We start from the raw sequence: 72089 nt of genomic DNA on the forward strand, positions 1-72089 counted from the left end.
GCAAGTTTGGTTGGAAATCATGAATTTGGGTTCGTTAAATTTGAAATACCTATGGGATGTCCAAGTGAAGATATCTGGAGGCATCTGGAGCCTCTAGGTCTGGAGCTCATGGGGAAGGACTGAGTTAGACATATAGATTTGGGAGGTAGACATATAGATTTGGGGGTATTCATACATCAAGGTAGTTGAGGTATGAATAGGACTGCTCAAGATAGTGGGAGGTATTAGAGAAGAGGGGGGCCATTCTAAGGGATAGCATTATTTAAGGAGAGTAGGGGAGAGGTGCTCAAAGAAGAATCTGAGGACAGACATTCTTTCTTGTGAGTGACTTGCTTTGGACCATTTGTCTCATCTCCCCCTCTGAATTACAAGCTCTTTAAAAGCAAGGACTGTGTAAACTTTAATAGGTCCCTCAAATAAAAGTACATTGCTGCACAGCCCGTGAATAATTAGTAAATTCCTACCAGGATTCCACTTTGCCGTAATCCAATGTGATCAGAGTCACCAGCAAGATGTTTCCCCCCAAAACACTTACACAATTTCCCAATGGACAGTATGGCAGATTAAAAATAAGTGAATAAATAAAGGGCATAATGTGTAATCCACTGATATCCATGCTAATCACATTAATCAGAGTGAATTAATTACACCTGAAAACAGATGCAAAGTTAAATTCCTTAGAAAATCAATTCATTAAACTCATATTGGAATGCACAGTCAACAACCCCCATGTTTAGAAACTATTTAGCATGATTTGTGGCAACTTCTGATTTACTAACAAAACTGCTTAAAACATTTTTAAAGGCAATTACAATTACTGTCTGGTATTTGATGGAAAGAAATCTAGTCAGCATTGTCCCTCGTGTGTCAACTGTCACAATTTTCTAAAAATTTTGGGGCAAAAAATAGGCAGGCTCTACTATTTGCTAGCCTCGATTAGGGTTAATTCAATGTGTATCTGCAAATAATAGTGTTTAATGTAATCTCTCTAATTACAGATAAAATGCATTTTCAGTCATGCTCATCACTGACAGTATTTTGGGATAAGTTAAACTGACAGCTGCTTTCTAAAGGAAAGGAAAAAACAAACCTTCCCTGGGATTGTGTTGATTTTCTCTCTGTCCTTTTTTTTTTTTTAACATTGAAGTTCAGAAAACTATGAAACTAGACCTTTAGCTCTAGATACCAACTTTGAAATGACATAAGGAATTTGGGAATTTGATATGTTTTCCATCTCTCACCCCCATCAAAGTATATCTACCTTGAATCCACTAAAGAAGCATTTTCTAAGGGTTTCAGGGAACCAGACATTGTGCTAGGCACTAAGGAGATCAAGAAGGACTGGTTCTACCAAAGCCCTCTCCATAATTGGCCCCATTAGCCAAAGCAAGCTTCCTATTGTACTAGACATGATGGTCACAGTGCCACTATATTTACAGCCCCTTCAGAGTGAGACTATTCAAGTCACAGTATTTTCTTTTTTTTTTATAAGATTTATTTATTTATTTTAGAGAGAGAGTGAATGAGAATGCAGGTGGGGGGGCAGAGGGAGAGGGAGAGAGAGAATCTCCAGCAGACTCCCTACTGAGTGAGGAGCCTGTCTCGGGGTTCTATCCCACGACCTGAGATCAGGACCTGAGCTGAAACCAAGAGTCGGATGCTTAACAGACTGAGCACCCAGGCGCCCCAAGTCATAATATTTTCTGAAGGGTCAATGCATGTTCTTCTTCAACCATAGCTGATTGGACCAGAGAAGTCTCAAGGGCACCCAATCCACAGATTGTTCAGGGACTTACAGTTGGCCTAGAAAGAAAAGTTGAGCTAAACTTATTAGATTTTCTCTTTCAGGAATAGGAATTGGAAAATGCTGAATAAGGTGGTCAGTGGCAAAAGTAAAATTAGAAGGTGATGAGAGAAAAACCGTAAGAAAAAAGAATGAAGACTATGAGGGGGCAGGCAGCATTACGTCTACAAGGTTATGAAGTACTAGAAACAGAGGACCTAGTTCAAAGCTGAATGAATCAAGGAATTAATAAATAAACAAATAATTGTGACCTAAGATATCTTTGGCTTACTTGATAGTCTCAAAACATGAATGATTCGTACTGAGTCACTATCTTTAATACACTTGACTTTTTTTTTTAACCTATGCTGCAGATGGACTATGTTTCTTGCATCTTATATGTCTTAGGTGGGATATAGTTCAGCTTTGGGTAATGAAAAAACTCAAAATAACAGTGGTTTTAACAAGGAATTTATTTCTCTTTTATGCAAAGTTTAGATACGAGCAACCCAGGGCTAAGAGCGTATCTCATCTCAAAAAACAAAACAAAACAACAACAACAAAAACCAACCCCCCCCCCCAAAAAACCAAAAAGACAAACAAAGAAAACCAAAACCCTCTGAGACCCTTATTCCTTCCAACTTACTTTTCTCCAATCCCTAGGAGGTACCCTTATCTTCATAGTCTAAGGTAGCATCCATGTTCCAGATGGAAGGTGGAGAGAGGAATAAACAAGGGGCAAAGACACCAGCTATTGCTTAAGATAGGTTTCTAGAACCTGGGAAAGTCCTGTATGTGATTTTAGGGTGGAAAGTAAGGAAAACACCGGAAATAGGGATGACACGGGAAGTACAGCAAGACAGTCCAGTAGCAGAGCTAAACAAACAGATGTGAGACCCCAAAGCTAGATCTAGTGTAAAAATTGGCAGAATTTGCAGGTATCTGGAGGGAGTCTTCGGATTTTTCTCTTTGTGGATTATCGAGTTTGAAACAGTCTCTTCTAGATCCTAAGTAAAAGAGGTCCCAGCTAGCATGTGGGTTACATACACATCAGTTCTATTCCAAGACCAGCAGTATGTATAAGCCATCCTAAAATATCACCTATCATGATACTACTCTTGATTCTTCTCCAACTTGAAATTTCCACCCATAGAGCCACTTTCTGGGGCCAGACAATAATAATGTTGTCTCTAGAAGGCCACTGTCAAATGCCATCTGGAAGGAGAGAGTGACACGTAGGAGATAGTAACCAGATGACACTTTGACTTACATCCATTGACTTACATCCACTTACATGGGCCAAGCCCATGCCTCGGTGCAAGAAGTCTGAGAAATGTGTTTATCCTGAGCAAGCATGTGCCCGGTCAGATATTCTATTTCTCTGTAGAAAGGTTTGGCAGCTTCTTATAAGCTTAAACCTACCTGGTAATTCCACTCCGAGGTTTTTACTCTAGAGAAATAAAACATGTTGACACACAGACCTGTCGATAAATGCTGATGGCAATTCTATTCATAATTGTACAAAGCACAACGAGATGCCATCTTATAACCACTGGATTAGCTGAAACAAAAAATTCTGATGAAATCCAAGTGTGGGGGAAGATCTAGAACAGTAGGAGTTCTCATACATTGTTGTTGAGAATGTAAACTGGTACAAATCCTTTTGAAGGCAACTGGTGTATCTAGTAAAGCAGAAGATTTGTATACCCCATAGCCCTGCAGCTCTACTTCTTGGTAAGCTCAAGGCAGTGATTCAAGCTCTCATATACATCATGATCATGTGGAGGGCTTGTTAGAACACAGATTGTTGGGCCCCACACCTAGAATTTCTGATTCAGTACGTTTGGGGTGGGGCCTGAACATTTGCATTTCATTTTTTAAAAAGAATTCATTTATTTCTTTGAGAGAGAGCAAGAGCGAAAGAGATCACAGAGGGAGAGGGAGAGGGAGAAGCAGACTGCCCACGGAGCAGGGAGCCTGACTCGGGGCTCCATACCAGGATCCCGGATTCATGACCTGAGCTAAAGGCAGATGCTTACCCAACTGAGCCACACAGACGCCCCTGAAAATTTGCATTTCTAGCAAGTTCCCAGGTGATGGGACCTGGGACCATAGCATCAGCATCACCTGGGAACTTGCTAGAAATGCCACTTACCATGTTGAAAAAAACCCAAAAACAACAAAATGATTTAAAAAAAAAAGAGGCAATAGAATAAAATAAAAGCGGTGACCTTAAAAATCATTTTTATAATTATTTTTTGGTTTTAAATCACTTCCATTTTTGTGTATATGTTTTACTTTGTTCTTTTCAATCAGTTTATTTTTCCAATTTTATATTATTTTAATTTCCCATGGAATCTTGGCAATGTAAAAAGCAAAAACACAAATGTAAAGGATGTACCCTTTATTTTTTAAAATAAAAAAACCCCTAAGTATGTATAAATGGACAATGAAACATAGGCAAGCAGCTTTGTTAGGTCGTATACTTACATGTGTGGTTTTGCTACATACTTAAAAACATCTTTGTGTGATTCTGAACAATTTATTAGAAACTGGCAGGAAAAAATGAGCAAGGGTGAGATGCTGAGGGAGCAGAAAGGAGGATTTTAGGAATCAGAGGTGGAAAGTGTGTTAGGAGACACATAGATTCAATGGGCAAATGCAGGCCAGGCTGCTAGGAAGAGAACAAGCCTGAGATGCTTAAGGACAGCCTGGTTCTCTGCAATGCCCTAGCATCTCTCTGCAGGGACAACGAAAGTAGATTCTGGGTGTCATGAGGCTAGTGTTTAAGGGGTTAGTGAATGTGGCTGGAAAGGGACAGAGAGGTGGTTGTAGAGTCCAAAGGAGGACGGCTATTGACTATAGAGCCTGAGTGGAAGTTTGAAATCACCTGGAAATTGGGAGGTTGGCTGGAAGCAGGAAAGAGTTGGGAGGGTTCAAACGTTTGAACTCTGCTCTGAGGGTAAAGAGCATTTGTGTTGAGAGGGGGAAAGCATCAGAAATGATCTCAGAAGTGGAGCAGGGTTTCATTATTTTAAGACTCTTTGGGTATAAGGCAGGTGAGGGACAAAGTTAGAGACCTAGAGACAAAATTGTGGGGGCCTTGAGTCAAAGAGTCTGAGGGATGAGGAGGACAGGTGATAAGTCTGACAGGAAGGGAAATGAGGTGGAGTTGTGTATAGGATTGTTACTCTGGTGCCCGTGCAGAATTCCTCAGCACTTGCTGATAAGCAGGTAACTGAGGGTAAACGATCTCTGTGCTCCAGAGAGGAGCAGGGGTCTAAAGACTAAGCTGCTGGAAGGCAGCCAGGGGTCAGCCAGGGGCCGTAGAGACATACTGACGTGTGTTCAAATCTAATAGGGTCTTGGACACGGTACTTAACCCTTCCCAGCCTCTTTCCCCATTTTCAGACGGGGATGACAACACCATCTCAGAAGTAGTAAGTCTTAAATGAGATCATGTACAAAAGTATTTAGCAGAGTGTCTGACACACACAATAGATGCCTAATAAATATTAGATATTTCTTCTCTTCCCCTCAAATCAAATGCCCTTAGAAGCCCAGCATGAGGGATGGCCAGCATCACAGCAGATGATCGGAGAAGGGGCCAGTGACTCTTAGGCTCATTGATGGAACCATGAGATGGGCAGAGACAAAGAAAAAATAAAACAGGAATGACACTCTCCTTGCAATCCGAGCAAAACAGAACACACAAACAAAAAATATTGTCTGTTGGTGTCACAGTGCAATTCAGAGATAGCCCTGAGGAAGAATTTTCTGAAGCATTTTTTGAAGAATTTTGTTCATGGTGAAGGGTGTCAGATAATAGAAGGTGCAAAAACCCTCTTTGAAATTTGATGGGATTTTCAACTCCTTGGGCAAAGTATGGAATTTTTCAAAACGTATTTGGACAAGATGATGGACCATTTAATGCTCTTAGATTTTTGTCCTTTCCATTTTTAGCCTCGTCTTAGAACAAAGGTTTACAAACAGCTTGCTCATGGAATAACCTCAGGTTCCTTCTGAGAGAGAAATGGGGAAGGTCTGATATCAGTGCTTGAGGCAAAAAATCACTTATAATCAAGATTATCCTTGAAGAGCACTGATATCATCCTTAAGCTCAAACATCAACAGTTAGCCAAGAGAATTAAAAGCAGGGTCCTGCAAAGAAATTTGTACACCCATGTTTACAGCAGCATTACTCACAATAGCCAAAAGGAGGAAGCAACCCAAGTGTCCACTGACGCATGAATGGATAAGCAAAGTGTGGTAGAGACATACAATGGTATATTATTCAGCCTTAAAAAGGACACATACTGTAATATGAATATTGAGGCCATTAGGCTAAATGAAACAAGCCCGACACAAATGGACAAATCCTGTAACATTTCACTTATATGAGGTTCCTATAGTAGTCAAATTCATAAAGACAGAGAGAATGGTGGTTACCAGAGCTGCAGGAGGAGTGGATGGGGAGTTATTTTTTAATGGCTACAGAGTTTCAGTTGTGTAAGATGAAAAGAGCTCTGGCCACTGGTTAAACAACAGTGGGGATGTACTTAACAACACTCAACTGTGCACTAAATTAAAAAAAAAAAAGTCAACAATTAGCTTCCTTTTGTAGTCTTTGTGCATTTAACTTAGGAAATTTCAACTACAGGCATCTGCCCCGTATTTAGTCCTGAACTTCCCACCTCCCTCCTCGTTCAAACCAGACTTTTGCCTTTGGAGTCCCCTTTGGCTAAGCACCTGTATTTAAATCCATATGCAAGATGGAGCTCCACCATACCTCTCATTCTTTTCTTACTAATCACACTGTATAGTTGAGGAAATGAAGGCCCTGCTGAGAAGCAAGAAGGGTTTGGCCCCTAGACTGAACCTAGCACTTAGATGTCACAAAAAATTCTTTGTGTATGAACTGATGAACTAAATTATAGAGCTCCACATTTATTTTTTTGAGTCGTCAATGCACACACAAAATACATTTGCCCTAATCTAGAATATATGATGTTTGGGGTAGAGTTGAATGAAAGCTGCATTTGCATTGCCCACAGAGAGGCGTTTCTAGGCAATATAGAGCAGTGGTGTCAGCAAAAAGGCGGAGAGTACTGATCAATTTTGGAGAATTCTAATCTTGATTCTTGTAAATTCTGGTTCATAAACAATTGATATCCCATCATCTTGATATAGAAAAAATCCTTCATACCCTTAAAGAATATTTTTAGGCAAGAAATTATTCGTTCTATTAAATATTATATATATGCATATATATGTATATTTGAAAGAAAGTAGCTTCAGACACTGTACATGTTTGTATCTCCTCAAAGCATACAGCAGTGCTCTGTCCACAGGAAGTAGTCAATACATGGTTATTGAATTTAGAATGTCCTTCTTCCCAATCAGTAAGGTTTAATATATTTCCAATTCAGAATGCCTATTAATTTTTCAGTATTAGTAAGCCTTCAAAAAATCCATCTGGGGATGTGTTTAAGAGTTCACAGCAAATACTACATGATGAAAAGAATACTGTTAAATGAAGCATGCTTATTCAACACACCAGTAGCCATTGATAAAATGTAATTTAATTTAATCATTTAAATTTACATTGTTAATGTACAAGAGCATTTCTTTCAAACCACAGGTTAACACACACTAAAGAGCAATGCTGTTAGAAGAGCAGAGAAACTTTGGAAAACTCTGCTGTCTGAAATGAAAGCAAGGCACTCTCCATTAACAGCTGGTGGATTCCTGATTTCCGCCCACAGAAGGCATGTTCACACTGAGAGAGCTCTCCCACAAGGGAAGAATCACCTGCTTTAATTCTTGCTGTCCTCTTCTGAGCTAGTTGGGTCATCCACTCTGCATAAACTTGTGTGTCAACATTAAGACAAAAGAAGAGAGTTGAATTGATGGATTACGTGGGAGGCTCTCATAGTTCTTACAACTATGGAAGACAGAAGAACACTGGCTATAACCTTTATTTTCAACACTAGTGTTTGGACTTATAACTAAAAACCTTCATTCCTTCCAACGAATCATGGCTAAAAAGTCTTTTCCTTAAATCTGATGGGTGTAAAAATAAAAAGTAACAGCATTTCTCCAGGGCTCTGGTTTTTCTGTTTGTTTTGTTTTTCTTTTATGGACATGACAGAAAACAAGGATTAACTTTCCAATACTAATGGTGCACAAAAGGGTTATGTATGCACAGTATTTCTAATTTATTCAAATTCAATTTGAATTTGGTCTGAAGCTACCTTGTATGAAATGTTAGCTTTCCTGATATTTAATAATGTTTATTATGTTTGCATATACGCTCAAAAAATTAATGCAAAAGTACTACTTTACTCATGGTTATCTGATAAAATGTAAATATTAGTGGTTATTTTTAAAAGCCTGTTTTCCTATAGATGAAATAAGTTGAGTAAAAACACTATGGAAAGGAGAATTAGGTCCTAGTCTTGATTCTGGTACTAGCCTGTTGGACCTGGGCAATTTTTACTTTTTAGTTTTCTCCTCTGTGAGTTTCGAAGGGGTGGGGCACCAGTTGACAAGTATAATGTTCCAAGAGCCTAATGTTGCAGACCCTATCACCTGGATATAAAAATAATAATATTTCATAAAAGCTCATACAAACATAATACATGATCAAATATCAGAATGAATCTTGGGGGGAAAAACATATATGCTTTGCTACTGGGTTATCCTTTGCAGCAATTAGGCAATTCATTTGGCATTTGTTTGATTGTATAATTTAATGACAATATAAACAGCATAGTTTTGTTATTTTTTCTTTAAAAAGACTAAAGCAAAAATGACTTAAAGCTAACAAAAACTACTGTGACATCAGTTTGACATTCAAAGTTTGTTTCTTAGCAAAATGGCCAAAGATATTTTGACTTGATACAGAGTATATAATATAAAGACTTTTAGACCTAAAAATCTTCAAACATTATTCGAATTTAGCAAAACATAAGCAAAATTTTAATATCAAAGTGCTAAACAGTACTGCCTTAAAAGTCACTGCAAATGAATCATAAAATAACTGCATGGGAAGTAACATTTATTGTACAAATGGTTAATAAAAAGACACATTATAAATATATATATATATGTAACCTGCTATATTTATATATATATTTGTTTATTTAATTTCTAATTGGTGTATCCAAGTCACTGTGAACACCCCATTTAAGTACTCTGTAACTCAGCTTCCAGGAGCTGGTGGTCTTGCAATAAATACAGGCAAAGCTATTACAATATAACGTGCATACAAATGTTTATACAAATAAGGACACTATGCAACAAATTATTTCATAGTAATATGGCATCGACAGTATAAACATACAAAAGGGAGTACGAACACGGAATGTTGAAACGCAACCCACTAATCCGGTCTAGTAGTCACATTCATACTATTATTTTTTAAGTAAGACTCGCTTGCTCTCCAAAATTGTCCTTGTAACCAATAACAAAAATTAAATTATATATATTTTAAAAATCGTATTACCTCTGGTGTTTACCCTGTATGATCAGTTCCTACTTACTTGTATGTTCTTATTTAGGGATCAAACACTTGAGACTCACTGAATGCTCCTGGGGCTTCTGAATGAATGTGTCAGTCAGTTGCTATTAACTGAAGCAAGTTTAGGGAACTCTGTCTGGGTTGATAGAACACAACCGAAACAGCTGTATGCAATCCATTTTATGATCTGAGCCCCTTTCAGGACAGCTGGACAGTCAGGGCAGAGATCTGGATCCATTAAGAATGACCTAAAATCTTAGGTGGACCGTACCTCAGAAGGGTTCTACAGGGCAGGTGGACAAAGCCTCTGCTAGGAAAATTAACATGTGTCATTTGCCAACATGACTGCCTCTTTTTTATTTCCATATAAAATAAAGGAGAGTTAATAAACAAGACTTAGTAAGACAGCACTTTAAAAATTGCACTTGTATATGGAAGCGAACAACCATTATCATTTTGCTATGTCTGATTTATAGGTAATCCTCATCTTTCACCATTTGTTAAAATAAAATAAAGGAAGAGAGAAATTAAGAAGAGAGAATTTCTGCCTTGTTTGCACCACATACATACCCTTGATAGAGGAAGTGTATTCTAAAGATCAACCCTTAAGACACATCCTACCCTGGCGAACAACCCTTGGCTGTTCTTGTTTTTAAATACAAAGCCACTATAATTGTATTCCCCAGAAAGAGTTTTAAAACAGTTATATTATCTTTTTTTTTTTTTTTTCCTGCTGGGATAGCATCGTCCAAAAGTGCTTTGTCAGCAATTTCTTAGAAAACCCTCATGAACTATACCCTCCCCTCCCACACCAACCCCAAAGCCTAAATATAAAACACAACCCCAACACAATACTCTGCAAGTTTTCTGGCTTTAGGTTGTAAGGAAAAGTGCCAGAAAGAAAAAAAAAAAGTCTTTTCTACAGGAGCTGCTTTTTCTCTTAAGGAAGGACAGAAAATGGTCGGTGTCCAGACCCATTCCTCTGCTGCTTAGCAAGTAGGTGCTGGCCACTGAGGCGGCTCCCCGCTCTGGCTGCTCCCGTTCAGAAAGGCAGGGTGTCCAGGAAGAGCTTGTCGATGATGGAAGGTGGAGACACCAAGTCTTCCAGCTTCAGGTAGAAGATACGCTGGAGGCCCAGGGTGCAGATCTTGCGCAGTTCTACCAGCGCACCCAGGACCTTGGGCTCACCGGGCTCCAAAGCCCGTCCCTTACTCTGGTGGTCTTTCAAGCTGCTTGTGATCTTGTTGCATAGCTCCTCCACTCTCTTTGGTTCTTTTAACCCATGTCGTTCTGCAGAGGGATAGAAAAGGGCAAGTTCAGGAAGCGGTTACATCTTAAGAGACTTTGTTTTTTTCTGTTCTTGCTTTTCTCTCTCTTTTTTTTTTTTTAAAGTAGGCTCCATGCCCAACGTGGGGCTTGAACTCATGACCCTGAGATCAAGAGTTGGATGCTCTACCGACTGAGCCAACCAGGCACTCCCATCGTTTTTTTTTTTTTTTTAGATTTTATTTATTTGAGAGAGAGAGGGAGGGAGGGAGCATGAGTGGGGGTGGGGAGGGGCAGAGAGAGAGAGAGAGACAGAAGCAGACCCCCGCTGAGCAGGGAGCCCTATGTGGGCCTCAATCTCAGATTCCAGGACCCTGAGATCATGACCTGAGCCGAAGGCAGATACTCAGTGGACTGAGCCAGCCAGGTGCCCCTGGACACCCCATCTTAAGAGACTTTGCATCCTGAATTGAGGCCTGTGTCTTCTTCCACCAGTTGGGATAGCATTTTACAATCCAAGCGCCTCCCTCTTAGAGGTAACTGATGGCCTTTGGTATCAAACGGCACCAGGGCTTGAATCCCAGTCCTGCCACTTCCTCGCTGTGTGCCCCTGAGTTAGCCTCTTAATTTCTGAGTCCCAGTTTCCTTATAAAATGAAGGTAATGATCATCCCTAATTTAGGGTTTCTAGAAGGACCAACTTAGGCGAAGCACACCGTTCCTGGCCCACAGTCACACTGAATGAATGACAGAGTGGTAATTATTTTGCAGACATCATCCTACAAAAGCCCTGTCAAGAAGCAACTCTTCTTCAGAGTGACAAAGAAACACATCCAGGCAAATGAATTAATGTTCCCATCTTAACAGGTGGGGAGGGGGGCGGTCCGTAAGTTCCATTTGCTAATGCAAGGGCTGCCCCACGAGACCAGCATAAAGCACATTTCTTGTGTTTTCATGCTAACCAGCACTGAGAAGAATCCAGCTTTTCTTTTCCTTGTTTTTGGCCCCCCTCGAAACACCTATTGACCTACACCTGGCGCTCTGTACAAAATACACACATCTTCCTGCTGTGGAGATGGAAAAGTCAAAAAGAAAGGAAGAGGCCCAGTGTAGCAAGACATGAACACCTGTATCTCGTATTTTATAAAACAAGATATAAAGGGATCCCCATGTTAAATATTATGATCTCCTATTTTATTTTAAGGTTAAGTGATTTTCCCAAAGTCCCAAAGATTGTGTCCTCCTGCCCCAGAGTAATGTTGTTTCTTTAATCAGAAAGGGGCCTCACGTCCAGCACAAATCACTTTGCTCTCCCTCAGCATTTAGATACTAAAGCCTCTTTACTGAGAGAGGGCTTGGCCCTACTTATTTCAGTCAGGGTTTTTTTATCTCTAATATATTTACATGTAAAAGAATAATTCTTGTGGGATGGAAGACATCCTTCCAAAGGGAAATCAAGCGACCGCGTCTAATTTTTCCTGCATTTATTTCTTCAGTTGGAGGTATGTATTTTTTAATTTTTAAAATTCTGGTATAATGAACGTACAGCATTATATTCGTTTCAGGCGTACAAAAGTGTTCAGTGATTCAACAGTCCTAGACGTTACTCAGTGCTCATCAAGATAAGTATACTCCTAATCCTCAGTTGGGGATATTTTTGTTAGGGAAGTTATTTCCTTAAGACAAAAACAAAAAAGATTCAGTTAGCAAAATGAAGCAAGACCCAGACATTTCTTTCTTCTCTTGCCCTAAATCAAAGGAGGCCCAAGGACCAGGAGTTCTGCACTCTTCCCTAGGTTGGCTAGTTGTGTATGACTTGGGTGAGTTCCTCCCTCTTTAAGGCTTATCTTAAAAGGAGGAGGCTTGGGGTGCCTGCGTGGCTCAGTCGTTAAGCGTCTGCCTTCAGCTCAGGTCATGATCCCGGGGTCCTGGGATAGAGCCCCGCGTCGCGTCGGGCTCTCCACTCCGCAGGAAGCCTGCTTCTCCCTCTCCCACTCCCGCTGCCTGTGTTCCCTCTCTCGCTGTGTCTCTCTCTGTCAAATAAATAAATAAAATCTTTAAAAAAAAAAAAAAAAAGGAGGCTGGATGTAATGACCTCTCAGGTCCTTCCAGCTCTGATGTGTTATAATCACATTAAACTACAACCATGAAAATTGCCAGCAGCATCTCTGTTGGATTGTACCTTGCAGGCGTCTCACATAGAGCAGAGGGCACTGGTTGTGCTGCCAGACAGAGCTGAGCTGGGTTTCTGTTCTGGTTACTTACTAGCCATGTGACCTCATCTCTTTGAGGTTCCGTGTCCTTCTAGGACAATGAGGATTACAGGGTGGTAGATATACAAGTCTTTATTGTATTCTTCTTCGTTCCTTTCTGTGTGTCTCTTTTTTAAAGATTTTATTTTATTTTATTTAAAAGAGAAAGTGTGCATGTGCATATGCACGTAGGCACGTGAGAGTGGGCTCGGGGGGAGGTTGGTGGGAGAGGGGGAGAAGGGGAGAGAAAATCTTAAGCAGGCTCCACGTCCAGCACAGAGTCTGATGCGGGGGCTCGATCTCACAACCCTGAGATCACAACCCGAGCTGAAATCAAGAGTCGGACACTTAACCAACTAAGCCACTCAGGCCCCCCAAGATTTTATTTTTTAAGTAATCCGTATACTCAGTGTAGGGCTCAAGCTCATAACCCTGAGATCAAGAGTTGCATACTCCACAGCCTGAGCCAGTCAGGCGCCCCGTTTTCTGTGTGTCCTAAATATTACACAATAAATTGAAAGAAAAAGCCCAACTACAATAAAACCTACTTCCACGGGTTATTGTCAGGCTTAACTAAGATGCTGCTACGTGAAGGCCTTCTGCCTACGGCAGCGCGTTACACCCGTGGTACAGTCAGTCCCCACAACGGCGCCTGCCGCGTGGCAAACGGCTGGCAACTGCAGGGTCAAACAAAAGGCGGCAAAGTGCCCTACTTCTCAAGCTTTGCAGGGCACGATTTTGCTTTTCCCAGGAAACTATTAGCTAATCAGCCCAGGTGCAAACCTGTCCTCTATGTTTATCTCTACTGCATACATAGTCCCTTTGTTTAGTCTCAAAAGATGTACCCAGGAGTGAACTTCAAGAAAAATTCTGCCTGCAACGGTGTTCTTCCTAAAGTTTTACCCCCCTGCCCCCCAAAACACAAAAAAGCAGACTGCAAGTTTGGCAGTGAACTTCAAGAGCTGTAAAATGTTCATAGGCTCTGACCAAGGAATCCCACTCTTGGGAATTTATCTGAAGGCAAAATTCAGCAGAAGACTAAAACTGTAAGCATGAAGACATTTGGGGTAGCAGTATCTATTTAAAAAATGGGAAAAAGATAAGGGGTGGAAGAATAGGGAAACTGCTAAATGGTATATATGCATATAATGGAAGATTCTGCAGACATCAGAAAGGACAAATAGGAAGGCTATGAAGCAACATGGAAAAAAATATATAATACCACATTAAAGAAAGAATATAAAATAGTATCTAAGCTGTGATGACAGCTATGCAAAATTTATTTCTGCTTATAGAGAAGGGTCAAAGGAAACAGAAAAGTGAGAAAATTTATGAGATTGTCAGCTAACTCTTTTCCTTTCTTTTAAAATTTCCCAGTTAGCAGTATTTGTATATTAACCTGTTAACATAGCACAATCTGGGATTTGGTCTCTCTAGCAGCTGTAACATGATCAAACAGTCATCTTGTGGATAGTAAATTCTATTAATACCAAGCTATATCAAATTAGGTTCACAACTCGGGGAGAGATGCCTTTTCCCGGAATAAAATACCAATCCATTGATTTAAACTTTGCCTTCCTTTCAGTGCCCCATGTCTTGCATTATATTCAAGATCCCGTATTCATCTTCAGGATAAAGAAACGGAGCAAGGTGTTGGCTGCATTTGGGGAGGGGCTTGATTATGGAACCTTATAACTAGACTTTCTCATGGCCAAACTCACAGAAGGTGCCTCAGAGTTTTCCCTGCTCTCCAACCAGTTGTGACTGCTCAATAACTATGGCAACCATTATTTATTCAGTGAATTCAAGTGGAGATCGATCCCTCCCTGCCAGCTGGATCAACCCTAGGCCCGGAATTCCTTGAGGAATTCAGAGACACTCCTGTTAGAAGCCAAAGGCACCTTCTTTGTTGTTTCGAACAGCTACTGGATTTGTGGTTTCTTTACTTTTTCAAAAGGGCTGAGATAAAAATTCAGTCTCCATGCAAATTTCTGCCAGCAGTCAGCGAGATTTCCAAATCACCAGGGAGTCACCAAGTGGCGGGGGACCTTCCCAGTAATCTGAAATTCCTTAAAACCCCAATCACTGACGTTTTAGTTTAAGGGACCTTCTTTCTTTTTGGTGCCTGGTAAACATGGTTGCAGTGCTGACAGACAGAGACTCCATCAAATCTGGGGGAAGTCGGACATTTGGATTTCCCCCTTCCTAGAGAATCACACACAGATTTTCGTGTAAGATCTTTGTCCACCATCAAACAAAACAAGCTCTTCCAGCATTTCTTGCTCTTTGATCTACATCATTTTTATCCAATACTTCTGATTCTGAACTCAGCTTTCTGCATCCAAACCTTTAAGACGCATCTTATAGAAACGGTTAAGTAACGCATTTATGTGTCATGACCGTAGTACATATGAGTTGGAAAGGATCTGAGTGATTTAGTTCACACTCCCACCCAAGACAAAAATCCCTACCGAGACGTCACCAAGACAGTGCCCGGCACCAGCTAGGGAATAACAATATGCTTAGTAGCACTTTATATTATACTCTTTTACTTACCTTATTTTATCACACCCTCTCAACATCCTTGTGAATCAGGCAGGACAAAGATGATCTTTATTTAACAGATAAGAAGGCTTAGGCTCAGAGAGTTAAGTGACTTGCCCACAGTCAAATTTAGCAAATGGCTAATTTATTTTGCTCCAAGTCCAGACATGTTTCTATTATACCAGGATGCCTTGAACAACATATTAGAATGTTCTTCATCCTGAGATGAATTCAGCCTCCCTGTAACTCCTTCCTACTTTCTGTGTACCTGATTAACTAATTGGTTAATTACTTCTTTCAACAAATACGTACTGAGTGCCTATTCTGTGCCTAGCAATGGTATAGCTATTGGGGTAGGGCAGTGAACAAAACAGACAGACAGACAGACAACAGATCATATTCCTGACCCGTGTGGTGTTGGTATCTAAAGAAACTGTTGGATTCCTATACAATTGTAGCTATCCGTGCTGAGAGAGGAAGGGAGGCAGGTGGAAGGAGGAGAGAGAGGAGGGAGGGAGGGGGAAAGGGAGGGAATAGGAGAGAGGAAAGGGGAGAGAGAGGGAGAGATTGAGTGAAATAATATAACTGTTAAGGTCTGTGCTCATGGTTTTCCCTTTTCACCTAGTTAAGATCTACTCATCCTGTATGCACATCAAATTTTTCTTCAAGGGAACTTTCCTTTTTGCTCCCAGTTTAGATCATGTTCTCCTATAGGCATTCTATTTTTTCCCTTTGAAGGATGTAACAGGGCCAAGTCAGATATTTATCTGACTCTTGCCTGCCTCCCCCATTAAATGGGAGCTCCATGGGGGCATGGGCTGTGTTTGCCCACTATTATACCTGCAGCACCAAGCTTACTACATAGGAGACACCAGTAACTACCTGTTCAATGAACATGTACATGGAGGAACAATGACCTGTAAAATATGATTAAATGATACTAAACACGTAGGCTGCTCAGAATAAATACGCAAGTTGGAAATTAATGAGCAGCTCACAGTGGTAAAGAACTTCACAAACTCTAAAACCTACCACATTAGAAGCTTTGGAGCCAGATTCCTGGATATAAAACCCAGCTCGGCCACTAATGAGCCCGCTGACCTTGGGTCTGTTTCCACGTTTGTAAAATAGGACTGATGAGGGTACCTGCCTCTTGGGTGGTGGTGAGAATTAAATGGATTAATACATGTGAAGTATTCGGGACAATGCCAGCATATAGTTAAGTACTTAAAAAATATTAGCAAGTATCCTCTATGTCTAAAACTCAACTCATTAACATCTTCTTCAACTCAGCCACTTCTCTGAGTGCCTATGAAGGATTTCACCGCCCTCGCCATCGCTCTCATAACCCTGTCTAATGATTCCACCCCCTGGCCATCATAGCTAATCCATTGCAAGAACTTTGATTATTATCTCTGTGATGTTCCTTGCAGAGCTCCTCCTCTCACTCTCACTGCCTCTGGGCTAGGTCTTCAGTAACTATTACCTAGATTGTTTCCATAGCTCTTGGCTGGTCCCTCTGCTTCCCATCTCTGCTGTAATCCATCCCAGGTCCTTCCAAATCTACTTACTAAACAACATTGAACAATAGAGCACATGTAAAGCTCTTGGCGCAGTGCCTGGCACGGGGTATTTTAAAATGGTAGCTATTGTTAATTTCATGGAATCCTAATCACCATTAGCTTTCTTTGTCCCTTGCTACTCAAGTGTGGTCCCTGCACCAGCAGCATCAACATTACCTGGCAGCTTGCTAGAAATGCAGAATCTCAGGCCCTGCCCTGGACCTGCCTCATCAGAATGTGCAGTTTAACGAGACACTTAGTGAGTTCATGCACACGAAAGCTGGGGAAGCTCTGCTCTAGCCAATCCTGGTCCCTACGAGATGCCTGAGCCAGTCTGCACCCAGCATGCATCCAGTCTCCATAAACATAACTTCCCAATGCCGCTTGTCCCAGTATCAGATAGTTCTATTACAAAGTTTTTCTTACATTGAGCTGAATTTTTACAGTTCCCGGTTCTGTCTCTTGGGCACACACAAGAAACAGATTCTCTTCCTCCTGGCAAGCAGCAGGGGATGAGGACAGGGTGATGGTAGCCATCAGGAGACCCAATAAAGACAAGCAATTCCTTCTCCTTCCGAGCAGGTCTCAGGGCACAGGCCAACACGGAGACAACAGTATACGGCTGCAGCCAAAGAGGAAAGCTAACACCAACAACCAGGACCTTCCTGCTCTGCTCTGAGCTCCACTTCTTGGGGAAGTCATCTCACTGCTACTTCTCATTGCATATGTAACAGCCTTTACTGCAGGGCGGTCCCCAGAGACACGGAGCCCATGCTGATCAGGAAGCCACAAGCTGGTCAGCAGTCTGTGCTGAGGCTGTGGTAGTGATTCCCAGTCTTTCTGTCTTTGGTTTATTAGAATATGTGTCTGTCTCCCCAAGGACACCACAAACTCTTTGAGGATGAGGGATTGTGTGCCTGGCGCATAGCAGATGCTCAATAAATATCACTGAATTAATCTGAATTGAAATACGGTAGTCCTCAGGAATTCAGACTATTTTCTAACAACAAAGTGGTGGGCTAAAAATAATTAATTTTCCGGGCGCCTGGGTGGCTCAGTTGGTTAAGCGACTGCCTTCGGCTCAGGTCATGATCCTGGAGTCCCGGGATCGAGTCCCGCATCGGGGCGGGGGGGGGGGGGGTCCCTGCTCAGCAGGGGGTCTGCTTCTCCCTCTGCCCTCTTCCCTCTCGTGCTCTCTGTCTCTCATTCTCTCTCTCTCAGATAAATAAAGAAAATCTTTAAAAAATAATAATAATTTTCCTAATTGGGGAGACTTTCTGAAGTTCACAATTAACCCATTCATTTAACCAGTATTTGCCATGTGCCAAGACATTTTTAAATGCCAAAGTAATTATAAAGATGAATAAGACTCTTCCTGCCCTTCAAGAAACCCACAGTCTAGTTAGAGAAGAAGAGACACAAATAAATTATTTAATATAATGTGTATGTGCAATTGTAGGGATGCAGGAAATTGTATGGATTCTCAGGAGAATAGCTAGCTCTTCCTGGGGGTAAGAAAATAACATTTAAGATAATAATAATGAAGGTTTGTCTAATATTTTTTTTTCTCTTCAAAGTACACATTAGCTCATTTAATCTTTATAGGAAACCTACAAGTAGACACGATCATCTCTGTGAAAAATGAAAAAACTGAGATTCAGAGAGTGTAAGGAAAAAAAGAGAGAGAGTACATAAGAAATTAGCCCAAGACTGCAAAGCTAGGAAGTAGCAGAGTGAAGACTTGAACTCAGATCTCCAATCTCCAAATCCCAAGACAATCCCTACCCCTTTTTAAAAAATGATATTGCCCTGTCAAGTTTTACACTTAGTTTTCTTTGCAATGCAGCTGATGGCTATATGGGATATAAAAACAGGGTAACCAGGTAACCATTTAGAATGAGCAGGGGAGCTCTGGGAAGACAGGTGGTGGAGGGTATGGCAGGATCAGCCACCTGCCTGGCCCTTCTCCGTCATTGTTCATTGCTTTCTGTCCCTGGTTCAGCCTTCCTTCCTGTTCCTCAATCTTAGAATTCATGTTCCAACAAGACCAGGAAAAAGACTACAGGCATAAGAGAAAGGAGTCATTTTCTCACTTGAGAAAAGTGAGGGAAAAGAAAGCCGTGGAGAACATTCTTTTAGTGTAGTGATGCCAAATGGCATTTGGGCACTCAAGATTCCCTCCACCATCTGGTCTAAAATGGCCTTTCCAATCTTAGTTCCCTTTTCACTGCATGGGAAAGGCATTTTACTCTGAGGCTAGATCATCATACCAGGCTATAAGATAGATACCACATTGAACCAATCTTTTCCCTGAAAATCCTTTAAATTTCCCCAAAGTGCAGCTCTCGCCACCAGAAGCAGAGAGCCTAGGACCCACTGTGGACATGAGGTCTCTGTCTCATGCTCACTCCAGGACAGACACTCTTCAAGTATGATAGCCTGCACTCTTTTGATTCTTCTTCCTATCCAGATTATATGTGGGATTTAACACATGTGTAATGCAACACCGCTGTACTTGCTTTTCCCCAAAGGAGCAAGCAGGACTTGCTGTGTCCTTGATCTGGAATGTCCTTCCTCTGCATCTTCCCATGGATACACGCTACCTCCTTGGGAAGCCATTCATGACCAGCACATCCACTTTCTCTGCCTGAAAAAAGTGAGCAGTAATCTGGACTTTCCCTGCACCAAATCTATTGCTTCTAAGGACCTGGACACTAACCACCACACATCGAGTTCATTGCATCCCAATCACATACGACTTCCTAGAAGGCTATACCCTTTCTGACAGTAGAATTGATGCATGGCTTATCTTTGCATCCTGAGAGACTGACACCAGGCCTGGCATATAGTAGGCCCTCAATATTTATTTAAACAAATGGATACTTATAAAATGGTAATTCCACACTAACTTTCTGTTTGGGGGTCTTCTTATGTATGAAACATAATGAACTGTTATCAGACCTCACCTCACCGGTATCCCATCAGAAGCAAAGCATTTCTGTTGCTCCCACGTCAGGGATGGGGCACCGGTGAAAGGAGACAGTTAGGGCAGATAAATTGGGGACTTAAAAACATTTGACAACCACAACTGTGCGGAATGAGAGTGATCTGAAAGAAACCATTTCCTGCCCCACCTCACCACCTAGTTTTTCACAAGGAGGCCTAGAAACAGGTGGAAGAAGCAGAAGAAGAGAAGTAGAAAATAAAAGCCAACTTCTAATACTGCCCAGATTCTTCCTAATTTTCCTGAAAAAGAGATTTCCTTTTCATGAGTTCTTCCTTGTGGCTTAGGAGCAGACAATTTTGGGATGAGTTTTCTGATGCCAGTAGCCCAGCTGATCACAGCCCCACCATCAGTGGAGCTTCCTCCAAAGTCAGGATTTCCTGGGAGCCCATATTCAAATGGAAATGAGTATCTGCAACAACGCACATTGCTGTTTCCCAGACATCACCTTTTCTGCCATTTCCCGATGCTTTCATACATTTCAACCCCCCTCCCAACCAGCAAATCACAAAGTACTGCAAGGTGCAGAAATGAGAGAAGAGGAGCTTATTTTTCCTGTGGGTATTAACCACAGCACCTAGGACAGCTCTGCCCAGGCCGGCAGGACCGGGGGGAAGGGACTGGGACTACCCCACGAAGGACTTCGGGGGGACGGGGGGTGGGGGGCTGGGGGCCTGTGCCTGAGCGCTGGGCGAGTGCAGCTTCATTTCTTCAATAATACCAGTGTCCTCCTTTGAGCCTCTCAAGCATCCAAGGAGATATTCCCCAAACATAACACCCCCTAAAGCCACCATCAGCTTCCTCATGCCACTGAGTTTGATTCTGGACTCCCTAGGGCTTTCAAGGGGGAGGGGCAGGCATGTGCCTACTTTAAGGGGGTCCCTGTCACCACCGTTCCAGGATGGAATGTAGGTGGATCGAGTGCCTCTTCCGAATCCAGTTTGGCTACATCACAAACCTACTTTCCCATAATCCTTACTGCTGCCTCATAGAATAGGTGTTGTTATCCCCATTTTACAGATGGGGAAACTGTAGTCCAGAGAAATGAAATGCATTACTGAGTAGCACACACGTATTAAATACAGGGCCCCAGATTACAACTTGGGGGTGCTGGATTCCATAGTCCAAGTGCTTCTGCTATGCCAAACTGCCTCCTCCCTGAGCAGATCTCCACATAAAGGGCGGTGAGCCGGGCAGCAGTAACTGCAGGACACACAGCAGGCTGGCGGCAGAGGTGGGACTGGCACCACCTTCTCCTAATTCCTTCTTGGTGTTCTCTGCACTGAGCTGCCCAATATGTCCAGCTGGGGACTGTCTGGCCCTCACGTATCCTGGGCTCATCGTCATCTATTAATTTCTACTTAGTGAGTAAAACAAACATACAAAGATGTAAGCCTCATTGGCTCTCCTCTTAAACCACAGCTCCTATAGCTGCTCTGGCCTTTTTCCTCTTATTGGTGCTCAAAACCAGCTGTCAGGGTAGCTCTTCCTAAAATGCAAGCCTGGCTCTGATGCTCCCCTGGTCGACACTTTCCACGGATCCCCACTGCTCCCCGAATGAACTCAGACCTCCTCACTGATGTGTGAAAGGCTCTTCATGCCTCGCCCCACCCTTCCCTGCCAGGCCAGTCTCACTTTCCAGCACTCTATTTTTTTTTTTTTTACTCATTTCCTTCCTGAAACTTATGACAGCCATATACTCAATGGGTTTAGCAAATTTTTATGTATCCCTAGAATTCTCAGTCCTTCCATTTTAGCCTGGAGATATCCTGTGCTTTTATTAAGGACCATCCATGCTTTTAACATGTTACCGCTTTTGAGAAGCACAGCCCCACCTTTGTACTCACTCCCTCGCCCCACCATGGCACAGCACCCTGTCTCACATGCATTCGTGTGCATGTTCTGGCTCCTCCAGGAATGTGTGCTATCGTCTCCGAAAACCCATGTGAGCAGAGTGCTGAGATCAGTGAGCACTTGTTGATTCACTGGACTCAACACTCATTTCCATAGGGATGTGGCAACATGCTGGTTTTATTTACAGCAAGCCAAGGCTGGCTCTAAGTGGCAGTCATTTCCCCAATCTTCTGGTGTGTGTGTGTGTGTGTGTGTGTGTGACAGCCAAAGCCAGAATCCACCTTTAACACAGGAAAGGAGAGGAAGGGGGACATGGTCACTTCGGTGGCCAGGGTGGTGCTTACCTGTGATCATGCTCAGTGCTGACAGGCATGCTAAGGCTTGGATATCAAGGTTCAGGCTCTGCAAACTTAAGGAAAAGTCTTTAATGGAGTCGAGCCACTCCCCAAATCCACGAAGGCACTGAAGTCGATGCAGGACAAGTCCATTGCAGAACACAAACTTATCTTCAGCAGTGTTCGACCTACAAGACAAAGTCATAGGGGTGGGAGATAGAGACACATTAAATGGGTGTGTTCAGTCTGTCCAACATCAGAACACAAAGGCACCTAAACAGCCATGGGACAGTGTTCAGAGTTTGGCCTGGTGCTATAGAACCTTCCTGGATACTCTTGATAGACAAGACTGTGCTCCTGGGATCACCCACCACCGCCACTTGTCTGCGCTGTCTGGGTGAGTGGCAGCCCTGGGGAGCTGGGGGGCTGGGTGGGGAGCCCCTGCTCTCTTATTACTCAAATCAGGTTCTGTCCTGCCAGGGATGGGACGCAGAGGAGCATGCACTCTGGGAGGATGGAAGTGAAGCCCCAGGCACCGCCTCTTTCTGTAGTGAATGCGAGCTTGTTCCCTTCAGGGCTCCTTGGCCAGGACTTCTCCCTCTTATTCTTAAATGTCAAAAACTGATAAGACCCGAGACTAGACACTACAATTCCACTGTGCAGACTCTAAGAACACCAAGTCCTTGCAACTGCCAGAAGTCAATCACAGAAATAAAAAGGGACGCAAAGTCAAAGTAGGCGTTGTTTTAGGTCTCCTTCTGTACTTTTAGCAGTGGGGCTGTGGAGGGCTATTTCTAAACCTGCCTGATAGTTTATATTATGTCCATCATCATCTCGTTCCTCTCTCATGAAAAGTGCCCTGGAACACCAAGACGTTACCACTTAGCCGTGGGGCCTGGGAGACTCCTTTCAGCTCTCCTTTTCCTTATCTATAAAACAGGAATTCTGATTACTACCTCCTAAGATTGTTGTGGGAATTCAATAAAGGATCTGAAGGCCCATGCACAGGGCCTGGTACTTAAGAGGAGCTCAATGAGTGTTAGGCGTAACTAATTCTGAATTCTCTATGGTCCTTACTTAAATCTTACCTTTCCTTTAATTTTCCAATCTCTTGCTACATACTTCTCTCTTTCAGCTCATTGTGCTAACAAGTTAATATCTCTTGATTTGGGCTTCTTGGATGAGTAGCTTTATTCATTCATTCACTTAGCAATTATGTCCTTAGCACCAGGTATATGCTGTTCCTGGAAGCAGGCACTGGAGAAGACTTGGTGAGTAGTGCGTATGAGGCACCCGCCTACATACAGCGCATCCCTTACTTAATCCTTTGCTGCCTGCCTAATGGAGGACAGTCCCCTTGCTGGCTTGGCTTCTGTGCACAGCAGACTGGCTGTAATTATGCTAATGCTGACTCCCTAGATGTAACTCCACCTCTGTCTCTCCTACAGATCCTGCCACAGAGGCACACGCAGGACAGAATGGTTCAGCCTTAGAGTTTAAAACCTGGACCTCAGGCTGCTGGCATCAGAATCATGGGAGCATGAGTTAAAAATGCAGATTTCTGGACTTCTTCCCAAAGTAGCTCCAAACCAAAATAGCTGAGAATGAGGCACGGCAATCTGCACTTCAAACAAGAGTTTCTGGTAACACTGCAGGAAAAGCTTGGAGAGAAGCTTGGATCCCAGGTTCCAGCTTTTTGGAAAATCACTGCCTCTCTGTCTTTGGTGTCACTGAGTAGGATACATTGGACCAGATCTTTTGATCCAGAAGCTATTCTCTTGGAGTAAACATTGGGGGTTGAGAAGCTGTGGGAACTCTTTAGAGCCCCATCTGGCGTACTAGAACAGTCACTCGTTAAATAGAAACCCATGAGGTAAATGCAATGTTCAAAACAAATACTCGCCTGCCAGGAAATACCTTATGCACCATGAGAGAATCTTCCTAGAATCGCAGAATGTTGGAACTGCCCTGGGCTTCAGAGATCAACAGATCTAACCTCCTCGTTTCACAAAGCAAAGTGAATTTCAGGGGAGGCTAGTGACCAGCTCAGGGTCTTACAGCAAGTCCATGTTGCAACTGAGACTAGAACCTGGGAGTCCTGGCTCCCAGGCTAGTGCTCTCACCCACGGCCCAGATTCACTCACGCCTGACCATACTTCCTATTTCTTTCCTGAGCAAACTTTTCATCGATGACTCCGTTACAAACACAACACAACTTCTTCAAAGCAAGGGGAGAACTTAAAAAAAAAAAAAAGATAAAATCATCATAATTACCTGATGGAAAGTCTGAGAACAAACAGCTCCAAAAAGGCTGATTCTATAAGTAACGTCTGATCTTCTTTGGGGAGATCAGTAAATCCGGGAATCTTTTCTGCCCAGCTTCTGGACACATCGATGGAGGCTGTCAGGAGATTGTAGAACTGTTGCACGTGCTCAGCATCAGTTCCTGCAGCGGCCTGTTCAGCGGGACAGTACTAGAAGGCAAACCACAGAGAGCCTCATTAGCTCAGTTCCACGGGGACGGCAGCCCCATTTGCAAATAGGCTTTGCCAAGACTGTCAGTGCCTAAATCCTCATTTTTAGGTCCCACGGTTATAAAACCTTTTTTTTTTTTTTTTTTTTTTGCATTTAGTCTCATCTGATTCTCACAATGTAAACAGAGCAAATTTTGTCACCTCTTAACAGACAAAAGAAATCTGGTGAAGTCCCATTAGTGCAGTGGTTTTCAATCCTGATGCAAGACTGAAATCAAGTTTAAAAAAAACACCGTGTCTAGCTCATCCGCACAGAGATTCGAGTTTAACTGGTCTGGTGTGGGGGACTGGTCTTCAGGAATTTCAAAGGCTCCCCAGGGGATTCCAAAGAGCAGCCATTGTTGAGAAGAACCATTAGCCCAGAGGTTTGTGTCCAAGTAGGCCTCCAGGGTCTACTGATTCCACCAAAGCACAGCTCTCTCTAAGATGCTAATTCGTCCCCAGATGCTAAGTGTAGTCCCCAGACCAGCAGCACCTGGGAATGTGCCGGAAATGAACAACTTGGGCCCCGCCCCAGACCTACGGAAGCAGAAACTCTGAGGGTAGGAGAGACTGTTTTATGGAGATCTCCAGCTGATTCTCATGCACACTGGAGTCTGGGAACCACAGAATTAACCAATAGGAGAAGAGAATGATTTTTGCTTGCTGCGGGTGGATTTCTGTGAGGTAAAACAAACCAGGCCGGGGAGGGGGGCGGTGTCTCCTTAGCAGGGCCCAGGCAGTCATGGGCCATCAGACTCAGGACTTGTGGCAACTTAAATTCATGAAAATTAAATAAAATATAAAGCCCATTTTCTCAGCCATCCTGGCCGTATTTCAAGTGCTCCAAAGCCATGTGCGGTGTAGAACATTTCCATCACTGCAGAAGATTCTACTGGATGGCGCTGATCTAAAGGATCCCAGGAGAAGAAAGATACAAGTAGGAATATAGTCCTTGTCCAGCTTTTGGATGTTCTGGTAGAGTCAGGGTTTTGCTTGAGTCACTGGAGGAAAAAGTCTTTCCTGCTTTTGGCAGGAAGATTGATATAGCAAGACAATAATTAAGGGACAACCAACAATACAGAGACTTAAGAGATCTGCAGAAATACTCATGTACGTATGTGCCCTAACGCAGCCTTGGGTGCGTTTGTGCCTTTCTCTCAGTTCCTCCTGGGGTATGGATTTTAATCTGTATTTTACAGATGAGAAAAATGAGGCTCAGGGGGACTCAGGGAGGCTAAGACTTTCCCAAGGCACACAGCCAACAGTGGTCCAGCCAGGACTTAAACATGGCCCTGTGACTTCCACTCCTACACTTCCTGGCTGTTAATATGTCTGATGCTCCTAGCTGGTAGCCTGTGGCATAGTTTTAAAAAGCATCTTGCTTTGCTCTAATTGGAGGTCTCCGTGTGTGTGTTTGGTCCCATGTTTTGTCAGCAGCCCAGTGACTGGCATATAATTGACCCCCAGTAAGTTGTTGAATATCGTGCAGTGAAAGAATAGGCAGGGGGGTGCCTAGGTTTGTCACAATGCCCTAACCTGGCTGGCGGAGGAACAGCCAGCAAGCACCAGGTGCTGACTGAGGAACTACTTAGATAGGAGGAAATGAGGCACTTGTCTTAACTGGGTCTCTTTTTTTTCCCTTTGTGCTCTCCCAAGAGACATCATGAAATAACAAAAGACACCATCAGACAAGGGGCCCAGCTGCTTTAATCCTAGGTTTGTCCAGACCCCTATTTTGTGAAAGAATGTAGCTCTGCCTGTAGATACCTGGGATAAATTATTTCGCTTTTCTAAGCCTTGGTTTTCTCCTCTGTAAAATGGGGATAATACCCTCCCCAAGATTCTGTTGGAAGGATTATACGTGATGATATACTTGAAGGGCCCGACATAAGGAAGATATCTAACAAATTACGACAGCGATGATACTGATAACGATTATGATCCTTGGAACTAACACTGGCCCTCCACTTCCATATTTATAAAATGGGGAAAGGGGTTGAACCTGAAGGTTTCTAATTCTCAGCCCTGACTTTCTAGGATCCTATAACATCAGGTCCAGTTCAGAGTCCTGGCTCCTCTTTCTCAATAATCCCACCCAGGCCTTGGATTCTATGAAGCCCTGGATGTTTCTGTGCTGTGATCGGACTCCTTGGGAGCAAAGTCCGGGAGAAGGAAGCAGTCCTCCTTCCCACAGATAGTCAAGGATGGCGGCATGATCCTGATGTCACGACACATCCCCCTACCTCCTTTTAGCACATACACTACTAACTGGAAGAGAGTGGAAAAAGAGATTTTATTTAACTGTTTTTTTTTTTTTCCCCCACTTTCTCTTCTTCTATGAATCTAATTCCATATACTCTCCAAGGACAGGAGGAAAATGAGAGCAGAACCCCCTTTAGAAAGCCGGCAGCACTACATGTGAAACTCCCGAGTGGTATCTGGAGTAGAGAAAAGAAGGTTGGACCAGGCAGCAGGTCATGGGGTCCTGCTCCAGGCTCTGGCATTGACTTGCTGTGCAGCCCTAGCCAAGTTACTTAACTTATCTGGAGAAGGAAATGACCAGGCTATCTGATTTTTAAGATCCCTCCTGGCTCTTTGCATTCAGCTATCTTTCTGTTACTGATTTCTAGTTTAGTTGCATTGTGGTTTGATGGCAGACATTATCTGTTTCCTCTTCTTTTAATTTTGTTAAGGTGTGTTTTATGGCCCAGACTATCAACTATCCTGGCGAATGTTCCATATGATGGCTCTTGCATTCGATGATTCTAAATGTTGCTAATCATACCAGGTATGATGTTACTGCCTAGAATTTGACACTGATTCAGCATTATTTTGTCTTAAAATAGTGTGTTAAATGGAGAGAAAAAGACCAAAGGTTGTAAACTTTTCCCTGGGAACGGGACCTAATAGCCCATTCCTGCATTGACTTCCCTGAAACCATGGCTCACAACTCAATAATCTCTCTGCTTTCAATATCTGCTCAGAATCCTCCAGAGTGCTTAGCTTCCACCCAGCATCCTCTGCAGGCCTCCGTCCCTGCTGGGCTCACATTTCATGCATCCTGCACACAGGGAGATGTAGACCCTGCCTACCCTGCATGTGCCGTTGTCTCTGATGGAGTCCAACAAGGAGAAAAGCCAGCGGGCCTGGCATGCCAGACTCCAGCCAGACCCTCTGGGCTTCACCTGCAGTGATTCTGGTCCACGTTCCAGAATTCTGGGGCCAAACGGGATTCAGCCTCAATTCAGGTGACCAGTGGGTCAGCACCCAATGGTAGGGGAAAAGACCAACCAAATATCCCCTCTACTGAACATGATTTAAAGAAACAGAACAAAACATTTTGGATCCTTTCTCACCTGGCCTAGCAGTTTTTATCAAATCTCACCAAGGAATACTGGATCTGGGGTTAGAAGAATCAGATCCCCATTCTCTGCTTCTGGGCTCCCCTATATCACTCTGCCTCTGGGCTATGCAGGTTTGGGGTTCACCAGAGAAAATATGGAAATATTCATTTATCAATCATTCCCATCGAATTTAGGCCAAATAGAGAAAGACTTTAAAAAATGAATCTTTTTTACTGTTTAGGCTTTTTATTCCAGCCTATGTGAATTATCCATCCATCCAAAATATGGCTTTACCTGTAGTCAAAGGCACAGTATTACATTTACTACCATTTAGAAGAGGCTACAGGTAATGTCCGATGGAAGTTTCTCTGAATAACCTAGAATGAGAATCTAGAGCTGAAAATATCAACAGAAGTTACTTAAACGAGTCTCCATTTTGCATATAGCAACACTATGGCCGTGCAGGTCGACTTCATCAACAACCCTAAAGGGCCTAAAATAAGTTGTTCGAATGGGAATTAAGTGAGACCCTCCGTGAATGCCAGCCCTGGGACATTCGCAGTGTGATGTTTTCAGAGCAGAATGGAATCTGGTATTTCCTCTATCTCATTGCCAGTCCAGGCTGAATATGTAAAATGTCCTAAGAAACTTTTATCTCCCCTCAGAATGTTACTTTTCCCTGGGTCTTTCTATTTCTTTATACATTTTAGATGTGATCATTATATGAGCCAGACTATGTAGATATATTCCTAGGTTTTTACACTTTAAAAAGTGACACTTAAAAAAAAAAAAAGGCAACAAATATGTTCTCCCCCTCCCCCCCAGCCATTTTTCTTTTCTAACCACCTCCCCTGCTAAAAAACAAAACAAACAAACAAAACAACCGACTTCTCCTCCCACTAATGACGTCACAACAGTTATACCTTTGCTCACTTTCTCTCTCCTTCATGCCCTGTCCACTGCACGCAGGAGGGCAGCGTCCACTGTGTCCACTCTTTAACAGCGTGGCCACTGCTATGGAACACTGCCTGACACCCAGTAGCCATTCGATAAGTATTTGTTAAACGACTTGGTTACTTTCTGAAAATTTATATGTCTATCCTCATTCCTTCTCAGTCCCAAGAAAAATCTGGGAAACCGGAGATTTGAGGTAAAATTGGATTGTTTTTATTAAACTGTATTGGTGGTTTTCAAACCTTAGTACGGCAACAAGTCACCCAAGGCACTTGTTAAAATGCAGATTCCTGTCTGCCTCCTCCCCCCCCTCCCAGTTCTGATTCAGTAGGTCTGGGTGTGGCCCAGGACTCTGAATTTTTAAGCAAACACCCTGGGTCTTCCTGGGCACCACACCACCCACAGTGGAATTATAGCAGGGGTAATGGGCAGAGGGACAGAGAATGACAGGGCTGGGAGAGATCATGCAAGTGCATTTAGTCCAATCTCCTCACCATTCAGACAAGGGAGCTGAGGCCCGCTGTGCACAGGAGCTGGCCTGAAATCATCTAGTGCATTGTGGCAATTTGAGAGGGTCTTCTGAGTAGCTTCATGCATCCATTCTCTTTGCAGAGCCTTTATACTATTTACTTTGTAGTCTAACATGTGTTCGCCACCTTGTTTCTCAGGCTATCTTGTTAACATATTTAAATGACATTTGCTGGTGCCTGGTTTTATCCAAGCAGCATCTCTTCTATTTGGACTCTGCTACTACCCTAAGTGACACCAATTACCAAGAAGCATCCCAGTTTCCTGAAAAAATACTTGAAATGACCACCTAATGAGGACGTTAAGTATATTTTCTCATTAGTAATTATGTAGGCTCTGAAGCCAGGCCCGGTATCTATATATACTTGTATTGCTAAATTAAAAGCAACTGTGGGGCAGAGAATAGCTACATTTCGAGGAGCAACAAATCAAACGTGACATGTTTTGACTGCACTGATATACAATGATCTGAGCTCACTTTTGAAGGAGAGAAGTTTGGCCCAAGGAGAAGTGAAGGTCCCAGAGCCAGGAACACTTCCCAGAGTGAGGAGCCTCTCTTTCTGGCCTCCAACACATGCATGCATTCATTCCCTCTGTGACTTGGAACGCAACTCCTCCACCTCGCTTTCCCACAAACGAGGAAAACCACTCACTCACGACCTTAGAGGCACACATGCCGGACCACGGTTAGAACGTACCTATCTGGCAAACATTGTCTCATTTCTCGATTTGCCCGATTCATGGGGAAAACTGGCATCGTCAACAAATTGTCTTGGTCAAATCAACTGTCTGACTCAAACCCTACAGGGCAAATTCTTATTTAAAATGTAATAAATTATGGACACACACTAGAATGTTCACATTTGCTACCACTGAAGAGTGGGATTAGTCAGGAATAAAGGAAGAGGAGACTTTCATTTTTCACTTTGTCTTCTTCTAAATGGTTTGCCTTTTAAAAAAACCAGTGGGTATATATTACTATTATTATAATTTTAAAAACCTAATAAAGCTTCTATTAAAAAAAAAACAGGGGCACCTGGGTGGCTCAGTTGGTTAAGCGACTGCCTTCGGCTCAGGTCATGATCCTGGAGTCCCGGGATCGAGTCCCGCATCGGGCTCCCTGCTCGGCGGGGAGTCTGCTTCTCCCTCTGACTCTCCTCCCTCTCGTGCTCTCTGTCTCTCATTCTCTCTCTCTCAAATAAATAAATAAAATCTTTAAAAAAAAAAAAAAAAACAACTAGTAGATTTGCGTTACAGAGACGTGGCAGTATGGTGAAATAGGAACTCAATCAATACCTTGAGTGATGAGATTCAGATCTAGCACTAACTCTGCCCCTGACCTTAGGCAAGACCCTTAAGCCCTGGAAGCCTCTGTTTACTCCTCTGAAAATATGGCGGTTGGATTAGATGATCTCAAAGTCACCTCCCGTTCTATGCGAATGTATAGAAGGAGAAGGGATTATGAAAACTGAGTTTCAATGAATGACCTTTCTAAATAAATGATGGAAACCATAACTTATAGCACATAAAGCTGTGGCTTAAATGAAATTATGTAAGAACATATGTGATGGTGCCTAGCTCAAAGTAGGCACTCAAATTCATTTTGCTTCATTCATTTTATGGTAATGTTTTTAAGAGAACAAAGCAAGTTCAATCTTGTTAAATAACTAGTTACTTAACATATTCACATACACACACACATACACATATATATCTAAAGTCATATAAATAGAAGATTACTTGCATTTAGGAATAATGAGGTAAACCTCAGAATCGTAAAATCTTAAGAGTTGGAGGGAATTCAATATTCAAAATAACTTCTCTGCTTGTGAGAAATCCTGTTATGTGTTCTCCTTAGTTATTTCGTGTGTTGATGAACTCATGCTTCCACAGCAGCTCTTGCAGCTAAGAGAGCTCATCCTTATCTTCAGAATGAGCTGGAAGGGGCCCCCCTTCTTCTTCCTCTAGATCTGCCCTTGGGAGCAACAGTCCTCTTTCCACAGGGTAAAAAAGTAACCTAATCCTGCCAAACCTTCCCTCTTCCTGTCTAGATATTTTCATTTCCTCCAATCATCCCTTACAAATTTCCAGAAATGGTGTGTCTCCACATCCCTCTTAAACTCCACTTTGGGAATGGACTTAACCCTTGGAGTGTGGTCTCATAGGACAGAGCCTGTGGGACCACCCCCACTTGGTTCCGGTTCTATATTTCTATTACTGCAACCTAAGGTAATTCAGCATCCCTTCCTTCCACCACACATATTTTGTTGGTTCATACTGAGAGTGTATGGAATGAAGTCCCAAGATCTTCTTAATGTGAACTACTGATGGGCCAAGGCTCTCCCATGTTTTGAAATTCTAAATGCTGAGCTTCACATTTATTTTTGTTAACTTTCTTCGTGATGGCTTCAGCCCATCCTGTTCCAACCTGTCGAAATCACTCTGAATGTTGATACTGACATCCATCATATTAGCGATCCCTCCCAGATTTCTGTCATCTGCAAATGTGATCAGCATGCCTTCTATGCCTTCATCCAAGTTTTTGATGAAAACTCACTGTATTTTTAAAAAGTCTTTTAATTTAATTGATTTTGGTCCAAGTTTTGATAATTTTGTAAAGCTATCTAAAAGCAGGAGAATCCAAGTTATGAGGTTCAACCTGATTCCAAAACAATGCAATTAAAATAAACATGCTTTACAAAATTGAGCAAGGCCCCCAAAGGTAGTATCAATGTGACCCAGACTCTGGCATGGTCAGCCTGCTATTTTGGACAAAGCTAACAATTAAATTGGATAAATGTTTGTTGATGAAGATGATGACTCTAGTCTAATACATTGAATAGTGCAGAGTCAAGCAAACACACTGGATTGATTTTTCAGTGTGGAGACAGTTCCCAGCTGGGACAATTCAAAGTGCTGGGGAGGGTTTGCCACTGAATGACTAATTAGGCCACGTAGACCAATAATTGGATAATTTGGGGCCAAATAATCACTCTGGGGGCCTCAGTTCTATGGACTGACCATCAGTAGCGATTTCCAATGCCCTGGAACAACGTCAGACTGTTCTACAGGCTTGGCGTACGCAGTGTGGTGCAGCTTCATTAATTCAGACAAATTGCATAAGGGGAGGCCCAAAGTTGCTTCAGGGAGGAGACGTCGTTATTTCTAGCACCCACTCTCATTGAAACCAGAGACACTGTGAAGCATGGTATTGAGGAACACAGACTTTGGGGTCCAACACACTTGGCTTCTAATTCTCTCTCTGATAAATATCAGCTAGGTGACTTTGGGCATGTCACTCCTTTAACCTTTCCCAGGTTTCATTTCCTCATCTGTGAAATGGATGATAACACTCAACCTTAATGGTATGGCTACATGGACCGTGACATGTGTAGCTTTCATACATTCAACAAACAGTAAAGTAAGAAAGGTCGGTCAGGGAGATACATGCACAGGGCACTGTGCTAAAGCTTTGACAAATATCATCTTATTGACTCTTCTTCACAAACCACCCCAGGAAGTAGATATTATTGTTTTTACTCCATAACACAGATGAAGAAACTGAGGCATTCCAAGGTTTAATCGGTTGCTCAAGGTCACCCATCTACTACATGACGGTGTTGGGATTTTCATCTAGGCCTGCATGGTTCCACAGCCTAAGCCCTTAACCCCTGCATTATTCTGTTAGACTATTATTTGAGACTTGACTTTAGTTAAGAGATGCTACTTGTAATCAGAATAAGAGTCCTCAACCTTTGGTGCTAAGGGTCTACCATGCTTCTCATTCGAAGTCTGGTGATTAGGTGCGGAGAGGAAGCTTCACAGCCTATAATGAGAGTGAGGATGAGGGAAGAAGGATCGCAGCGGGTATACAAATCACCGCTTCATTTCCGTCAACATTGCAACCTAGAAGGAAGGCACATAGCAGACTCACACACACACACTCTTGGCCAACTCCTCCATCAGAAGTCTGAAATACTGATTAGACCTGGGGAGGGCAATCTGGTAGTAGCTGCCAAGCCAGATCCACCAACTGAAGATCCCAGGACGGGCCTTTCTCTCTCATCTGTGTGCAAACTGTGTTTCTAAGTTTTCTTGTATTAGAGAGGGGGTAGCTATCCTCACAGTTCACGGTTGTTTAGATGGTGAAATGAGACAACAGACTGCAATGTATAGCATGCAGAAATAACTCAATAATTGTGGTCTTTTTCCTTTCTTTCCCTCTCTGGTGAGACCCCTTCCTAGAAGTTTGCTTTTCTAAGTCTTTTTCAAAACTGCCCTCCAGTAATATTTATACATTTGCTCCGAAAAACCCTTCTCATGGTTCTCCTCCGTGTTATCCAGATTTCTGGGAATTTTCAGAGTTCAAACTGATGATATTTTACCACATCTCTTAAGAGATACAAATATTGATATGCTTTGGTTGACTTAAGTAACAATACTGGTACTCATTTATGGTTTTCAAAACCATCACTCCTGTGTGGCTGATGTTCCAAACATCCCTCTGGGGTTAAATATTATAATCATCTCCACAGTAGGGATGAGAAAGCCAAGAGTGGGAGCCAGGTGACACTGGCAGGAAGTAGCAGAAGCAGCGTTCCATCCGGGTCCCCCTGACACCTCCCAATGTCAAGACCAGAGCTCACTCCTCTCCATCAGTGGTCTCATCCCTCTGAATAAGCAGCAGGTCAATCAGTGCCAATGCAATTGGGTAAACTGCTGAAGGATGACTTGAGGCTCACCCAGATGGTTTGATCACAATATTAAAAAAGCACTAGTCACTTCCTTTAAACCACAAAAGAAATCTACACATTGTAATTCACCTGTGCAGATTCTCATTGGCACAATTACCAGGAATCCTGCAACAATGGTATGACAGGTGCAGCACTGTCAGGGTCATTTGTTAAGGCATTTAGAGATCCAATAAGGCAAAAATGATTTGGTGCAATGGATGCACCAGAATTGCTAGATGAAGTGAGAAATATAGGAAAGGTATGAAAACTGTTTAGTCCAGTGCCAGGCGCAAAGTCATTCAATCAACTCATGTTACTAGTATCATGAACAGAGACCTGATCATTCATTCGAAAAGTAGGACATCATAAAACTTACTCTGGAGTAATCGAGATCTCTGGGTGTTGAGTCTGTTAAAGCTCGGACAAGGGCATTCATCATACAGATCGGAGGAGAAGGTGGGGAGGGCTGAGAAGGTTCCTGCTGTAATGGGCTCTTTGGTTTGGAAGGCAGCCGACCTCTCCTCCCTTTCAGACTATCTGTACGGACAACTGATGCCAAGAGAAAGAAAGAAAAAATGTCTTCAAAGATATCCATGAAGAGCCATAAATCACAAAAAGGAATCAAAACACATTACAGTTGAGCAATCATTAACAAGACCAACCATTTCAAAGTGGCAATACGTTCGGAATTATATCCACATAATGATTTAATGAGAGTTGAAACAAGCAGCACAAAAGTCACCCATACTTACATCTGGTAATGAATTAGCCCTAAAAGTCTCCTTCTTAAATAGAACAGAGATGTATGTACACAAGCTCTCTATTGATTTTGAGAAATTAGAATTAAGTAGTCCTCAGCTATTTTTAAATGGTAATACATACCATAAAAGTAAAATGTTGGAAAGAAAGGGAAACTAGGAAAATTCATCCTCCCAACATCAATATTAACATTTTTTTCAGTGATATCTGAGAATATGTATAAGCAAGCTGAATAAAAAGCATTGTACCCATACCTTCTTTAACCATGCCAACACTGAGACACTTCTGAAATCGACAGTATTGACATCGGTTTCGACGTCTCTTGTCTACAGGGCAGTTTTTATTTGCCAGGCAAACATATTTTGCATTTTTCTGAACCGTTCTCTGAGAAAACACAATACAGAGATAGTCAACGAATAGTTTCTGGAAAGAGGCAGGACCTGACAAGATGTATTTTAATTACAATGTGAAAAGCGACAGTGCAATTCGTATAATTAGATAAATTTAATTTCCTAACACGCTAGCCTGCAGGAAAAACAATTTTATTAGTGTTAGCTGCTGACAAGGAAAATCATCTCGGATTGTTCTGAAGCAAGTCTCAGGAGACACCCAAGTCTGAATGATAAAATCATATCTGAAATTACCAGGTCAACATATCATACCTTGGAGGATTAGATTATCTCCACTTCTAATATCCCTTTGGGAACAATTTTCTACTTGTTCCACTCCCCTGATTATTGCTGACCTTATTAAAATAGAATCAAAATTATCTGGGATGTACTTTGTGGGCTATCACTATTGTAAGTCAAATATCACAGTAACTGGCTTTGTTCCCCAATAGAAATGAAATCATAAAAAGCAAAATCAGGACTTGACTAGTTAAGACATATAGAAAATGTTTTTATGCAACAAAAATCACTGTCACTTGATCTGCCTATCTCACTTATTTTATCTTCGAGATATTAAGATAATATGTATTAAGAGAACATTCTCTTAAGAGGCTATGTATGGTAAACTGGTTATTTCTGATTTTTGAAAGCAAAATCTTAAAATTGGTTACTAAAAACCATTATCACATCTGAAAAAAACAAACAAAAAGAGTAAAAAAAAAAGAAGGAAATGTGAGAACCATAAATTTTCAATAAAAATTCCTATTAATAGGTTATTTCATAAATGACTATTGACATAGACATCAAAATAGCCATATTGTAAACAACACATCATAAACCTTGGACTTGGATATAAAATGATGTTTTATTCTTCAGAATCACATATAATTTTAAAATAACACATGGAGAAATAATGAAGCATATTTTATGCTCCAGATTTTAAAAAATGATTGATTTTTAAAAAAAAAATTTTAAAAACATTTGTGCAAGTGGATGTGTATTTACCACTTAAGGTGAAATTATTCAGAAATTACCTGAATCTATACAACTCCAAATAGAGCAGACAGTTGGAATTTATTTGGTAAGCCTGGGCTGCATGAAAGGAAGAAAGAAAGAAAGAAAAGAAAGAAAGGAAAGAAAGAAAGAAAAGAAAGAAAGAAAGAAAGAAAGAAAGAAAGAAAGAAAGAAAGAGAAAGAAAGAGAAAGAAAGAAAGAAAGAAAGAAAGAGAAAGAAAGAAAGAAAGAAAGAAAGAAAGGAAAGAAAGAAAGAAAGAAAGAAAGAAAGAAAGAAAGAAAGAAAGAAAGAAAGAAAGAAAGAAAGAAAGAAATCCAGATAATTTGGGATTGGTGATCTATTTTGGGTCCAAAATTCTAGATTTACTTTTAATCTTTTCCTTTTAGCAATTCTCAACCCCCATGTATTAGTTTTCATCGTATCACCTTTTAATTTCATTTTAGGGAATGGTTTCTAAACTGCCTCTGTGACTTTAAAAATCTACCAAAGCCAGATCCATTTAGTTTAAAATGCAAAATTCCAAAACACAAACATATCTCTGAGTTTCCTGCATTTAAATTCTCAACAGTCTGTAAGGGTAGGAAACTTATGTTTCCTGAATGAAGATCTCTTTCATTGGACATGCAGTAATTTCTAAAACTCTGTTTCTTGCCATCATCCTCAAGGCTATATGCCAGTTTGAGTGCTGGTGGCATTTTGCTTCAGGTATACATCTTCCCAATAACCCGAAACCTTCCTCACATTTGTGTGTGCCTGCACAGTTTAAGGACAGGGAGAGATCGTTATGGTTCAATCACTGAATTCCCATCATTAACTGCACCTCATGTCACATTTTTAAAGAATTCAATTTAATGGTAGAAAGCCACTGGGTAAAACCTGCTCCTGTTCCTTTAATTAACAGATCTGTGGGGTGGTTCTCCCCCATCCTACCCCCACCCTTTCAAGTATAGATTTGTTTTCAAGGCATTGCTGCAGAGAAGGGACGCTGTTGGGGAACAATTAATTGACATTTCTAGACTAGGAATGTATTACCACTCCTGTATTTTGGTTAACTCTCAATTATTCGGAGGTGATTATATTTGTGGGTTAATCGTACTTCTCTTAATTGTTTTTCTTTCTTTTATGCTTTTTGGCTGCCTGTTTCATTGCCCTTCAGCATTTCCACTGAAATACTGTGAAAATGAAATCTGCTACAGGAATGTGGTTAACTTGGAAAGAACCCTGGTAAAGCTTGAGCAGTTCAGACAGAAAAAAAAATGGCTAAGCTGAGGGTTCTACATTTAAAACATCATACTTCTGCATACTTCCTAAATGGCACTGACATATTGCGAAGTCTTTCCACAAGCATTTTCTCATTTATCTGCAGAATTTAATTAATCGCATGATGCCTAACCCCAGATCAAAAATAACTGTTGCTTGCTGGTAGGTATACCAAACCACACACATGTGCATTTTAATAAATACTTTGTAGTTTTCATTTAATAATGAACTACTGTTTTATGGCCCTTTAAAGATTATAAACTGTGTTCATAACTGCTTTACCTAATTTAATACTCATAGCCCTTCTCTGAATTTTATTCACCTGATTGGAAAACGGAAGCCTAGAAAGACATACCACGTTCAACGTCACGGATTGGTAGGTGACAGATCAAGGACTCCTATTTGAGTGTTCTGACTCTAATTTTAGCACACTCCCAGATATATCCTATTGGCCTCCCAAATACCAGTTACCCAATCAGCATCAAGCTTCCTGTTTCCCTCCACCCTGCGCAGCACTGGAGTCTAGGGAGTGGTTTTTGTGGGAGAACATTTGTGGGTTTGCAGATGCCTGACATAATGGCCAAGGGAGTGGGGAGGGTGGCACAGAATTAAGTGTCTGAAGACGTCTGGGAGTCAATAGCAAAAGTAGAGCGGCAAGAGAACAAGGCCTCTTCCCCCTCTAACAGTAGAAAGAGCACTGACCTCAAGCGTTGAAAGAAACCAGCTGGACCTGCCAAACATGCCACTAAATCACCCTTTATAGAATGCACCAGGCTTCTCATTCTAGGCTTCAGCTTACTCAGGGGTCAGACATGGAGGGAGGCTGAAGACCCTCCCACGGTAAAATTCTCCTTTGGGTCTATGAGGTAACCAACAGTGTCCACATCTGGCACTGTGGGTAGCACAGGGATGCAGTGGACTGGTGAGACCCCAGCTTCCCTCTTCTACGGAGGGAGCTGCCCCAACCTGCAGCCAGCCAGTTGCTCCTATCTATTCTGCCGTTGTAGATCTGCGAAGAGGGTGTATACTTTGGGAACAAGCAAATGTGAGTTGGCATCCTGCCTCCTTCTCACTGAGTGTGTGTCTTGGGGTAACTTGAATAACCTCTCTGAGCCTCCACTTCCTCATCTGAGAAGCAAGGATAACTAATACCTACTTTCAAGATACTCTTAATAAAAATAGCTAGTGGGGGCGCCTGGGTGGCTCAGTTGGTTAAGCAACTGCCTTCGGCTCAGGTCATGATCCTGGAGTCCCGGGATCGAGTCCCACATCGGGCTCCCTGCTCAGCAGGGAGTCTGCTTCTCCCCCTGACCCTCCCCACTCTCATGCTCTCTCTATCTCATTCTCTCTCTCAAATAAATAAATAAAATCTTTAAAAAAAAAAAAGCTAGTGGGTGGTCCGAATTCAATCTCGCCTCTGTCTGATTCTAGAGTCCCAGCTCTTATATGAGGATTAAATGAGATACAAATGTCCAGCGCCTGGCACACAGACCCCATCCCCTCAGATACCCTGCATGGACAGAGGAGGACTACAATGAGGCTTTTGCATTTTTTTTTTAAGGCCAGGGATCCTTTTGAGAATCTGCTGCAGGCTCTCTCCAGAAAAATGCTCATAAGGTAAAGCCAAGTCAGGAGGTTCACAGCCCCCTGGAGTCCAGCCAGGTGGGCCTCCGGTAATGGACCTCAAGTTAAAGACCCCGAAGAGAGTGGGTGTGAAGGTGCTAGGAAGGGCTACAGGAACGCACAGGATAACAATGCCACTCCTCGAAGGGGAAGAAGGACCCTCTTGGACGCTCACTTGAGCGGGTGGCAGAGGAGGCTGGCTGCAGAGGGGAGGGGCGCCAGGAGGAGGCGTGCGCTCACCTTGAAGAAGCCCTTGCAGCCCTCGCAGGTGCGCACCCCGTAGTGCTGGCAGGCGGCGTTGTCCCCACACACGGCGCACGTGCCCTCGCCCGACGACGAGCTCCTGTTGGGCGGCGACGGCAGGCTGGGGCTCTCGCCCAGCAGGCTGGACGCGGTGGGGGAGGCCGTGAGGCCGAGCGGCGGGAAGGCCAGCGCGGCCGCCCTCTTGGCCAGCGGCAGCCCGTACGGGTGGCCCTCGAGCGCGGCGGCCTGGCTGCTGGCGGCGGCGGCGGCGGCGGCTCCCAGCGGCAGGCTGAGCGCGGCGGCGGCCGTCGGGTCGTAGCCCAGGTGGTGGCCGCCCGCCGGGCTGGGCGCGGGCGGGTGCGGCGGCGAGGGCTTGAAGTGGAAGAGCGGGAAGCGCGCGGCCACGGTGGGAACGGCCTTCATCGGCGGGTCGAGCAGCGGGCCGGGAGCGATGCAACCCTGCGCCGAGGGCAGCGCGTCGTCCCACAGCGCCCCCGCCTGCGGGGGGAAGCCCGGCGTGGTGGGTGTGGATGGCGGGGACTGCTTGAAGTACATGGAGGTGCTGGGCAGCACCTCGTCCTCCGGGCCGGACGGGGGCGGAATGGACGGCTGCTGCGGCTGCGGCTGCTGCTGGTGGTGGTGATGGTGGTGATGGTGGTGATGGTGGTAGTCGTGCGCGCGGCCCTCCTCCATCTTGATCAAGGGCCGCGGCCCGGACGGCTGCATTTGGTACAGGCAGGAGGGCTTGAGTTCGTAGTTGCTCGAGTAGCCTTCCATGAAGGTACTGAAGCTGGGCAGGGACGTGGTGGCGGTGGCCGTGATCTCAGTGCTGCCAAGGTCCATGGTCAGCTTGGCGTAGTCGGGGTTCATAATCTCCGTGGTGTATTCCGAGCCGTAGGTCTGCACTGCATAACTGGAACCTGGAGGTGAAGGGCTATATTGGGCTTGCACGCAGGGCATATCTGCAGGACAGGGAAGAGGGTCCGTCAGAAGCAGGTCAGCACTCTCTCCTAGCTGACAGGTAGCACTGGATTCACTGCTCTCTAATCTGGGAAATGGGAGAGGAAGGGCCATCCCTCTCTCCTCTGGTAGCACAGATTTAAAGCTTCATGCTTTACTTTCTTCCCCGGGGAAGAAAGCAGAATCCCTGACAGACTGTCAAAGGGGCCATAGAATGCAAAAACCAGGCCTCCTGGGGCCCTCTGCCCACCTTCCTTCTCCTGTCCTTGTTCTCCACCAGATCTGGGAAATTTGATTCCTTCTTTCAATAAGCCCAGTGATGTTTTGACAAAGTGGTTTTTGAGCCCTATAAACTAATTGGGGATGGTCTCAGCCACAAGTTGGGAGGACAAAAAGAAAGCCAGTGAATGCTCTGTTGGTTTATTTTTGGGGAAAGAGGCCACTAGTCCCCAAAGTCACACGCATTGATTTAGAAATCTACGAGTTAGTTAACAAAAAAAAAGGTGTCCTACGTGGGACTTACTGGCCAAGGGAGACCGACATTCTAACATTTTATGAGTGCCAACTGAGCCTACCTACACACGTTGCGGTGGCTTTCTCCCACCCCCTCCCCATTTCTCCACACAGCTCACAGCCTACACAAACTGGACCCTGTTGATGACTTCAGCCAGCTAGGTGGAGAGGTGGGAACATAGGCCCAGGAAATGGACTCGGGGGAGTTTGTGCCATCTGCAAAGAGAAAGATCAGCAGCTGCAACAAAACACCCACCAAACGTGCTCTCTGCCACGTACAGTATATATATATATATATTTTTCCCCCCAATTCTGACTAATAAAATACATCAGTGGCTGTTTTAAGACAACAGTTTACAGCTACTGTATTAGGTGAGTTAGCCTATAAATTTTCTTATGACAGAAGAATTAGTACCTCTGCAAAAGAAAGCAGTTTCTTAGTAGGTTCAGTTTCTCTTCCAGTTGACTATGTGAACTCCCAAAGGGACTAGTAACCCGGATGCTTATTATTGTTCAGAGAGGTTGAGAAGGATGAGAAGGCCTTGAGAATTATTGGATCTAGTGGCTGATTTTTTTTTTTTTTTATCCAATTATTTCCTTTCTGTATGGCTAACTAGAAATGATAAAATGGGCAGTTTCTGGTGGTTGGTTTTTCTGAACCAGAGGAAAAGCAGATGCTTCACCTCCGTTTGGAGTCTATGGTATAGAAGTTGTGACTAATAAAAAAAAGTGAGTACTTCACATTTCCTTTGACATCTTTCTCTTACCCACATTTCCAAATCTGATTGAGTCATGCGTGTATGGGATGAAATCTTGACTTGAAAAAGGGTGATGAGGGCCTGTTGGAAGAAGCAGTGATAAGGAGAGGCCAGTTCAAGCCTTCATTTTCCAAGAAGGGCCTTAAAAACACTCACTAGTTTGAAGTTCAAGGATTACTTATCCTGCTGTCTTGTTGTTGGGGTGAAATGAAAGGCTAATGATTTAAAAGAAAGAACACTGCCCGATGTTCCATCTATTCTCCTTCCTTCAGCACTTCTACGATTTCTCCATTAGTCTTCTGTCATCTTTCCTTGGCAATCCCCATGCATTGCTCTTCTTTGTGTCTTTCTGAGGTTTCCAGCTAGAATAGGAGTTTGCTTGGAACTAAGTTCTATTTATCTGCATATATAGATTACACAGTCCAGGCACCTGGTATCTCTTGGTGATTACACAGTCCAGGCACCTGGTATCTCTTGGTGATTACACAGTCCATTTGTTCTCTTTAACAAATGCATAAAGAGGTGTCACAAGCCAAACCTGCAATCCTTTCTTTTGCCCAATTCGAATTTACTCCTTGGTTTTCAGCTCAAATGCTTTTCCTCTTTTCCTCTATCTGCGCTTTAATAATCCCAACCTCTGCATCAAATGATTTGGGTTTTATATACAAACATAAATGCTCTGTATTGCTCAAAGCGAGCCCATAACTTTTACATGCATAAACTGGATATAAAAGGAGAGCAAAAATGGAGACATTAAAATGTATAAAAAGATTCCAGTCTTTTGGTGTATGATATTTTTCTTAGGAAAAATATTTTTGAGAAATGCAACGCTTAATTTAATCTGGCTGCTCCACTAGGTAGCAACAGGGTGTGGTATCCAGAGGAGCTTCGTGCAAGGAAGCCACCTGTGCTGTGAAATGCGTGGCCAGCAGTCACTGTCCTGGCCCTGGGCAAGTTGAACAGCCTGCCTTCTGGGTGTGTGGCTCCCCCACCCCCACCTCTCCCAACTTGGGAGGGATAGGGGGGTCATGCCTTCAGACCTACCTGGAGGATATCTTGCGCGCTGAATGGTGGGGCTGTGGATCTCTCCAGCGGAGGCTGAGAGGGTAGGAGGCGGGGACGTCCGGCGAGGCGAAGCGGTGGCAGTGCTGCTGCCTGGCTCCGCTGAGGGTCCAGGCTCAGGGCCGGGGCTTGCCGGACTGCGCTCTTCCGCAGTACGCTCTGCAGGCACCGGGAGAGAGGAGAGAGCTCAAAGTGAGACCAGGCTGGTCGTCGTGGCCTGAGCTGGGCGTATTGGGAGAGGGTGGTTTGGTAGGGGGTCACTATGCATGCTACGTTAATTACAAAGAATTGTAAGGGCAAGGAAGCAGTTCTTAAGGTGAACGGAGTCCCTGGGCAAGAAGCGTCACACCGCCTTGGGGGGGAACCACAGAAAGGTCGTTAGGCACCCATTGCGCTCACCGCCGTTTTGTGGCACCCAAACACCTAGGCTAAAAATACGTGCATTCTGACATCGCCCAGAAACTGATCTCTCTAGTCCCCACAATTGGTTCTGAGCTCACCAAGTCAGGAAAGCCAAAGAAAGAGCACCTGAGGAAGAGTTTCGACGAATTCGAGAAGTCAGTGAGTGTGCACGAGCGTAAAATAGCCGTTTTCCAACTCCATTGCTCCCCCTCCCCCATACAGAATTTACACGTTGCATAGGAAATGCACAAGGTCCGGAACGAATGCGTGAATGCCCCGAGGAATTAAGAAAGTCTGCGCTTTTCATTCTAAATGCTAATGGAGCTTCGCTTCTATTAGCCGCGAGTTTTGGGGGCCAGGGGTCAAGCAAACAAAAGGGCACAGTGGAAATAGGCCCGCGCTGGAAACAAGGGGACAAGGCAGTTGGAGTTCCAGGCTGGTGGGGTGGGCGGAGGGAGGCCCCCTGCACCCAGCAGGAGGTATCCCTGAGGGTGGGCGACTTCGAGGCTCGGGGCCATCCGGCGGCCCCGAAGGGGCACATTCCGGAGGGCGCCGAGCGCGGCTCCGGGGCGAGCGTCTCTGCGCACAGCCTCAGCGAAACTTTGTAGCTGGAAGCGCAGCTCCGCGGGCCTTGGGGGAAAGGATCCACTGCCCCAAACTCTGGCCTACAGCGCCCCCTTTGTCTGGACCCATTCATATCTCGAGGGTTGGGAACGTGAAACCGAAAAAAAAAAAAAAAAAACAAAACCCAAAACACAACCCCAAAAAACCCTCGGGGGTGCGCGGGCCGAGAGGGGCGTGTAAGTTTCGTCCCCCGCCGCCCCTGAGCCAGCGGCTTGCCTGAAGGAAGACAGGGGGGTATCAGAACCCCAGGTCCGGGAGGCCCTCGAAAGCCAGGAAACGGGGGATTCCCTTGCCACCCCCAGCCCCAGACCTGCCCCACCGATCGTACGGAAATCTTGCGCTCGCTCTAGCGCAAGCACGGGCGGATCTTCCCACGGCTGTAGCACGAGCTTTCCGTCCGCCCAGAATTTTCAGTACGGGTCTCCAGCAACCTCCCACCACCTCCTGCAGTAGGTGCCCTCATTCCTGCCCTCCCCTGGGTCCTTTCGAGCGTAGTCTTTCTCCGAGGATCGGCCTCTGACTCCGCTGGGCGAGGGTTGCGTCTCCTCAAGGAAAGGGCTCCCCTCGAGCGCCGCGCGTTCGCGGGGAAGAGCCACCCCACGTTTCCTGCAGCCAAGCCAAGAGCCCCACGCCCACCCCCACCCCCCGCCCACTCCCATGGCCGGTTACCTAGGCAAAGCCTCCGCGCCTGGAAACACGTTCCGCCGCTCCGGCTCGCGGCCGCCGGGGCCGGGAGCACTGAGCCTCGGGTTGTAAATTAGGTAGAAATAACTACCTCTGTCAAAGCTCCTTTCTTTCTCGTGGGCAGACGAAAGGAACACCCCCATGTTCCCCTCCCCGTGGTGAAGTGTGTGGAGGAAACCGTGAGACGCACCATTGTGACCGGGGCTCCTCCGCGGAGTTTCCAACCCTGGGGAGCGGGGGCGGAGGTTGGGCGGGGGCAGTAGGAGTGGAAGAGAGACCGACAGAAAGGGAAAGACAGATTCTCAGAAAGACCGAGGGAGAGGAGACAAACCGCGGGGGAGAATTTCTGCGAGCGCGCGGTCGCAGGGAAGGGAGTGGGTGGGTGCGGGCGGGAGGGAGCCGGTGTGGAGGTGGCTTGGCCTGAGGAGCCTTTGGTATTCACATTAGGAGCACCTTATACAGGTAAGATAACTCCGATGAACTCTAACTTCATTCATTGTGTCCAGTAGCCGCGTTGGGCAGCTTTTTCTTTCCTCAACTCAGTTCTGTAAAATATTTCTCCGTCGTGGGAATAGAAGACTCAGGACGGATTTGCCATTAACCTCCCTCCTGGCACCCTAAGGCTCTGGGATAACAGCCCGACATTTCTGATTACCAAACTCCTTGCAGCTCTTCCCTCTGAAGAATCCGGAGGCATAAATAAAAGGCAATCTCCAGGAACGTTCTTTAGAATTAAGGGACAAATGCTTTCTCTCTTAGTACTGACCCAAGGTTCCGACGGGTTCGAGAGGTGCCTTTGGTAGTCAATCTCCGCAGGCTGCGCTCTCATAACCGCTCTCCCCTCACCACTGAGAACTTTCATTTATTTCTATTAAGAGTAAAACACTCAGAGCAACTTCTCCAAAAGCGCGAGTTCCGTCAGTTAAGAGTAAAACATTCCCACACCAAGCCAAGGCCCGAAGGAAAGGAACACCATCCCCACGCGTGTCCGGGCTCGGGGGTCGGCAATTACACCCGATTACCTCTGAAGGGAAAAGTGTACACGGGCAAGTAGGCTACGCCAGGCAGACGTGCCTAGTGGAGCTCCAGGCTCGTTTCAATACAATAAGCCACATTCCTACAATTACACCCTCTTTCCAGAGATCGTCGGAGAGACTTTGCAAACTCCAACCACTGCTGCCCATGCCCCTTCCCTCCCAAGCTTCCTCCGAGTCAAGCAGCTGGAAGTCACCATTAGGTATATTAACTTGGACCCACCGGAGCCCCTATTTTCAATCCTAGTTAAAAGGCAGGAAAATTACTGCCGTTCATCACCGGAGCTGCAACTCCCTGCCGCTGCTGCCGCCGCCGCCGCCGAGAGCATCATTACCATGACAACTAGAGCCGAAATACCCTGAATTACATCGCTGGAGCTGCTACTGAACAAATCCCGGTCCTCCTCTTTGTTAGAGGCTTTTCGCCTCTTCGGGTGGGGGGAGGAATCCCACGAGCTCCAGAGATCCCCGCGGGCCCGCTACAGGGGAAAAGTTTCAGATCAGAACCCACCGGGCCGCTCGGCGAGCAAAGCCAGAGCGAGGAGGCGAGGGGGAAAAAAACCCCACACTCAAAGTTGTCAATTTCAGGAGCGACGCTTCCCAGCGCGCCAACTTTTTAGCAAGTCCCCCAATTAACTGGGCGAATCTCATACGTACTTGAGTGCTGTGGCGGTTCCGTCTTTAGAGCGAGTTTCTAGAGAGCTGCCCCGAAATCGGTACTGGGGGAGAGTCACAGCTGCTGTCCCGGAAGGGCTGCCGTGTACAAGCCCAGCGGCTCCCAGAGGTGGCGAGCGTCTGGCAGGGGATGCTGCGATCCCGACTCATGGGAGAGTGCCGGCGAGGGGTTCCGCAGGCGTCCTGGCTCCGGCCGCGACCAGGGGGGAGGATGCCGCCGCAGTTCCCACCTCCAAGGCCACCGCCGGCGCTGTCAGCGTTGCAAAGTGAGTCCGGGAGGGGCGTCCGGCTGCCGCGCGGCTCTGCACCGGCGAGGGCGCAGGGCGAGAGGGGTGTGAGCGCGCGGGAGAGAGTGGAGTGTGTGTGCGGAGCTTGTGTGCGCGCGTGTCTGTGTGTGCGAGTGAGGGAGCGGGTGTGAGCTTGTCTGTGTGTGGGGAGCGGAGGAGGAGCAGGAGCTGGAGGGGTGGGGGGCGGGAGGCAGGAGACTCCGCTCTCCCGGCAGCGCGTTCGCTCGCTCTCTCGGCACGTCATTTATGCCACAGGAGCCCTAGCGGCCTCTCCATAGAGTGCCTGGAATGCGAGACGTCAATGTGACGCCATGGGACGCTACGTCACCCTCCTCCTCCCTCCCCTGGCCTAGCCGGTTCCGCGTGTGCGAGGGAGGGTGTGTGTGTGTGTGTGTGTGTGCATGTGCGCGCGCGCGCGCGTTCCCCGACCATTCTCAGGGCTGCACAATGGAAACTGCGCGGCGCGGCCAGCCCTGGCAGGGGGGCCTTTTGAACCCGCGCCGCCAACCCCTTTGCAGCGGCGCAGCTCGCCAGGGCGCGAGTCGGCTAGAGGGTGCAACGGCCCGCCGGCGGGTCAGGCGGGACCGCCCAGCTGTCAGGCTCGGGTGGAGCAGAGTTGGAGGAGTGCGGCTGGCGCGACTCCGAGGCTGCCCCGAGGCATGGAGCCAGGGAGAGGGGGTAAGGGAGAGGACAGCTCTTCCGAAAGGGAAGGCTCCGCCAGCCAGCTTCTCCGAGTGACCTGGCAGCGTGTGCAGGAGTCAGGCACCCGCCCGAAGACTCCCTGAGGTGCAGCTGCGCTTTCCTCAAGCAACAGTTCCAAAGCTGTTTAAGCCTCGCTGGCCCTCAGCGTCTAGGCTAATCCATCTCCTCCTCGCATCATTTGCTGAGTGCGTGTTTCGCACTGGGATGCAGATGGCTCCAGGAAGATAAGGTCTTATTTCATTATACTAAGGTGTGGATATCCTAACTGGACCCACTCTAACCCAACTGAGTGCACATCCATCATCCACGTGCACGCTGCAGCAGAAACTACTTAATGTGTGTAAAACAAACACACACGTGTTGAACAGCTGAGCGGGTCTGACTGTTGCAAATCATTCCCCCTTCCCCCCCCCCGCAGAAATGGAAATCTCAGCTCGCACTTTCGCTTTTTGATGGTTGCCCCCCCCATCTGCCAAATTAAATATTTCGAAATCAATCAACAGGATTTATTAGTCCCTCGCCATGGGATTTGCTCTGGTCTTCTGGGACACATTTGTCATGAAATGGTGTGCTGAAAGCCTGGGCGACTGTGTGAGGGAGAGCAGTTTCTTCCTGGAAATGATGAATTTAAGTGTGAATTTCTTGCTGCAAACAAAAACAAAAATTTATCAAAGTTAAACTCTCCTAGTTCCAAAGTGCAGCTGAGTGAAAGCAACCTCTTTGAGACAGGAATTTTTGAGAAGAAAATATTTGAGTGCAACCACGCAGACAGGCATGGTCTCCATGTAGTCCGCTTGAATCAGATGTGACATTCTATTTCTCTGACATGTCCCAATGTTTGCGTGTGTGTGTGTGTGTGTGTGTGTGTGTGTGTGGCGCAGTGGGGGGAGGATCCCATTGTCGACAGCACACAGTTCAGAATCGAAGGATCGAGTTAGCACCAGAAACTTGGAAACAATATTATATATACGACAGGTATATTTCTTCGATTCCACTTCCACTCAGACAGGGTGGTGTGGAGAAGACCACGGGAGGATGCTCCGAAAGTTGACCCCGCAGAGGGAACGGAGCCTCTGCACTGCTGCGGGTTCCAATCCAGTCTCGGAAGGAAGGAGGGCGCTGCTCCATTGTATCCATTCAAAGACTGGGGGGTGGGGGGAGCAGGACCTGGAGCCGCGCGGCGCTGACGCACAGGAGGCGCGTGATTGACGCAGGCAATGTTACTAAATTCGGCGGTTGGCCGGGCCCCGCCGCCGGCGCGCGCCGCAGATAACGGAGTAGGTTCCCCTCGGTCACCCCCGCCCCTTCTCCATTCAGTGCTGCGCGGGGCGGGGCGGGGCGGGGCGGGGCGGGGCGGAGCGGAGCGCGCGGGGCGGGGCGGGGCGCTGGGGGCGGGGCGGAGTGCGCGCGGCCGCGTCGGGATCCGGCCGAACCAAATATAGTCGAGCCTGGATATTTTTAGCCGGGCCTCGGGTGCGAGCCCGCCGCGTGAGGGGGCACCCTGACCCCGCCAGGAGTGCGGAGGGGGCGGGGGCGGAGTCGCCATCTTGGACCCGGCTCGACCCCGTCTAGTGACCGGCGGCGCTGGGCCAGGCTCTGCGCAGGGGGTCGGGGTGAGTGGGTGTGAGCCTTGGGAGAGAGGGGGTGCGGGCCGTGACGGGAGAAGAGGGCGAGGCGCGGGCGAGGGAGCGGGGCGCGGCCTGCGGGGCGTGCGTGTGTCGGACGGCGAGAGCCGTCTGCCAACTTGCTGGGCAGTTCTGCCACCCGGCGGCCCGGCCAGCCCCGAGTCGCGTGGGGGCGGAGCCGCCCGCGGCCACCACTTCCTGAGAGCCGGGGATACCCCTCCCGGACGTCACGGAGGAGCCGAGGCGGCGGTGGCGGCCCGGGGCTCATCCTGCACTTGCATCACGGGTGCAGCAGCAGCTGCTCTGCTCCTTTGTGGCTTTTTCCCCTGTTGAGTAACTGCTTTGTTAACTGAAAATACCATGACGGGCCAGTGTGATCACCAGCTCAAGACCTCAAAGAAAGTGAAGCTGTCAGGCAAGAAGAGGGAGACTCCCCTACCCGGCTGCGATGGTATCTGGTGGGTGGGTGTGTAGAGAAGCACTTGACAGTTTCCACGTATTACTTCTTGCCTAATTCTTCACCCCCAAGAAGGTTTAAAAATACTTTTATTTCCATGCTGTAAAAATTTCATGTGTTCTGCACCCCACCCATTCCCTCTTCAATTTGAAATCTCACGCAGAACTGGAATCATTGTAAAGCAGGAACCCTAAAATTAGGTACAGTTTTTAGGATACAGGACAACTTTTAATGAATTTATTGAATAAACTCCATTTTCTAAATGTTAATATAAAAGGTCCTTGCCCACTCAACGTAGTTGTAAAGCTACTAAGTTTGTTCATATGAATTGGGCTCCTCCAGTGACAGTTTTAAACCTGTATGCTTGTTTACCTTAAAAAAAAAAAAAATCCATCCCTGGCCAAATATCTCCAGGTAAAAGCATTTCTTTCTTTGAGTGGATGTGTCTTTCTAGACGTCTGTATTGGTTGATTCTGTGCTTTCCCCCCACCCCTTGCCTCGTTTACATCCTTTCCTTCCTGAATATCAGTCACCAATCTTTGTTCCTTGACTGCTGTTGGGCTGAGGGCTGTTGTCTGATTGCGCTGAGCCAATCAGCTGGCTTAGTGCTCCTCTGGGTAGGAAGCTGGACTGATTGTTACAGAGGTTCCAGTAGTCACTGATAAGTGGCAACATTTTTGCACTCAAATGGAAAGTCATGGAAGCAGAGACAAGGCTCTCTTGCAATCTGGGACCCCATCCTCTCCTTAATCCTAGGTCCCTAAACCTATGCAATTCCTCAAAATGAATCATTCTCTTTTCTTTTTCAAATTACTCTCTATTGTTCTATACCTTTTATTTACTAGAAATCACACATAATAGTCTGTAAGGTGTATGTAATATGACTTTCAGTAATCTAAATTACCTTTTTGATGACTATTTTGGTTTAAATGAAACTTAATACTTTATAATGAATGTTCTTCTTTTGGGAAATCAAATAGAATAAGACTACCTTAATCTGTGAAATGTTGAAAACTTACCTGGTTTGGTCCTTTTTCTAGAAGAGGGACATTCACGTGTGGCCTAGTTTACACACACAAAGCAAAGAAAGCAGTTAGTTTCTGTTTTCATGATACTTGTGGCAGCCAATCTGTTAAAAACTCTCTATGAAGTAATTATTATAAATTCACTGGATCATAAATAATCTTTCATTTTGTTTCAGTTTTGTAGGTGTAGTCTGCAAGAAAAGTGCTCTTTCTCTTGGAAAATAAAATATGAAATTTGGGGGGAAATTTATTGTGTGTGATACAAAACAATTGCTTTAACAAAGCGTGATTTTAAAAATTGCTTTAAATGCTCTTCTGATTAAGCAATGACATATAATGTTGATTTTGCTAATACACAAACAATGAGGATGAGTCTTATTAATGCAAAGATTGGGTAAAGAAAGGTGAAATAAAAATCCAAGCCAAAAGTTGTTACCTAAGGTGAAAATAGGAAGGGAAATGAAAGAATTGTGTGATTGCAAGTCTCTAGAATCACTGTAGAAGTTCTATGTTACATATGCATATATATGTGCATATATAAAAAATATAGAAAATATAAATATATAAAATTTGGTAACTGCAGCTGACGTTGACTTACAAACTGATGTGTTCTGGGCTCAGGAACATGGAACTACTGTAGTAATTTTCTGTCTGATTTGCCTGCATACCATGTCTTCCATATCAATTCTGTTGTTGCTCAGAAGTCTTCAGCAGCTGGATATTGTCTTCAGAGTAAAACCCAAAAGTCTCCACATCCTGGCTTCTTTATTTCCACAGAATTTCCCCATTCTAGTCCAACTGTTATCTTTACTGTTCTTCAAACATCTTTTCACCCTCCCACATTTGTTCATAGTTTTCCTTTGTATGACATTCCCTTCTTCTCCTTCTCTGCTTATTGAAATCTTATCTTTCCTGTAAAACTAGCTCAAGAAACGAACTTGGATTATGCTTTAGTCTTTTATAGAGTTCTTATTTTACTGCTTTCTTTTTCTGCTTTTGTGTCCATAGTTTATTCCCCTGTCAAAGTATAAGCTTCAGAAACATGCTTCACATATCTTTGAAATTTCGGTGGCACCTAAGTTTAACATGGATAGTAAATATCCATAAAATATTTCCCCCTTCTAAATTTGAATATAAATAGAGAGCAGCCATAATATAAGTAACAAATTATATGGATTAGGAGATTCTTGGCATGAATGGATGTAAATGAGATCATATGTCAGTTGTTTTCTTTAACTTCAACTTTTGACTCTCCTGATTGAAGATACCTTGTCAAGGTACCTGCCACAAGCCCAGACGGTTGCATGGTGATACAAGGAAATCGCAGTTTGGCTTGTACCTCTGCGTGGGAAGATTTGCTATGATTTTTTTTTCCTGACTGACTTTGGTTTGATTCTTATTCTACCCTCTTCTCCTTCTATCTGCACTTTCTCTTACGCTGCTTTTTCTCAGTGATGAACTGGATGCTGTAGGCTAGGAAATGTAATGTCATTCTTCTTTTTTTTTTTTTTTTTTAAGATTTTATTTATTTATTTGACAGAGAGAGACACAGTGAGAGAGGGAACACAAGCAGGGGGAGTGGGAGAGGGAGAAGCAGGCTTCCCGCCGAGCAGGGAGCCTGACACGGGGCTCGATTCTAGGACCCTGGGATCATGACCTGAACCAAAGGCAGATGCTTAATGACTGAGCCACCCAGGCGCCCTGTCATTCTTCTTTTGGAAAAATTTCTTAAGGTTTAGAAAACTGAGAACTCTAACATCTGTGTATAATGAATTAAATATAAAAATTTCTTAATTTCCTACCTTTTCCAAAATATATTTAACTAGATTTGTATGGCACTATATATATGCCGAAGTAAATTAGGCAAGGAGATTTTGGAATTACATTTGTTGGAAATTTTAGAGAGAGGCCCACGTGACTTAGAATATTAAAATTTACTTTAAAAGGAAGAAGCAATATAATAGATCAGGGAAGACTTTGTGTTATGGAAGATTTTAGAAAGAGTATAAACTGACAAAGATTATTTAATAGTATAAGTGCTGATAATATTTTAAAATCTCATTAATTTTTTTTTTTCCATTAGTAAATAACAGGTTTGCAGTGTGGTTAAAAAGAGTTTATTTCTTAGTCATGTTTTCCCCAGTTGCTGGTAAACTCTGGAAGACCACAGTGATTTGGGGAAGAAAAGTTACTACTCCTGTGTGATCAATCAATTCAGGATATCATGTATACCTATAAATAAGATCTTCATTTTAGGTAGAAATGATAGATGAAGTTAATATTTCTTTCCAACTATAACCACATAACTCTTTTTCTTATTACCCAACTCTGAAAAAAAAAATGATTTCCTCACATGTACTTCAGTTGCTTCAGCATATTCTCCGAGAGTGAGATGCTGTATTTCACAGAGAGCATTAGATTGCTTCTCAGAGGCCTGGGTCTGGCTTTGCTGCCATGAAGCTGCCCAACCTTGGGTAAGTTTATTAAGCTTTTTTGGGAGCCTTAATATTATGTATAAAATGACATTGCTGGGCTCACTATATGACCTTTCAGGATCTTTTAGGTTCTTTTTTTTTTTTTAATTTTTAAATTTAAAATTTTTTTTTTAAGATTTTGTTTATTTGACAGGGAGAGAGAGCGAGAGAGGGAACACAAGCAGGGGAAGTGGGAGAGGGAGAAACAGGCTTCCCACCAAGCAGGGAGCCCAATGCGGGGCTCGATCCCAGGACCCTGAGATCATGACCTGATCCGAAGGCAGACGCTTAATGACTGAGCCACCCAGGCGCCCCTCTTTTAGGTTCTAAAGTTGAATGCATTTTTAGGCCAGTTAAGTATTGCGAATCATGAGCCAGCTGTGGTCTGGTCTCCTGTCACTACTTGATAGCTGTAGTCAGTAGGCTCAATAACTTTTTTTTTTTTTTAAAGATTTTATTTATTTATTTGACAGAGACAGAGACAGTGAGAGCAGGAACACAAGCAGTGGAAGTGGGAGAGGGAGAAGCAGGCTTCCCGCGGAGCAGGGAGCCCGATGTGGGACTCCATCCCAGGACTCTGGGATCATGACCTGAGCCGAAGGCAGCCACTTAACGACTGAGCCACCCAGGCGCCCCTCAATAACTTTTGTATATAATGTGTGTTCATAATAGTAATATAATTGATAATTAATTGTAGCCATTGAGTGGGATCTTGGTAGCCTGAGAGAGTTAATGTACTGCTAGCATCACAGCCTTCTCTTATCCATAAAGTAGAAACAAGCAGAAACCTGGATAGTCCAAAAGTCATTTTTTATTTAGCTATGGAATTTGTTTTTGTACATTCATTTGAATATGGATGAGTAGCAAATTGACTTCATACAAATTAATAAACTTTCATTGGAATGGATAGTGTTGTTTGTTTCAGTTCCTTTCTGATCTTCACTGCATGCTAGGCACAAACCATTTCTTCTTAGAAGTAGCAGCCAAGGAATAACTGTCCTTCTCACTTTTTTGTGGAGAATGATTGGTGTTGGTGGGGTTGTAAGTCTTTCTATCTCTTTGTAGAATGTAAGTAGATAGGGTGAAATATTAAGAAGGCTGGTCAAAAGGAAAGTACCAAGTAGGTATTAGGCTGAAAAAATATTAGCACATCAGGCAGAAAGAATACAATAAATTCTGTTTGCAAACTTGTTACATTTGCAGTTGGATATATCTTTATGGATAAATAAGAGCCGACTTTATAGGCTTTGAGAAATACCTGCATTTTAACACATTGCAGGTTTATGTATTATCTGAGGTTTGGAAAGTAAAAACATGGTTTGCCCATTAATTTAGAGCTATTTTTTAAATGCCTGTTCTACATATTTAGGTATCTGGTTTCCTGCTTAGATCATGTAATTAGTAACTGATTCTGATTTTTTTACCATAATATATTTTCCAGTATTTATTCCGCATGTTTATAGTTCACTACTGGAAAAATTCCTCCCTGACATCTGTTCTGAATTAGTTCCCTTTTCCAGTTACGTTTTCCTGTTTTATTGATTGTAGTGATGAGAATAGAAAGCTGTATTTTAAAAATTTATCCTATTGAAGTTTAGTAAAATTGAAACAAACTTCCTCAATATTTCTAATTTCTGAGATTGATTGTCTTATTTTATTTTTTAAAGATTTTATTGATTTATGAGAGAGAGAGAGAATGAGCAGTGGGGAGGGGCAGAGGGAGAGGGAGAAGCAGGCTCCCCGCTGAGCAGAGAGCCCAATGTGGGGCTCGATCCCAGGACCCCAAGATCACAACCTGAGCTGAAGGCAGACGCTTAACTGACTGAGCCACCCAGGTGCCCCGATTGTCTTATTTTAAATTCACATGTTAAGTCACTATTTTCACTCTTTTAAGACAATAGAATAAGTTGGATAAAAATTGAAATCCATTTACCACAGTTTCATAGCATTTTATAGCTGTCAATTGACTTTTTAGTGACTTTTTCATATTTCAGAAAATTTTTTAAGAGAAGCTTCTATTATCTCAAAATCTGTTAAAATATCTTTTTAAAAATTATCTCCGAGATACTTATTTTGGGGGAATGAATTTATTGAGCACTTAGAGCAGTTCTTGGCACAGAGTAGGTGCTCTGTAAACATTTGATGAATGAATGAAAGCAGTTTTCAGGAATTTTATTCAAAACATTCTGTCTTCTTTATCCTAACCACCTTGTGGCCTCACTAGCTTTTCTGAGAGAGTTTTCCCTGGAGTTTAGGCCTAAGAGAGCAGCAGAGGAGCCCTGCTGCCCACCGCTGTGCCACTGCCCCTGCCCTGCCCTGGCTCACCGTGGCAGCTAGTCGACAGAGACTTCCAGTTGCCCAGATTGAGGGCCGTACGCCCTGAGTTCTACCACTCTGTGACATGCGTTTGAACTAAGAACCAATTCGGTACCCTAAGAAATTGTACCACCTTTTGATGTCAGCTCCCCCTAAGAATTAATCTCTGGCTTGCCTATTTTGATGTGTCTCTTTCACTGTGGTGATTTCACCAGATTGTGCTCTTCTCTCTTTTCTTCACCATCTCTGCCCTGGGCATAAGCAACCTGTTCATCAGTGAGTTCTTCACATCTAGTCATCAGGTTTCCAACCGTAACCCTCACTTTGCTTTTCAGTTCTGGATGCTGCTGTTTAAGGCCTCCCCACGTGCACAGTCACTTGTCTGCCATCTGTAGCACCCACAGACTGAGGGCCCCAAATGTAGAGTATTTCGTAGCTGTAACTTGAATTTTATCTACTAAACATTTACTATATTAAGCATTTTAAGTTTTAACTTTTGAAAAGGTAATGCATTCACTTGATTCAAACAACAAAATGTTTAGAAATGAAAATTTCCCTTCCACCCTGTTCCCTATCTATTCAACTCCCATCCTTCCAGAATTTTTAAATACATATTCAAGCCACTACAAATATAAATTCTGTTTTTCTCTTTTATATAAGTAGAAGCTTATATGTATTATTCTCCCTTTGTCACTTAACAGTGTATCTTGGAGTTCTTTCCATAACAGTGGGAAAATATCCCAGATATATTTCTTTTCTTTTCTTTTTTTTTTTTTGAGAGGGGGAAGTGCAGACAGAGAGGGGGGGAGGGAGAGAATCTTAAGCAGGCTCCACGCCCAGCACAGAGCCCGACGCAGGGCTCGGTCTCACGACCCTGAGATCATGACCTGAGCCAGAATCAAAAGTTGGATGCTTAGCTGACTGAGCCACCCAGGCACCCCCAGATATATTTCACTTTAATAATACATTTTGAAATCTGTTCCACATCATTGTGTGGATATAGCATCATTTTTTTTAATGAGTCCCATATTGATGGGCATTTGGGAAATTTTCAATCTTCTGCTATTAGAAACAATACTGCAGTAAGTACTTTTGTTACATAGATTATTTCATACTGGTATAAATGTATTTATAGGGTAAATTCTTAAAAGTGCAATTGCTGACCAAAGAGTATATCTCATTGTAGTTTAATAGGTACTACCAAATTGCCCTCTGTAGAGTTTGTACAGTATACACCTCCACCAGAAATATATGGGAGTGCCTTGTTACCCATATTCTTGCCCACAAAATGTATTATTGAGCTTTTGGATTTTTTCCAATCTGATAGGTGAAAAATGTTATCTTGGTGTAGTTTTAATTTCTATTTCTCTTATGATACTACACTTGATCTTAGCCAAAAGGCCGAGAAGCGATCTATTTCTCTTATGAATGAATTTGAATACATTTTCATATATTTAGTAGCCATTTGTATTTCCTTTTTGTGTGAAGTGTGTCTTTAATCCTTTGCCCTTCTTGGGCGGGGGTGGGGGGTTCGTTTAGAAACCACCTTGTAGCTGATGTGTATAATATTTGCACTTTGTAATATGAGTTGCAACATGCCCCCCCCATTATCTTTGTTTATGATGTTTTTGTTAAGTAGATTTTTTTCTGAAATGTAGTTGAATTTGTTAGTCTTTTATGACTTCTGGATTTTGGATCATAGTTAGAAAAGCCTGCCCCACTACAAGGTTATGAAAGAATGCTCTCACATTGTTTTCTACTGTTTTTGTGGTTTCTATTTTACACTTAAGTTTTTGCTCATTTTTCTTGGTGTATGGTGTGGTGGGTGGGTCCAACTTCATTTTTCTCCAGATGGCTACTCAGTTGCCCCAACAGCATTTGTGAATAGTCCATCTACATGTTGTTCTGCTTCTTACCAAAACTGAGACTGATTTATCTACCTTTTTTTCACACCTACTTTGTTGCGATTGAATATAAATACAGTTCTCTGTTATCCCTCCTATAGGATACCTTTTTTTTTTTTTTAATACCTGATGTCTTTCACCCTCCTGCCTCCCTGTTTACCTCAACACCAACAGCCTGGCAGCCAGTTAATATTTGAGTGAATACAGGCTGCTCAGAAAGCTCTCCAGGATTTTCCATTGAACAACAAGTGGCTAAAAAGAAATCCTAACTACAATCAGGTTCCTTTGAAGACTTCAAACTAGAGATGTCCTCTAGCTCTTTCTAGCCATATTGACCAGCTATTGTAGAAGCTGAAGTCCACTACCTAAGTCCTTCACTCCTAAGGCAATGCAATTGGGATTGCTTCTGTCTGTGCAAATTCTTATCATCTGTCATCTCCACTTTGTCTGACAGTATGGGATATTACCTTCCATAATTTGGAATGGGAACCATAATATGTCAAAACACTGGTTTGGATCCTCCTTCATGCAGTGGCTAGCTCCAGAACCTCATTTACTGGGAAAGTGATTGTGGAATGATTTGGGGGAACATTTGTCTTCAATTTCAACCCCAGGCAGATTAGGTTTTTTCATAGGGAACCTGGGGGAAAGCTTTAGCATTGTCTACTCTGGGGAGAGAATTCAAGCAGGTAGGTGAACTCAACTTGGTATCCTTACTAGCACTTACTAAGCTACTTGGGTTAGTTTTACAGCTCCTTGATAAAAGATTTCCTTCTTTTGAACCATTGCACTAGGTTATTTTCTTTTTTCATACTTGTCCAGGCCGTCTTGCTTGTTCTTTATTACTGAAGGGATCCTGTTTCTTATCTCTGCCTTTAGACTTTCCCCTGATGCTGGTAGTATGTTCTTTGTCCAATACCAGTTTGACTTAAAAGTTATTTTGACCCAAACCAATTTTGGCCAAATACAATTTAGGTGAAAGCAAACTGGCCAACTGGTAATTTGGGTCAAAAAATGATTTGACTTAAAAAAAATATGCTAATTTACCAAATTTTTGAGTAGTGGTAATTTCAGAGTATTATGGGGGTGATTAAATATGTTTGATTCATTTTTTTAGGGATTTTTTTTCTAATTTTTCTTCTTTTATATTTCAAATTAATTTTCAGCTACAAGAATACTTTGTTGCTTGTGATATCAAAAAGTTAAAACAACCTTGCTTCCCAGCCATAGGAGAATAGTTGGACAAGCTTGATCTTAACTACAAGGCAGTTAGAGGTTAATTGGAACAACCAAAACATCAAACGATAAGATAAAAACATATTTCCTTTATTTTTTGCCCCCTCATTAAGAAGGCAGGGTATGTGCAGTACAGGACACTCAGAAAAATGTAGATAAGGAATAGAAGGACAAAAGAAAAAAGCCATAAGTTAATTCATCCCAGAACAACCACTGTTGCCCTTCCCTGTCTTTTTAGATGCATCTTACACACATAAACTCTGCATATTGTTTGCAATCTGTCATTATTTAAGGATCCTTCACTTATTGATTAGTCTACCTTTGCCCTGGATTAGGTTTTAGTTCTTTTCTGGTTTTTGTCTGGCAACTGTGGACTCGTCCATTTTAACTGGGAATAGATGGCCATTCTTTTTCCATCTGTCCCTCAATCCTGCCTAGGCCTACATCCAGACTGGGCCCCAGAAACTCTCTGCTTCCTTTAAGTGAGACAGTTTGTAAGTGAAGCCATTCTGCCAAGCCTTTCTATGGACTTACAAAAGGGGTCAGTTTTTAGAATTCCTGTGGAACTGATTATATATAAAGTAAATTTTGGAGTTCATGCCTGATGTATATTATGTGTGTATATATACATATACATATATGTGTGTGTGTGTGTACATATGTAAGTTACACGGGGAGAATGAAGAGAGGGGAGAAGGTAGATTGGATCCCTACTAAAATAAAAAAGGCATTGCAACAGAGAAATCCACCATCATTGGAGGAGAATTATTTAAAGAGATTTTCTCTAAATGGGGGTTGGCAGATACACTCAGGATATGCCCAAACCCAAGTCCATGGAAAATAAGATATCACTAATGAGTCATGTCACTGTTTTTCACTGGCTGCAAACTCAGCTTTGGATCTGTCTTGAAGTAGGGTTCTAGATAGCTGTCTCTACTGGAGTAGGTGTGGGACACAAACCTATTTACCATTCTTGTTCTAAAATGTTGCATTAAAAATTTTAAAAAATAGTGGATCAAACAGGAAAGTTTTAATAAAATGTTTTATATCTGATGAATAAGTTTTATGATGATAAATATGAGATGTGAGCAAGGAGTAATTATCTGAGTCTCAGGCAAAGCACATGCCTCATAGTTATGATCATGGAAGCAGCATAATTCAATTACAGTTTTGTTCTGGAGTGAAAACAATGTCACAGTAATATCATCATTATAAATTGCCCATGGTATGGTCATGGTGATTGACTCTTCAGCATTCATTCTACCCCAAATGATTAGTCTAAGCAATTATGGTTGATCCCATTTCCTTTGCAGTGAAGGGTTAGGAATGGCCTGTAACCTATTCTGGCCAATGAGATGTGAAAGGAAGTCTGGAGGAGGGCCAGAGTGCTTCTGGGAGAGAGTTTCTTGTCTAAAAAGAGGTAAAAGAAAGAGATGGTACCTCTTCTTCCTCTGATGATGTTATGTGTGAATATGTTGGCTAGAACTGCTCAGGCCGTCTTAGGACAATGAGAGAAACTAGCTTTGGATGAAGCTCATCTAGAAGGTGGCAGAATGAGAGAAGAAATCTGAGCCTTCGATGACCTTAACTGAATTGCTGATTGTACTGTACTGTACTTGGTCTGATCTACCTCTGAACTTCTAGTTCTGTGAGATAATACAGTTCCTTATTGTGTAAGCCAGCATGATCTGGGATTTTGTCACTTGCAGCCAGAAGCATTCTGAGTGGTATACCAGCAGTTTCACATCAGATGGATTTGGTTTTATTATGACAGATTTGCTTTTATCAGAGCTCTTCCCTCCCCTGTCTTCTGGCTTCATAAAATGCGTGCAGATTCTGACAAGCCAGTGCTTGTCTCAGTCTTCTCTACAGGGCTCTGCCTCAGACCAGAGGTCTTCACAGAAAGCAGTAAAGAACTGGTCTATTTTCTCATCTCCTGTCTTACTCATGGCATAAACTAGCACCAGAAATGTCTAGGGGTTAGGGTACTTGAGTCTTCATTATGGCTTTACTATTTGGCAACTGTAATCTTGGGCAAGTCACTTGAAAACATTGAGTTTCTTCTTTGAAATTGGTTAATAATTGTCTTTTTTCCCCCATAGTATTATTGTGATTCAAATGAAATCATGTGAATATGGCAAATAAAAAAACCCTGTTTTTAAAAAATGAATACTCAGGCTTGGTTGGATTTTCTGATTATTTTCCAGTGAACTAATGTCGAAGTCTCTAGAATCAGCTCTGTGTAGCTTGTTATTAGCCCATCAAAAGGCAAGGAAGTGTGGTATTGGGCATAATACAAATAATTAGGGATTGAAGTTGATATTTTAGTGGCAACTTATAGCCCAAAATAAAATGAAGGGACCACACAATATGAAGGAGAAATAAAGGTCAGAATGTTTATCTTGAGGCTTATTTCTAGTTCAACCAGAAATTCTGGTGAGCCAAATTAGGGGGAAGAGAAACCAATAGAAGAAACACCCCCCTCTAGTGGCGAGGGGCCAGATTCTAACCTTTGGTTGCTAAGATGGGTGATTGGGGGAATGGATGGCTTTTTAGGATGTTTTTTAAGTTTCTTTCTTTTTTCTTTTCTTTTTTTTTTTGAAGTTTTATTATTAAGTAATCTCTGTACCCACCATGGGGCTCCAACTTACAGCCCTGAGATCGAGAGTCACATGCTCTACAGACTGAGCCAGCCGGGCACGATGTTTTTTAAGTTTCTTAAGAAGACTTTGAGGATCTAGAGTTAGAACTTTTAAGGAAGATATTCCTTGTCAGGGGAGTTAACACATTTCACAGAATATGTAGTATTTTGGCAGTTTCATGTGGAATTGATTAAAAAATGTGGAGGCTACAGTTGGAAGAGGCTTACAGTTTACTTTTTTGTAGGCCATTTAGAGATCATGAAAATTAGGAGACTGTTGTTACTAAATTTCTTCTTGATCTGAGATGATGCAGTAAGTACCTTTATAAATCCATTTGTAGGGGGATAAAGCCTATATTTAAATTTACGGATAATGCCATATGGTAATATTCACCTATATACACAAAATAATGGCTATGGATTTCCAAGGATAATTTTTTATTTGAAATTTTTTAGTGACCATCCTGAGAACTGGATGCTTAGCATGCATATTGGAGGTGATTTAATTGCTCCCTATGAAAAGGTAGTGAAGTTAGGTATATTAAAATAATGTAGTACTCACAATTTAGTGGCTTGGTAGGAACACCTAAAGCATTCTTGAAGGACATCTCATTTTAAGGATGTATGTTGATGAAAATAATAGCAAGTGATTATTACATTTACAAATCTCGAAGTCCATTGAAGTTTTTATTGTTCAACTGGTTTTTAGGAAGAAGTCTTTTACATTTACTTAAAGATCTCTGAAGGGGCAACATTTCAGACAATAAAATTTTTATGGTACTCTGGGTTAGATCTAAGGAAGATTTGAATGCCGTTCAACTCCAATATAGAATAGAATGATTAAGACACAAGAAAATAAATTCTGGTACAAGATTGCATTATCAAAGTACCATTTAAAAAAAATTTTTAATGTCAAACTTCCTTGCCCTGAAGGAAAGATATTTGCAGCTTGCCGTAGAACCAACCTCTCAATAATTTAGAATGTGTTTGAAGATGTTTTATGTAAAATAAAAATGGAAAAATTCACTAGAAAATAGAAACTTATACATGGATAAAGTAAGATTATAGAGTTATGAAATTAACTTTTGTGCATAACATGTGGAACTAATATCCTTAGTTTATGGTTATACTTCATAAATATACTTCATTTTAGGAAAGAAGAACTAGGTCTGGCAGTAGATCAGGATCTACCTATTGGGGAAAACCAGAAATAGGAGGAAGAGGTTATTAATGGTTCACTCTTTGCTGAGAAAAATTCAGTATGGGATAATTAAGGTCAGCTAGAGAAAGAATTATGATTATGTTAAGTGAGTTCACAGATATTGTTGAAGGCAAATCAGCTAGAACTGATTTGTTAATATATATGGGGCAATAAACCAATTAGATGGTCTCTTTACTAAATTAGTATGACAGTGGTAGAAGGTATCTGGAGGGAAATAAAATACATGATAGGGTTAGTGGTAATTAGACCTTCATTAAATCCTAGCACTAAAGAGGTGTACCATGTATATTAGTGATAGCTTAATTCTATAAATAAAATTTGGTATTAAGAATTGATAGAATGTTGGCATTGTTAAAATTAGGCAAGTATTGATTTGCATAAAGGGTTGCAGCAAGTGGTTTTGAATGAAGAGCCTAGGCTCCAAACCTCATTTGGAATTCCAGATAAAGTATAATAATAATAATAACAATAATACATCTTTGCTTAGAATTTTACAGTATTCTGAGTGTTTTCACGGACATGATTTCATTTTAGTCTTGGGGGATAGTAGCACAGGTCTGATTATCCCATTTTTACTAATAAGGCAATGGAGGCTCCGGGAGCCTAAGGGACTTGCTAAGGAGCAAATAGGGACTAACTGCCAGGTATGGGACTTGAACCCAGGGTTCCTTACCAGAATGCCTCTGTTCACTCTGTCCTGGGGTAACCAATGATCACAGACTGAGGGGTATAAACAACAGAAATGTACTTTCCCACAGTCTGGGAGGCCAGAAGTCTGAAAGGTTCTGGCCTCCCAGCTTCTGCTGGCTGCTGGCATTCCTTGCCTGGTTGCCTCACTCCAAGCTCTGCCTCTGTGTTCTCATAGCTTCCTTCTTTTCTGCTCCGTGTCTTTTCCTCTTCTGTGTCCTTTCTCGGAAAAGGACTTTTATAAGGACTGACTTTAAGACTCCACTTGTCATTAGATTTAGGGCACACCTAGATAAGCCAGATACTTTCCTCATCTTAAGATCCTTAATTACACCTGCAAAGGCCCTTTATTTAAATAGGGTAATATTCACAGGTTCTAGGTAATAGGGCACGAGCATATCTTTTCAGTGGCCACCATTCAACCCACTACATTCATTATATGCAATTTAATTCTGTATCTTCCTTTTGGATTGAAGAAATAATCTTCCATCTGAAGATAGGTAGTGGACTAGGGAATTTTTAGCTAGCATTTAGAGAGGAACATTTAAAATATTTCTGGTTGGTGCTAAGTGCTTACTAAGTAGAATTGAACTAATTAATACAAGAGTTCCACCAAATTGTTATGCTAGCTTTTGCATTCACAGAGCTATAAGAAATGAGACAAATTAAGTTAAAGTAACATTCAACTATTCATGATTAACTATTGAAAGTTGATTTTTTGGGTGCCTGGGTGGCTCAGTCATCAAGCATCTGCCTTTGGCTCAGGTCATGATCCCAGGGCCCTGGGATCGAGCCCCACATCGGGCTCCCTGCTCGGCAGGTCCCACTCCCCCTGCTTATGTTCCTTCTTTTGCTGTGTCTCTCTCTGTCAAATAAAATCTTTAAAAAAAAAGGTTGATTTTTTTGTTTTTGTTTCTTGTGTAATTGGGTAGAAGAGGTGTGTGTGTGTTTTACATTTTTTAAATGACCTTAGTCAGTATAATCAGTTTCTTATATCACATGGGCATTCGAATTTGGGTCATATAAATCAAGATTCATGTATGTAAACTCTCTGAGGGAAGGGACTTGATGTGTCTTATTCACAGTCAGATCCCCAGTATATTGCCTCACACATAACATAGATGTGCCCAAACAATTTGCTGAATGAATGAAATAACTTTTTTATGACACCCAAATCAGGTAGCCACAAATCCCATACTAGTTCACTTTTTGGAGGGTCCTGCGTGGCAGTAACAATAAGATCTATTCATTGTAGGAGAGTCTTCAATGACTTAAGAGATTCCACTGTGAGTCCATTTACTCTTGACAGAGCCTACAACTTTTTCATCTCTGATAATCTTTAGCTCCAGGCTAAAAAAAACCCGTCATCCTTGCCTTGCTCACATTAATAAAAATTAATGAATGAGATTCTTTCTGCCCATCAGTTCTCACTTGCATGAGCTCAGGTAACATTAGAGGCAGTAGAGTGGGGCTCATCCTGCAGCTTTTCAGATCATTAGTGCTAAACATTAAGCTCGGGGGAGGGTTCAGGCTCTTGCCTTCTCAAAAGTCTACATAGTTTTCACTCTCTGATACAGCTTTCAGTATTAACAGGTCAAAGTCCAGTGATTATAATTAACTACGTGCTGGACTCCTCCATGTATTATCTCAACTACTGCTTCCAGCCAACCTTAGAAGTTAAGTACTGTCATCATCCTTGTTTTACAGAAGCACAAAGAAGTTAAGTAACTTAACCAGGTGCACACCAAGATTCGAAGCCAGGTAGTCTTACTTCAGAGCCTCTGTGCTTAGCTGTGTCCCAGTGCCAGCCTCATGCTCATTCGTTTGTAAGTAACCTGTTCTTTCTTTTTTGAAAGTTTATATTTTTTCTTTATTAAACTGGAGAAATTTTGCCAGGATATATCTAAGTGCCTTTTTTCATTTATCCTGCCTGGCATGCAGTCAGTGCTTTCGATCTAACAACTCAAGTCTCCTCCTGAGGGAAGTTTTCTTGCACTATGTTTTGATTATTGCTTTCTCCAATGTGGTCCCTCTTGAATTTCTTTTATTTGCAATTAGGCCTCCTAGACCTGCCCTCTAGTTCTCTTTTCTTTTCATTCAGGAATTCCATTTCTTTTATTTTTGATCTGGGTAGTGCGATACCTCATTCACTTGCATTTCTGGGTAACAGTTACTCTTTAATTCCTCAATTGAAATTTGAAATTATGAATCATTTAAAGAATTTCCCAGTGTATTATTTTTTTCTTGGTTATTCCTTTACATCCAACAGCACATAAAAATATCATAACCAAGGGGCTTCTGGGTGGCTCAGTCAGTTAAGTGTCTGCCTTTGGCTCAGGTCATGATCTCAGGGTCCGGGATTGAGTCCGCATCAGGCTCCCTGCTCAGCGGGGAGTCCGCTGCTCCCTCTGCCCTTCACCCTGCTCCTGCTCTCTCTCACTCTCTCTCTCTCTCAAATGAATAAAATCTTTTAAAAAAATATCATAACCAAGTAAACACTGTTTCTTTCAGATATATAAGGCTGTTTCAACATTAGGAAATACTAATTTAATGTATCGCCTTATTAGATCAAAGGAAATAAATTTTAGGATTATTTCCACAGATATTACAGTGGTATTTGATAAATTCATTTGTGATAAAACAAAGAAATAAAAACAGTTCTTGGTAATCCAAGAGATGATACGTTCCTAATAGCCATTGTCATACTTAACATTGAAATACTTAAGGAATATTTTCTAAATGTGTCCTTTGAACTGTGGATCTGGGTTTTTTTTAAGTTTTATTTCATTGATGTATATGTATATATTTTACCAATACCATGTTGTCTTAATTGCCTAGTTTTTTGTTTTTGTTTTTAGAGTGCACATGCACCAGCATGAGGGTAGGGAGGGGCAGAGGGAGAGAGAGAGAGAATTTTTTTTTAAAAAGATTTTATTTATTCATGAGAGACCTAGACAGAGAGAGAGAGAGAGAGAGGCAGAGGGAGAAGCAGGCTCCCAAGGAGCAGGGAGCCTAATGTAGGACTTGGTCCCAGGACTCTGGGATCATGACCTGAGCCGAAGGCAGACGCTTAACCATCTGAGCCACCCAGGCACCTGAGAGAGAGAGAATCTAACCAGGCTCCACGCCTAGCATGGAACCCGATGCGGGCTCAATCTCATGACCCTGACATCATGACCTGAGCCAAAATCGAGAGTCAGACACTTAACCGACTGAGCCACCCAGGTGCCCCACAATTGCTTGGTTTTATATTAAGTACAGAAATCAGGTAATGTGAATCCTCCTTCCTAATTTCTCTTTCTCAAACTTGTTCTACCCATTCTAGGCCATCTACTTTTCCATATAAAGTTTAGAATCAGTCTGCTAAATTCTACCAAAAACTATGCTGGAATTATTTTTGAGACTGCAATGAATATAGAGTTAAGTTTGGAGAAGACTTGACATTCTAACAATATTGAGTCTTCCAACCCAAGAACATGTTATATAGTGCCATTTTTTACTTATCTCTTTAAAGTTTTGTATTTTTTTAAGCATACATATTTTCCATGTATTTTGTTAGCTCTTTCTCATTTTTTGTTGCTATTTTAAATGATACTTTTTTAATTAAGTTTTTAATTTTAATTCCAGTATAGTTAACATACACTCATATTAGTTTCAGGTGTAAAATACAGCGATTCGATGCTTCCATAAAATACCCAGTGCTCATCACAAAAAGTGTTCTCCTTACTCCCCATAACCTATTTCACCCATCCCACCACCAACCTCCCCTCTGTAACCATCAGTTTGTTTTCTGTAGTTAAGAGTTTGTTTCTTGGTTTGTCTCACTCTCTCTCTTTTTCCTTTGCTTATTTTGTTTCTTAAATTCCACATATGAGTGAGATCATATGGTATTTGTCTTTCTCTGACTGACTTATTTCGCTTAGCATTATACTCTCTAGCTCTATCCATGCTGTTGCAAATGGCAAGATTTCATTCTTTTTAAAATATTTATTTATTTATTTGAGAGAGAGAGAGAGAGAGAGAGAGAGCATGCACACGCGTGGGCAGAGAGAGGAACAGAGAATCTCAAGCAGACTCCATGCCACCGAGCGTGGGGCTGGATGTGGGGCTCGACCCCACAATCCATGAGATCATGACTTGAGCTGAAACCAAGAGCTGGACACTTAACTGACTGAGCCACTCAGGCACACCCCACACCACATCTTCCTTATGCATTCACCAGTTGATGGGCACTTGAGCTGCTTCCGTAATTTGGCTATTGTAAATAATGTTGCTATAAAAATAGAGGTGCATGTATCCCTTTGAATTAGTGTTTTTGTATTTTTCCGGTAAATACCCAGTAATGCAATTACTGGGTCATAGAGTAGTTCTATTTTTAACTTTTTGAGGAACCTCCATACTGTTTTCCACAGTGGCTGCCCCAGTTTGCATTCCTACCAACAGTGAATTGGTCCATATCCTCACCAACACCTTTTGTTTCTTGTGGTTTTGATTTTAGTCATTCTGACAGGTGTGAGGTGATACCTCATTGTGGTTTTGAGTTGTATTTATTTCCCTGATGATCAGTGATGTTGAGCATCTTTTCATGTGTCTGTTGGCCATCTGGATGTCTTCTTTGGAGAAACGTATGTTTGTGTCTTCTGTTTTTTTTTTTTTTTAAAGATTTTATTTATTTATTTGACAGAGAGAGACACAGCGAGAGAGGGAACACAAGCAGGGGGAGTGGGAGAGGGAGAAGCAGGCTTCCCGCTGACCAGGGAGCCTGATGCGGGGCTCGATCCCAGGACCCTGGGATCATGACCTGAGCTGAAGGCAGACGCTTAACGACTGAGCCACCCAGGTGCCCCTGCCTGTTTTTTAATTGGATTGTTTTTTGGGTGTTGAGGTGTGTAAGTTCTTTATATATTTTGGATATTAACTGTTTATTGGATATATCATCTGCAAATATCTTCTTGCATTCCAGCAGGTTGCCTTTTAGTTTTGTTGATTGCTGTGCAGAAGCTTTTTATTTTGATGTAGTCCCAATAGTTTATTTTTGCTTTTATTTCCCTTGTCTCAGGAAACATATCTAGAAAAATGTTGCTAGGGATGATGTCAGAGGAATTACTACCTGTGCTCTTCTAGGATTTTTTTTTTAAAAGCAGGCTCCATGCTCAGTGTGGAGCCCAACATGGGGCTTGAACTCACAACCTTGACATCAAGACCTGAGCCTAGATCAAGAGTCAGACATTTAACTGACTGAGCCACCCAGGCACCCCGCTTCTAGGATTTTTATGATTTCAGGTCTCACATTTAGCTCTTTAATCCATTTTGAGTTTATTTTTGTGTATGGTGTAAGAAAAGTGGTCTGGTTTCTTTCTTTTGCATATAGCTGTCCAGTTTTCCCAGCACCATTTCTTGAAGACTGTCTTTCCCCCATTGTCTATTCTTTCCTGCTTTATCAAAGATTAATTGACCATATAATTATGGGTTTATATTTGGGTTTTCCATTCTGTTCTATTAATCTGTGTGTCTAGTATCATACTGTTTTGGTTACTCCAGCTTTTTAATATTTCTTGAAGTCTGGAACTTCAAGAAACCTCCAGTTTTGTTTTTCTTTTTCAGGATTGCTTTGGCTATTTGGGATCTTTTGTGGTTCCATACAAATTTTAGGATTGTTTGTTTTAGTTCTGTGAAAAATGCTATTGATATTTAGATAGGGATTGCATTAAACCTGTAGATTGCTTTGGTAGTCTAGACATTTTTAACAATACTTGTTCTTCCAGTCCATGAGCCTGGAATGTCTTTCCATTTGTTTCTGTTGTCTTCAGTTTCTTTCATCAGTGTTTTAGAGTTTTCAGAGTACAGGTCTTTCACCTCCTTTGTTAAGTTTATTCTAATTTTACTGGTTTTGGTGTAATTGTAAATGGGATTATTTTCTTAATTTCTCTTTCTCTTTCTGCTTCATTATTAGTGTCTAGGGATCTAGGATTTTATTTTATTTTTTTAAGATTTTTATTTATTTATTTGACAGAGAGAGAGAGACAGCGAGAGAGGGAACATAAGCACGGGGAGTGGGAGAGGGAGAAGCAGGCCTCCTGCAGAGCAGGGAGCCCGATGCGGGGCTCCATCCCAGGACCCTTGAATCATGACCTGAGCCGAAGGCAGACGCTTAACAACTGAGCCACCCAGGTGCCCCGGGATCTAGGATTTTAAAGATTTTGTTTATTTATTTGAGAGAGGTGGTGGGAAGGACCGAGGGAGAGAGAAAATTTCAAGCAGACTTCATACCCAACGCAGAGCTTGATGTGGGACTCGATCTCATGACCCTGAGATCATGACCTGAACCAAAATCAAAAGTCGGATGCTTAACTGACTGAGCCACTCAGGTGCTCCGGGATCTGAGATTTTACATAAAAAAAAGGATATCTTGGTATATTTGTTACAATAAAGCAAGATGTTTTAAGAAACACTGATATTTCAACAGCTTAATACAATAGGAACTTATTTCTCCCTCATGTAATAGTCCCATGTGGATGTTTCTGGTTGATAGGCACTTTTTCGCTGTATGGATTCAGGGACTCAGGTTCCTTGCATCGTGTGGCTCTACCATTTCTAGGGCCTTGAAATCTACTCTTTCCAGCTGGCAGAAAAGCAAAGATATGGTGGAGGATGCACACTCTCTTCTCAATTACTTTAGCCTTGACATGATGCCTGTCATTTGTGTTCATATTCTCACATTCCATTGGCCAGATAGGTGATCTCACCTGTTTCTAAGGTGTGTTTGTATTGGGGGTGGGGGAGCATGGGAGAGTGGGAGATAGTTTTTGCCTGGGCAGCCACAAGTAAGGGAAGGGGATAGGCATTCTCATTTGTAATTGGCAGGAGGACCACCTGAATGGAGGACACTGTGGTAGTATTTTTCAAATTCTAAAATATACATATCCTTTGAGCTTAAACTCTACTTCTAGCAATTTTTCCTGTAGATATATTTACAAATTTGTACATATTTACATTTTAAGGATACCTCTAGCAGTATTGTAATAGTGAAATATTAGAAATATTCTCAATGTCCATCAAAGGGGACTGGATGGATGCAAGTTATTATATTTTCATACAATGGAACACTTTGTAGCTACCAAGAGGAATAAGGCAGTGATATGTGTATTGCCTGGGGAGAGAAAAATGAGGTACAAAATTTTGTGTGCATAACTACCACTTACTTAAAACAAAATATTTACACGTAAGCAAAATATTTGTGGAAGGATCACAAGAAACTGATAACAATGGTTGGTTCTGGTTAAAACTAAAAGGTAATGGCAGAATGGGATGGGAGAGAGCTTTTACTGTATACTCTTTTATACCTTTTGATATGCACCTATTTAAATATAAAAGTCAGTTGTAGAAGTATAGTAAATTACATGGGAAGATGGTTGTAATACATTGTTGCCTGAAAAAGCTGTTTACTGAAAGGAATGTACAGTATGGTTTCATTTTTATAATAAATAAATTTTTAAATGGCATATACAAAAATATAGTGGTTTATTTGTGATTTTTTCCTTTTCTGTATTTAGAAATTTTATATAATGAACATATATCACCTTTGTAATTAAAATATATAAATATAAATAAAAAAAGAAACATAATGAAAACTTTTCCTAGTAGTCCCTGAAGTTAACCCTGTCATGAAATCTTTCCCCATTTCAACTTAATGCCTCTTCTTTGCTTCCATGCTACATTTTTCATACATTACATGCTGAATTGCATTATCATGTACACATTTGGCTCACCTACTCTGTACATTCTTTAAAGGCCTGGATCTTACCAGATTCATCCTGGATTCCCTGTCTGTGCCAAGAACAGTGTCTTTCTCATAACAGGTGTGCAGTAAATATTGAGTTGGTGCTTGAGGCAGGGAGCACAGTGAGTAAAGTAGTTGTGCATTTTGTTGTTATATGATGCAACCTGTATTCAATACTGTACCAGATTCACTCTTCGGTGATGCCAGGGGCTTATTAGGTGCAGTGCAAAGCATGTGGGCCAAAGCATTTCCTTCCTAAAATGATAGTGGTTGCCTTTAGAGATCTCTGTCTCTGCATCTTAGATTAGTTAATGTGGGTTCGTTGCAGAAATATATATAGTAAAAAATGACATAAAATTAAAAATAAATCTAAGAATAGTCAAATTACTGATGACATGGTCTCTGCTGTTTTACAGGTGAGACACTCCTATCTACTTGGTATGTTAATTTAGATAAGTTTCCTCCTATTTTTCTCTCCATACTATTTTCCTTTCCTGTTTCTATCTTTTTGCTACAGCCTCTCCTTGTACACATAGCTGTAGTTCTGATATGGTTATCAGGGGTCAGTTATGAATGACTGAGAAGAAATACAAATAGAAGTATTTGGAACTGATCACATTATTTACAGCAGTAAGATTTTTTTAAATTGAAAATTGCTTGTGAATTACTTTGATGGTTTGGCTTTTCTCCAAGTCCCAGTTTTATTGCCACTAATCTCTTGCCACTTTATTGCCTTACTCTCCATTTTTCTTCCCTATGTTCTAGTCACAGAGGTTTACTTATTATACCTCAAAAGTTCCTTCAAGGGCCTTTCCTCAAACCTTTTCTTACTGGGAGGTCCTCTGCATATGTCCATTAATTCAAGTACTATCTTCCCACAAAGAGCCAGTTTAGATGCCACCTCCTTGAAGAAGTTATCACAGACCCTCTTAGTCAATTTCACTCTGCTCATTCTTCCATTAAATTGTTATACCCTCATTAGAGCACTAATTAAAGTTTATTTGTTAATTTGTTCATTATGTACACATTCATTGAGTGTCTACTGTGCATAAAATTGTTGTGGGAGTTAGGTTAAGAGACCACTAAGACAGTCTTCAAGAAGCTTACAGAATGGTGGTGGAGGAAAATGAACAGAAGTGTTTCAGTGCAATGTGGTAAGTACAGTGAGTGTGTGCAGGATTCTGTGGGAGCACAGAGAGGGAGCATCTCATGTAGCAGGGGTTGGGGAATTCCAGAGAGATTTGAGTTGAACATGGAAGTTGGAGAAATGGAGGTAGGGGAAGGAATTTCCCAAACTAATGGAACAGCACATTATGAGTTATTGAGATGTGAAATGTCTTGCACATCTGAAGAATAAGTAGCTCAGGCTGGAGTGTGGATGGGGGATGTGGCAGGAGATACATTCAAGGAGGCAAGACAGGGTGGAATTGTGATGGGCCTTTTATGCCAAGCTAGGGACATGAGCTTTCTGAAAGCAATATAGAGCCCTTGAAGGATTTTATGTAGGAGAGCAATGTAAGTAAGCCTTGAATTCTG

General features: G+C 42.8%; 1 protein-coding gene and 1 pseudogene across 2 annotated transcripts; both read right to left on the reverse strand.

Annotated features, from left to right (window-relative positions):
• Positions 1-7078: 7078 nt before the first annotated feature.
• Positions 7079-42934, reverse strand: NR4A3 (nuclear receptor subfamily 4 group A member 3). Of its 2 annotated transcripts, XM_035016213.1 has the most exons (8): positions 42761-42934; positions 41726-41797; positions 39483-40447; positions 35210-35339; positions 34573-34745; positions 24396-24595; positions 22131-22309; positions 7079-10595 (listed from the first exon to the last, which is right to left on the reverse strand). In XM_035016213.1, the coding sequence occupies exons 3-8, from the start codon at positions 40443-40445 to the stop codon at positions 10348-10350; spliced, it is 1893 nt and encodes a 630-aa protein (XP_034872104.1). In that variant the 5' UTR covers positions 40446-40447; positions 41726-41797; positions 42761-42934; the 3' UTR covers positions 7079-10347. The 2 variants fall into 2 exon arrangements, with proteins under 2 accessions (XP_034872104.1, XP_034872103.1); XM_035016212.1 differs by lacking the exon at positions 41726-41797 and having other exon boundaries at positions 42761-42857.
• A 13481-nt stretch (positions 42935-56415) lies between these two features.
• Positions 56416-56496, reverse strand: LOC118018260 (annotated as a pseudogene).
• Between the last annotated feature and the right edge of the window lie 15593 nt (positions 56497-72089).

This window comes from Mirounga leonina, unplaced genomic scaffold, assembly GCF_011800145.1.
Source record: "Mirounga leonina isolate KUSES-001 unplaced genomic scaffold, KU_Mleo_1.0 Mir_170, whole genome shotgun sequence".
In the NCBI taxonomy this organism is placed as follows: domain Eukaryota; kingdom Metazoa; phylum Chordata; class Mammalia; order Carnivora; family Phocidae; genus Mirounga; species Mirounga leonina.

Bases quoted from the DNA above. Each gene is read 5' to 3' on its own strand.
- NR4A3 (XM_035016213.1), bottom strand. From the start codon at position 40,445: ATGCCCTGCGTGCAAGCCCAATATAGCCCTTCACCTCCAGGTTCCAGT. The intron at 34,746-35,209 runs GTATGGGTACAA...TCTTGGCATCAG, and splicing joins TGTTGGCATGGTTAAAGAAG to TTGTCCGTACAGATAGTCTG. The intron at 10,596-22,130 runs GTAAGCACCACC...ATCCCTCTGCAG, and splicing joins AGCACTGAGCATGATCACAG to AACGACATGGGTTAAAAGAA.